The sequence below is a fragment of the Loxodonta africana genome, chromosome 7 (assembly GCF_030014295.1).
Source record: "Loxodonta africana isolate mLoxAfr1 chromosome 7, mLoxAfr1.hap2, whole genome shotgun sequence".
Taxonomy (NCBI): Eukaryota; Metazoa; Chordata; class Mammalia; order Proboscidea; family Elephantidae; genus Loxodonta; species Loxodonta africana.
Genome location: NC_087348.1, coordinates 84,391,579 through 84,463,667, shown reverse-complemented (window position 1 = coordinate 84,463,667; position 72,089 = coordinate 84,391,579). Strand labels below are relative to the sequence as shown.

At 38.4% G+C, this 72,089-nt stretch overlaps 3 protein-coding genes across 3 annotated transcripts; 2 read left to right on the top strand and 1 right to left on the bottom strand.

Annotated features, from left to right (window-relative positions):
- Positions 1-7,244: 7,244 nt before the first annotated feature.
- Positions 7,245-9,028, top strand: LOC100655401 (olfactory receptor 52J3-like). The gene has a single exon (XM_003421441.3). The coding sequence runs from the start codon at positions 7,245-7,247 to the stop codon at positions 8,187-8,189; it is 945 nt and encodes a 314-aa protein (XP_003421489.1). The 3' UTR covers positions 8,190-9,028.
- A 24,493-nt stretch (positions 9,029-33,521) lies between these two features.
- Positions 33,522-34,887, top strand: LOC100655687 (olfactory receptor 52J3-like). Its single transcript, XM_064289262.1, has one exon. It carries the CDS (start codon positions 33,542-33,544, stop codon positions 34,343-34,345), a length of 804 nt encoding a protein of 267 aa, XP_064145332.1. The 5' UTR covers positions 33,522-33,541; the 3' UTR covers positions 34,346-34,887.
- Positions 34,888-55,979: 21,092 nt separating this feature from the next.
- On the bottom strand, positions 55,980-58,189 carry LOC100655965 (olfactory receptor 52P1-like). The gene has a single exon (XM_003421442.3). The coding sequence runs from the start codon at positions 57,980-57,982 to the stop codon at positions 57,005-57,007; it is 978 nt and encodes a 325-aa protein (XP_003421490.2). The 5' UTR covers positions 57,983-58,189; the 3' UTR covers positions 55,980-57,004.
- Between the last annotated feature and the right edge of the window lie 13,900 nt (positions 58,190-72,089).

Genomic DNA, 72,089 nt, shown 5'->3' with positions numbered 1-72,089 from the left:
GTCATAAAGATATGAGAAGTAGGGGCAGGACCAAGATGGCCGAATAGGTAGATGCTTCCAGCCAGCCCTCTTACAACAAAGACCCAAAAAAAAAAACAAGTGAAACTAGTATATTTATGACAAGCTAGAAGTCCTGAACATCAAAGGCAAAGTCAGAAAAACTAACTAATTGGCAGGGGAAGAAGAGACGGTTCAGAAGTGGAGAGGAGTTACTGGACCTGAATCACTGGGAGCCCTCAGCCACCATTCCCAGGAGTGGCTGCGGTGGGCTGGTAGTAGTGCTTGGCTACAGTTTCTGCAGGGAAAAGCAGTCAGCCATGCAGACTACTCACACCTCCAGAACCACAGAAAAATGGAGCTCTCGGCAAAAGCTAAATACTTGCGTGTATTTTACTGAGCTCCCAGCCCCCAAGCTGACTTCAGCAGCTGTTGATTTCCCTGTGGCTAAGATAGGCCCTGTTAAGTGCCTAGAGCCATCCTTCAGGCCTTGGAGAAGGAATAAAGTTGCAACTGGGGGAAAAGATAATTTGCTAGCTCCATTAACTGGGAGAGCTCAGGGCAGAAGGGGCTCCTGTCCAGGCACAGATGGTCTGTGGACTTTGAGTACCTTTCCCCCCTGCATGCACCTCTGAGGACCTATTTCAGGAGAATAGGCCCTTGTTGGCAGAGCAAGTGCTTCAGCTGTGTGGTGGAGTCTTGGCTGTTTGATGTTTGACAGTGCTTTGCATATTAAACAGGGTCCTCACCTACCCACATCAGGGGCCTAAGGGCTCGTGGCTCCATTCAGGTCACCCAGCCACCCATGACAAGGGTCCAAGGAAAACAAGTACCTCCCAGTCCTTACAACCAAAAATATTGGGTGCCCACGGTCTGTCTGCAGAAACCACCCACCTGTACACTCTAGGGAAGAGGGAACACTTTCCTCAGAGACACTTGGGGGAAGATTCTCAGCCCCCTGCCTTGTTCACAGCATGACCCCCTGCTGCAACCAGATACTGGTACCTACTCCAATCGGGCCTGACCCTCTAAGACTGTAGGACAGAGCCTGTACCACACACTTGATGATCAGCTACCTGAACACCTGAGCTGAATCCATACAAGAAAAGTGAATGGACTCCTAGACTGACATTCCTGATAACCTCTCTAGCATTCTGTGGACAGGACATCAAGCTCCAATGGTGAAATTAATCAAGCTAGCTCACTCAAGCAACCCATTTGGGCATATCAAAACCAAACAAAGCAAGAGGCTATGATATAGTAAGCAAATGTAAAATAAACTAATACAATAATTTATAGATGGCTTGGAGACAACAGTCAATATCAAGTCACATAAAGAAACAGACCATGATCACCTCAACAAGCTCTCAAAACAAAGAATCAAGGGATCTTCTAGATAATAGTGCCTTCCTGGAATTACCAGAGGCAGAATACAAAAGATTAGTAAACAGAACCCTTCAAGACATCAGGAGGGAAATCCGGCAATGTGCAGAACAAGCCAAAGGACACACAGATAAAGCGGTGGAGGAAATTAAAAAGGTTATTCAGGAACATAATGAAAAATTTAATAAGCTGGAAAAATCCAAAGACAGACAGCAATCAGAAATTGGGAAGATTAACAATAAAATTACAGAATTAGACAACTCGATAGAAAGTCAGAGGAGCAGAATTGAGCAAGTGGGAGGCAGAATTTGCGAACTTGAAGATAAAGCACTTGGCACTAATATATTTGAAGAAAAATCAGATAAAAGAATTTAAAAAACGAAGAAACCTTAAGAATTATGTGGGACTCTATCAAGAGATACAACCTACAAGCGATTGGAGTACCAGAACAGGGAGGAACAACAGAAAATACAGAAAGAATTGTTGAAGATTTGTTGGCATAAAACTTCCCTGATACCAGGAAAGATGAGAAGATATCTTTCCAAGATTCTCATCAAACTCCACATAAAGTAGATTTTAAAAGAAAGTCACCAAGACATATTATAATCAAACTTGCCCAAACCAAAGATAAACAGAAAACTTTAAAAGCAGCCAGGGATAAATGAAAAGGCACCTACAAAGGAGGGTCAATAAGAATAAGCTCAGACGACTCAGCAGAAACCATGCAGGCAAGAAGGCAACAGGATGAATTATATAAAGCATTGACGGAAAAAAATTGCCAGCCAAGAATCTTATATCCAGCAAAACTGTCTCTCAGATATGAAGGTGAAATCAGGACACTTCCAGATAAACAGAAGTTTAAGGAATTCTTAAAAACCAAATCAAAGTTGCAAAAAATCCTAAAGGGAGTTCTTTGGCTAGAAAATCAATATATCAGGTATCAACCCAAGACTAGGACACTGGTCAGAGCAATCAGATGTCAACCCAGTCAGGGAAATCAGAAATATAAATCAAGATATAAAAACACTTGAAAAAGGGAAACAGCAATGTTATTATGCAAAAGAAGAGAACATTATAACAATAAAGAGGGACTAAGAAATGTAGTTACAGATATTTCAGGTGGAGAAGACAAGGCAATACAAAGAAATAAAAGTTAGGTTTAAATTTAGAAAAATTAGGGTAAATATTAAGGTAACCACAAAGGAGACAAACTATTCTACACATCAAAATAAAATACAAGAAAAAAAATAGAAACTCATCAGAAACAAAATCAACAACAATGAATATAAGGAAAAGACAATATATAATGATACACTACTCGGCACAAAAAATTAAGTGGGAAAAAGAAACTGTCAACAATGCTCAAAAAAAGACATCAAAATGGCAACACTAAATTCATACCTATCCATAATTACACTGAATGTAAATGGACTAAATGCACCAATAAAGAGAGGAGAATGGCAGAATGGATTAGAAAATATGATTCATCTACATGGTGCCTACAAAAGACATACCTTACACTTAGAGACACAAACAAACTAAAACTCAAAGGGTGGAAAAAAAATTAACAAGCAAACAATAATCAAAAAAGAGCAGGAGTGGCATTATTAATTTCTGACAAAATAGACTTTAAAGGTAAATCCATCATAAAGGAATATATACACACGCATGTTTGTTGCAGCACTGCTTACAATAGCAAAAATGTGGAAGCAACCAAGGTGCCCATTAATGGAAGAAGGGATAAATTATGGTATATTCACACAATGGAATATTACACATTGATAAAGAACAGTGATGAATCTGTGGAACATTTCATAACATGGAGGAATCTGGAAGGCATTATGCTGGGTGAAATAAGTCAGTTGCAAAGGGACAAATATTGTATAAAACCACTATTATAAGAACTGGAGAAATAGTTTAAACAGAGGAGAAAATATTCTTTGATAGTTATGAGAGGGAGGAGGGAAAGGAGTATTTAATAATTAGATAGTAGATAAGAACTACTTTCAGTGAAGGGAAAGATAACACACAATACAGGAGAGGTCAGCACAACTGGATTAAACCAAAAGCAAAGAAGTTTTCTGAATAAACTGAATGCTTCGAAAGCCAGCATAGCAGGGGTGGGGGCTTGAGAACCATGGCTTCAGGGAACATCTAAGTCAATTAGCATAATAAAATCTATTAAGAAAACTTTCAGCATCCCACTTTGAGAATGGCGTCTGGGATCTTAAACGCTAGCAAGCGACCTTCTAAGATGCATCAATTGGTCTCAACCCACCTGGAGCAAAAGAGAATGAAGAACACCAAGGTCACAAGGTAATTATGAGCCCAAGAGACAGAAAGGGCCACATAAACCAGAGACTACATCAGCCTGAGATCAGAAGAACTAGATGGTGCCCAGCTACAACCGATGATTGCCCTGATAGCGAACACAACAGACAACCCCTGAGGGAGCAGGGGAGCAGTGGGATGCAGACCCCAAATTCTTGTAAAAAGGCCAGGCTGAATGGTCTGCCTGAAACTAGAAGGACCCCAGTGGTCATGGACCCCAGACCTTCTGTTAGCCCAAGACAGGAACCATTCCCAAGGCCAGCTCTTCAGACAGGGATTGGACTGGACAATAGGATAGAAAAAGATGCTAGTGAAGAATGAGCTTCTTGGGTCTACTAGACAATTGAGACTATGTTGGCTTCTCCTATCTGGAAGGAAGATGAGAAGGCAGAGGGGGTCATAAGCTGACAGAATGGACAGAGAAAGAGAGTGGAGGGAAGGGGTGTGCGGTCTCATTAGGGGGAGAGCAATTAGGACTTTACAGCAAGATGTATATAAATTTCTGTATGAGAGACTGATTTGATTTGTAAACTTTCACTTAAAGCACAATAAAAATTAAAAAAAGGTATGAGAGGTATTTTTCCTTTTAATAAAGGCAGTTAGCAAACACAACTGACTACCCCACTTACTAGATAAATTTAAGATGAACTATGTGTGAAAAACGGTACTATTTTGTCCTTTTATTGGATTGATGGGGATACCTGTGTCCTGGAACAAACATGAAATGGACTTTATCAGGGACAAATGCCTTTAAGGATCAGTATTTCAAACTTCTTGTGTTTATTTACAATTTTAAACTAATGCGACCCTTCATTTCCATCATAAAAATGAAATGCAAGGTAAACTAAGAAGCCAAATAAGTAACAATAAATATAACATTAAGAAAGTCTGGGAAGGCTAGGAGTTTGAAAAATTGGGATATCATTCACAGAAACACAGTGTTTGTGTGTCAAACAACATGGTGGTATAGAAAATACCAGTAGTATGCTAAAGTAGATGGTGACCAATTTGGAGATAGGGTGTATTGTCGAAGTTATAGAATAAAAGCAATTTCAAACCTTCTAAGGCCTTACAATATATAGAGAGAAGGAAATAATTCAAGATAGCTCCTTCAGGAAAAACAAAGATTTAATAACTCAGAAAATCTTTTCTAGTCAAACATGGTAAAAAATGTAATAACGTAGCACTCTCTAGTCAATTCCAACTCATGACTACACCATGTATTACAGAGTAGAACTGCTCCATAGGGTTTTCTAGGTTGTAAGATTTACAGAAGCAGATAATCAAGCCTTTCTCCTGACCTGTCCATGGGTGGGTTCCAACAGCTAATCTCTAGGTTAGTAGTCAAACGCCAACTGTTTGTACCACCCAGGGACCTAAATATATTTAATACTTTCTACCAACTCCAGTGAAAATAGTTGTTGTCTCAAGATGTTCTGTAATAGTTTATGAGGAATTATCCTTGATCTGTAAGAAATAATGTTTTGATAAATTAGCATTTTGTGCTCTGGGGATGTCTGGTGAAGAGGAAATATTGCCATCAGAAATATCTTGGCCTTATTGTAGAAAATATTTATGTCTAATAGAGCCACGATTTGAAAGCGCACTCACTTGAATGTACTGAATACTTCTTTGCATACATATCTGTGAATTTCAGTGGTAATGTCTCGCTCTGCCTTCTTGTGTGTTTCTCTTAAGTCTGCTTTTCTTCCTTCTATGAAAGACAATTTCAGAATTTTCTAGGAGGTTGAGGTTCTAATCCCAAGGCCCAAGGCCAGACATGGATTATGACTTGGGTTCATTTTCAGTGCTGTCCCTTAGGAGCCCAGTAGTTTCAAACCCAATTCTCTGGGGCAGGCATAATCGGACTCTCTAGTTCCCATCCTTGCTGGAGATAGGTTTTATATTGACCAAGCAATCTAAGTGAGTCCTAACCATAATTTCTTTGTTTAGAGGTAAGGGGAAAGGTTTGAACTGACATTATTTGGTAAATATTGTGCATTCCCCATGACTCTGCAGAAGTAAAACAGACTACTGACCAACAGTGATATCTTTGATGGGAATTTCTTGGGATTCAAGTCATTCAGTAATCATTGGATGGAAAACTTTCATGTTGTTTTTCATATTTAGTAATTCCCATTATCTCTTACAACTGCAAGATAATAAAGATAAGGGTCTTCCATGGGAGTGAAAAGTTGAAGTTAGGAGAGGACATTAGCTGAGAGGAGCCACTCAAAACAGACACCACGGGAGGAAGCAGGGAACTAAGAGCCCTGGAGGAGTGTCTTAGGCATCCTCTTCATACTGTCAGAGGACTTTGATAAGCAAGCTTCTCTGGACTCTTAATGATCTTTAAGTAGATGTATTTATCACTATTTGTGTCTTATGCTTTCCCCAATTATTCTGAATTCAATCAGGGGTATAATTTTTTTTTTTTTTTTGTCATTCCATCCTACTTTCCCTTCTTCTTACTTTCCATTCAATCTTCCGTGCTTCATCCCTCTTTTTTCTGTATTCATCCCATTTTTTTTTCCTCCAATTTTCTTGTCTTTCCTCATTTTGTCTGATTTTCTTTGAAAATGAACTATCAAAGGATAGGGCCAAGGGCCACTGGATATCATTCAAGGTAAGTTTACAGATCTTATTATTTCATCCTGACCTGGGAGAGCTAGACCCGTAATCAGTTTACTTTCTTCAAAACCCTTTATTTTAACTTTTTCTATCTATGTTGCGTGGTCTCCTTGAACACAGGAAATGGGGAAAACCTCAAGTTCTCTTTGTTCTCTTAGGTTAACCGTGATCTGAGTAACAAAGGAAAGCATGCTCTTCTAATATGAAATGTTTTTTTTTTTCCTCTGAGCTTATCCTCTGCTTGCCCAATCTGCTTGTTCCTGTGTTACTTTAAAGTTTGTGTGAAAAGATTTCTCTCTCTGATTAATGAATTAATGAGAAATGCCTATTGGTTTTGGAAGCAAATTTTCAAATCCGAGTTCCTGTAAAAATTACTATCAAATGAAACATACTTAAGGCATCTTGCATGCAATGTATCATTCATTATGTGTATAAGGTTTTTATATTTTGTATTTCTTTAAGACAGTGTGGCTGCATTTAGACAAGTAGCTGCAAGTATCTGTTTTTGCATTTTTTTTTTTTATGTTTGTCCTCAACTTCATAATTTGGGAAGTCTTAATATTTTACATTAATCGAGTTTTCAGTTTTTGTTCATGAAAAAAATTATTGTAACAATGGGTATACAGAATTTCAGAGCAAGATATATACAATCTCTTGGCATTGGTTATGCTATTAATCTACATAAAAGATGTGACCCTTGGATTCTAATTGTATCCAGGGTCAGAAATCTTTCTTTTATTTTTTTCATAGACCTATACAGATAAGGAGCAATATCGTTGCCTTCTCTTGCACGCTACCTAGAAATAATTGTTTAAAATTATTCCTATGTATGTTTTGTTCTTTTAATTTTATTTATTCATTTTTAGGAAGGAACTGTATCTTCTCTTATAGCCAAATTCAGAATGACTCATCAAAACACGACGATGTTCCATCCATCCAAGTTTTTTCTTTTAGGCATCCCAGGACTTGAGACTGCCCATGTCTGGGTTTCTTTGCCCTTCTGTTTTGTTTACATTATGGCTCTTATTGGCAATGCCACCATTCTGATAGTCATATGGACTGAGAAAACACTCCGAGATCCAATGTTCTTCTTCCTGGCTATATTGTCAGCCATAGACGTGGCTCTCTCCACATCCTCAGTGCCCCGAATGTTGGGTATCTTCTGGTTTGATGCTCATGAGATTGGCTTTGGAGCTTGTGTGGCCCAGATGGTTCTGATACATACCTTCTCAGGAATGGAGTCTGCAGTCCTACTGGCTATGGCCTTTGACCGCTATGTGGCCATCTGTGCACCACTCCACTATACAACCATCCTGACAATATGGGTGCTAGCAGGACTTGGACTGGGTATCACATTGCGTGCAGCTGTGCTCACACTACCCTTTAGCTATCTAATCCACCGTTTGCCCTTTTGTAAGGCCCGCATTATTGCCCACACCTATTGTGAGCACATGGGAATTGCCAAGTTGGCTTGTGCAGATATACAAATCAATGCCATTTATGGGCTCTTTGTTGCTTCCTTCCTTGTCTTTGATCTCATACTGGTTGGAATCTCCTATGGCTATATCATCCAGGCTGTATTCCGCCTCAAATCTCAAGATGCCCGTTTCAAAACACTGAGTACTTGTGGGTCTCATGCTGCAGTCATGTTTGTTTTTTATACACCCGCCATCTTCTCCTTCCTCACTCACAGGTTTGGCCAAAAAATACCCCCTTATATCCACATCCTTGTTGCCAACATCTATGTGGTTATCCCACCTGCACTCAACCCTGTTATTTATGGGATAAGGACCAAGCAAATCAGAGAGTACGTGATCCGAGTATTTACTAGCAAGTACACTCCTTGATCTTTACGGATGAGATTCTGTATGTGATGACAGTATTTACTCCACCTCCATAGCAATACTTTGACAAGGAGTTGACAGTTTATTTGACCATATGAGAAAATACTGAGAGGGACTTCCAAATGAAGTGATCAAATAATTCAAGCCCATGAAAACTCTTGCCAATTAAAGTCTTTTGGTAAGTTTTCTTTTGGTTTACTGAGTGGTTGTAGCCTCTGACTGTGGTAGTCCATTATTCTTGAGGAAGAAAAATGCAGGAGATTTGCAGATGAGCTCCTATAATTAACGTCTTGGAATTTCTCTGATTAGACATGGTTCACGCACAACAGAATTCTGTATGAAATTCCTGTTGATAGGTCTATCACAATTCTCACTTTTCAACACTAATATTCTTTTCAAAGTTCATTTTCTTTTTTTCCCTCCCAAATCTCAAGAAATCTGTACTATCACATTTCCTCTGTTTTACCACATGAAGATAATCATGGAAAAAATACCTAAATTTTTTAATGAAAAACAACACCTCCCACCATCCGCCCAAAACAATAAGTTGATGATTTAAGAAGTAAATGCAAGTATGCTTCTAGGGAAATCTAGAATTAAGGAGAAGATGGGAGAGTAAAATATTTTAACTTAAAGAAAAGAAAACTGATGTTATAATAGAGTGGCCCTTTGACAAATGACAGATAAAAAGCCAGTGAGTAAATTATTTCCCCTTTCCTCCCCAAAAAGCATTAATCCTGAGACACAAGTGTCTAAAAAATGATAACATTAGATAAAGCATGTAGTCTAATTTTTCAGCACCCATCTCTATAATATATTCTTATCAAAGGTGTCCTGCTTTATGTGTCCCTCAGTCCTGCTCTTTGGGGCCAAAGTTTCTAATAAGGTAATAGCATATACTATCTTCCCTTTGGACTCTACTTCTTTTGAAAAAGGCTATTATGGTAGGAAGGAACACATTGAAGCCTCAAAGCTGATCCATCCTCCAAACAAGATTTAAAATCATAAACAATTACACATCACAGGAGAATTTAAACATCTAACCCACCATTAAAAAAAAAAAAAAAAAACCATTATGACGTGATAAATCACAAAATTTTAAATAATTATGTTACCTAGAGGAAGAACAAAGAAATAAGTTTGTAGGGACTCAGATAGTACCTAGAACTCCTTAAATATATTTTGATTCGTAGATTTCAATGTGAAATCATGTTCCTATTTTACTTGAGCTTAGAAAAAAAAATTGGAAAAACAATTCCATCAAATCAAAATTGAAAAAAACGAGAAATGGAAAAACAAACAAAACGTTGTCTATAAATTTGGTGATATATCTTTATACTTTTTTAATACCCAACAATATCTCTTTTATTGCTGATGTCACAGGGATTTGGCTTAAAGCATAACACCAGAAAGGTGTTTATCTGTGTTTTATTGACTATCCATAGGCATTAGATTGCATGGATCATGACAAAGTTTGGACATACTTTGAGAGGAATGGGTATTTCACAGCACTTAATTGTGCTCATGAGAAATCTGTACATAGATCGAGGCAGTTGTTCAAGCTGAACAAGGAATTACTTTGTTGTTTAAAGTCAAGAAATGTGTGCTTTAGGGTTGTATTCTTTCGCCTTACTTATTCAATCTGTAAGCTGAGTAAATAATTAGACTAGCTAGACTATATGAAGAAGAATGTGGCATCAAGATTGGAGGAAGGCTTATTAACAACCTGAAAAATGCAGATGACACAACCTTGCTTGCTGAAAGTGAAGATGTTTTAAAGTACTTACTGATGAAAATCAGAGACTACAGCCTTCACTACGGATTGCAGCTCAACATAAAGAAAACAAAAATCCTGACAACTGGACCAGTAAGCAACATCACGATAAAGAGGAAAAGATTGCAGTTGTCAAGGTTTTAACTTTACTTGGACAACAATCAACACCCATGGGATCAGTGGTCTGGAAATCAAATAACATATTGCATTAGGAAAATCTGTTGCAAAAGACCTCTTTAAAGTGTTGAAAATCAAAGATATCATCTTGAGGAGTAAGGTGCACCTGACCTAAGCCATGATATTTTCAATGGCCTCATGTGAATGCAAAGCCTGGACAATGATTGAGGAAGACTGAAGATGAATTGAAGCCTTTAAATTATGGCATTGGGGAAGAATATTGAATGAGCCATGTGCCAGAGAACAACAAAAAAAAATTGTCTTAGAAGAAGTACAGAGGGCAGGGCCAAACTGATGGAGTAATCAGATGCTTCTGGTGAGCCATGTTAAACAAAGACCCGAAAAAAACAAGTGAAGCAATTATCTATATGACAAGTTAGGAACCCTGAACATCAAAGGCAAAATTAGAAAATTGGACTGAGTCCCAGAGGTAGGGAAGAGATGGTTCAGAAGGGGCAAGGAGCTGCTGGACCTGGATCAGCAGGAACTGGAGCCCCTCAGGCAAGATCTCCTGGCATGACTGTGGCAGAGCTGTTGGCATTCAAGACACGAGTTCCTCAGGGAGAAACAGCAAGCCACACGGTGTACTCATGCCTCTGGAATCAGATAACTGCACTCTCAGAAAAAGCTAAGTACTTGTGCCTAATTTATTGGGCCCCAGTCCCTAAGACAGCTTCAGTGGTGGTCTGATTCCCTGGGCCTGAGATGGGTCGTGCTGTGCTTCCTGAGCCATTCTCCTGGCCTTGGAGAAGGAATAAATTAACAATTGGGGGAAAAGATAATCTACTGGCTCCTCTAAAGTAGGACTCAAGGCAGAAGCAGCTTCTCTCTGGGCACAAATAGTCCATCGACAATGAATGCCTTTCACCCCTGCATGGACCTATGTGAGCCCATTTCAGGAGCTTCGGTCCTTTTTGACAGGCTGCAACACTGTATGTGGCTGAGATGGAACATTAACTATTTCACCTGTGTGGTAAAGAGGTGGGTTTTTGACATTTGACACCACTTTGCCTGTTAAACAGGGTCATCACCTACCCACATGAGGGGCCTAAGGACTGGTGTCTCCACCCACACCACCTAGACACTAGCGACAGGGATCCAAGGATAGGTGATGCCTCCCAGTCCTTACAACCAAAAGCATTGGGTGCCCATGGTCTGGCTGCAGAGTTCACCCACCTATGCACTCTAGGGAACAGGGACTCATTTTCTTCACAGAAACTCGGGCTGATTGTCAACACCTTGACTTCCTGAAAGCATGACCCCCTGTTGCAACCATATACCTGAGCCTACAGAAATCACCCCTGCCCCTCTAAGACTGTAGGACAGAGCTTGCACCACACACTTGGTGATTGAATAACTGGACACCTGAGCTGAATCCATTCAAGAAAAGTGAAGAGACTCCAAGGCTCATATACCTTGCAATGGGTCTAGAGATCTGGTGACAGGAGGTTAGAGCTTCAAAGGCACAAATGATCAAGCTAGCTATCTCAGGCAACCTATTGGGACATATCAAAACTAAACGAAGCAAGAAGGTAGGATACAGTAAGTAAACATAAAATAACAATGCAAAAACTTATAGATGGCTCAGAGACAAGAGTCAATATCAAATTACATAAAGGAGCAGGCCACAAGATCTTAAACAAGCTCTCAAAACAAAGAATCAAGGAATCTTCCAGACTAAGATGTATTCCTGGAATTACCAGAAGCAGAATACAAAAGAATAATTTACTGAACTTTTCAAGAGATCAGGAGGGAGATCAGGCAAAACACAGAACAAGCCAAGAACACACAGAAAAAGCAGTGGAGGAAATTAAGAAGGTTCTTCAAGAGCATAATGAAAAATTTGATAGGCTGTAAGAATCCATAGAAAGACAGCAATCAGAAATTTAGAAGTTTAACAGTAAAATTTCAGAATTAGACAACTCAATAGAAAGTCACAGGAGAGGCAGAGCCAAGACAGCAGAATAGACAGACAAGCTAGGAGCCCTGAGCAACAAAGGCAAGCTTAGAAAACAAAGTGAGGGGTAGGGGGAGGAAGAGATGGTTCAGAAGCAGAGAGCAGTTACCAGACCTCAATCACAGAGAGTTCTCAGGCACCATTCTCGGGAGCTTGGGCAGCGGGCTGGCACTAGCGTTTGGCCTCACTTTCCTCGGGGAGAAGCAGCCAGCCACAGAGCCTACTCACACCTCCAGAACCAGACAAGAACGGCTCTCTCAGCAAAAGCTAAGTACTTGTGTATGTTTTACTGTGCCCCTCCCCCTGCTCCCAAGCCAGCTTCAGTGGCTGATTTTGCTAAGCCTCAGATAGGCCCTGTTGAGTGCCTAGAGCCATCCCCCTGGCCTTGGAGAAGGAATGAGTTTGCAATTGGAGGAAAAGATAATTTGCCAGCTCCTCTAACCAGGGGAGCTCAGGACAGAGGTGGCTCCTGTCCAGGCATAAATGGTCTGTGGTCTTTGAATGACTTTCTCATCTGCATGGACGTGTGTGGGCCTATTTCAGGAGAATAGGCCCTTGATGACAGACTTCAACCATTTGAGCTGTGCGGCAGAGAAGTGGATGTTTGATGTTTGACATTGCTTTACCTATTTAACAGGGTCCTCACCTACCCACATCAGGGGCCTAAGGACTGGTGGCTCCACTCAGGTCACCCAGCCACCCGTGACAGTGGTCCAAGGGTAACTGGTACCTTCCAGTCCTTACAATCAAAAACATTGGGTACCCATGGTCCATCTTCAGGACCTACCCATCTGTACACTCTAGAGAATAGGGACAAGTTTTCCTCAGAAACACTTGGTGGATGATTCCCAGCCTCTGGCCTTATTCAGAGTGTGACACCCTGCTGCAATCAGATACTGGTACCTACACCAATCACCCTTGCCACTCTAAGAAGGTAGGACAGAGCCTGTACCACACACTTGATGATCAGCTACCTGAACACCTGAGCTGAATCCAAACAAGAAAAGTGAACAGACTCCTAGACTGATATAACTGATAACAGCTCTAGCCATCTGGCTACAGGACGTCAGAGCTCCAAAGGTGAAAATAATCAAGCTAGCTCACTGAAGCAACTCATTTGGGCATATCAAAAGAAAACAAAGAAAAAAGCTACAACATAGTAAGCAAACAAAATAAACTAAGAGAATAATTTATAGATGGCTCGGAGACAACAGTCAATACCAAGTCACATAAAGAAACAGACCATGATCGCCTCAACAAACTCTCATTCCTGGAATTATCAGAGACAGAATACAAAAGATTAATATACAGAACCCTTCAAGACATGGGGTAGGAAATGAAGAAATACACAGAAAAAGCCAGGGAACACAGAGATAAAGCAATTGGAGAAATTAAAAATATTACTCAGGAACATAATGAAAAATTTAATAGGCTGGAAAAATCCATAGACAGACAGTAATCAGAAATTCAGAAGCTAAACAATAAAATTATAGAAGTAGACAACTCCATTGAAAGTCAGAGGAGCAGAATTGAGGAAGTGGAATGCAGAATTAGTGAGATTGAATATAAAACACCTGGCACCAATATATTCAAAGAAAAATCAGATAAAATAATTAAAAAAAAATATGAAGAAACCCTAAGAATCACGTGGGACTTTATCAAGATAAATAACCTATGAGTGATTGGATTATCAGAACAGGAAAGGGGAACAGAAAATACAGAAAGAATTGTTGAAGATTTGTTGGCAGAAAACTTTCCTGATATTGTGAAAGATGAGAAGATATCAATTCAAGATGCTCATTGAATCCCACATAAGGTAGATCCCAAAAGAAAGTCACTATGACATACTATAATCACACTTGCCACCCAAAGATAAAGAGAGAGTTTTAAGAGTGACCAAGGATAAAAGAAAAGTCACCTACAAAGTAGAGTAAAAAAAAATAAGCGTGGACTACTCTGCAGAAACCTTGCAGGCAAGAAGGCAATGGGATGACATATATAAAGCATTGAAGGAAAAAAATTGCCTGCCAAGAATCATATATCCAGCAAAACTGTCTCTCAAATGTGAAGGTGAAATTAGGACATTTCCAGATAAACAAAAGTTCAGAGAATTTGCAAAAACAAAAATAAAACTACAAGAAATTCTAAAAGGAGTTCTCTGGTTGGAAAATCAATAACATCAGAAATCAACCTGAGACTAGAATATAGGACAGAGCAATCAGATATCACAAGAGAGAGGGAAATCAGAAAAATAAATCAAGAGAAAGAAAACCCTCAAAACAGGGAAACAGCAATGTCATAATGTAAAAGATGACATCATAAAATCAATAAAGAGATACCAAAAAATGTAGTCATATGTCTTTCATATACAGTGGAAGTCTAGGCAAAATAAAGAAATAAAAGTTTGGTTTAAACTTAGAAAAATAGGGGTAAATAATAAAGTAACCACAAAGGAGACTAATAATACCAACATCAAAATAAAATACAAGAAAAACATAAAGAGTCAGCAAAAACAATATCAAAAACATTGGTGAAAAAGAGGAAAAGAAAATACATAAATATGAACTACTCATCAAAAAAAATTAAGTGGAAAAAAGAAACTGCGAACAACACACACACAAAAAAGACATAAATATCTGCCAATAATTATGGTGAATGTAATTGACTAAATGCACCAATAAAGAGACAGAGAGTGGCGGAATGGAAAAAAAAAATCCATCTATATGCTGCCTAAAAGAGACCTTAGACTTAAAGAAACAACCAAACTAAAACTCAAAGAATGGAAAAAAAATATATCAAGCAAACAACAATCAAAATGAGCAGCAGTGGCAATATTAATTTCTGAAAAATTAGACTTTAAAGTAAAATCCACCACAAAGCATAAGGAAGGACACTACATAATGAATAAAAGGACAATATATCAGGAGGATATAACCATGTTAAATATTTATACACCCAATGACAGGGCTTCAGGATACATAAAACGAACTCTAACAGCATTGAAAAGACAGATAGACAGGTCCACAATTATAGGAGACTTTTTTCAACATACCACTTTCAGTGAAGGACAGAACATCCAGAAAAAAACTCAGTGAAGACACAGAAGATATAAATGCCACAATCAAACAACTTGACCTCGTACATATACAGAGCACTGCACTGAACAGCAGCCAAGTATACTTTCTTTTTCAGTGCACATGGAACATTCTCTAGAATAGAACACATATTAGCCCACAAAACCAAGCCTTAACAGAATCAAAAACACTGAAATATTACAAAACATCTCTGGCCATAAATCCATAAAAGTAGGGATCAATAACAGAAAAATCAGGGAAAAGAAATCAAACACTTGGACACTGAAGAACACCTTGCTCAAAAATGACCAGATTAGAGGCAGGGCCAAGACGGCGGCATAGCCAGATGCTTCTGGTGATCCCTCTAACAACAAAGACCCAAAAAATTTAGTGAAACAATTTTATTTATGACAAGCCAGGAGCCCTGAACATCAACTGCAAAGCCAGAAAACAGACTGAGTAGCGGGGGGAGGGAACGGTTCAGAATCGGAGAGGAATAGCTGGACCTGAATTGGTGGGATCCCTCAGGCACCACTCTGCGGCACAGCTGAGGCAGGTTGGTAGTAGCATTCAGCATCAATTTCCTCGGGGAGAAGCAACCAGCTGCACAGCCTACTCACTCCTCCAGAACCAGAGAAGAAGAGTGCTCTAGGCAAAAGCTAAGTACTTGTCTATATTTTACCATTCCCCTGACCCCCAAGCTGGCTTTAGTGGCTGCTCATTTCCCTGGGCCTAAGATAGGCCCATTTGAGCACCCTGAGCCTTGCTCCTAGACTTGGAGAAGGAATAAAATCACAACAGGAGGAAAAGATAATTTGACAACTCCACTAGCCTGGGGAGCTCAGGACAGAAGTGGCTCCTGTCCAGGAGTAAATGGTCTGTGGACTTTGAATACCTTTCCCCACTTCCAGGACCTGTGTGGGCCTATTTAGGAGAATAGTCCCTTGTTAGCAGACTGCAACACTTCAAGCTGTGCAGTGGAGAGGTGGGTGTTTGATATTTGACATTGCTTTGCCTATTAAACAGGGCCCTCGCCTACCCACATCAGGAGCCTAAAGACTGGTGGCTCCATTTAGGTCACACAGCCACCCACAACAGGGGTCCAGGGATAACTGGTACCTCCCAGTCCTTACATCCAAAAGCATTGGGTGCCCATAGTCTGTCCACAGAACCCACCAACCTGTATGCTCTAGGGAACAGGGATGCGCTTTCCTCAGAGACACTCGGGGGATGGTTCTCAGCCCCCTGCCCTGGTCAGAGCATGACCCCAGCTGCAACCAGATACCAGTACCAACACCAAACACCCCTACCCCTCTAAGACTGTAGGACAGACCCTGTACTACATACTTTGATGACCAGCTACCTGGACACCTGAGCTGAATCCACACAAGAAATGTGAATGGACACATAAGCTCATAGAACTGATAACAGCTCTAGCCATCTGGAGACAGGATACCAGAGCTCCAAAGTTGAAAATAATCAAGGTAGGTCACTCAAGCAACCCATATGGGCATATCAAAACAAAACAAAACAAAGCAAGAAACTAAGACAGAGTAAGCAAACAAAGTAAACTAATACTATATCTTATAGATGGGCCAGAGACAACAATCAATATCAAGCTACATAAAAAAAACAGACCATCATCACTTCAACAAGCTCTCAAAACAGAGAATCAAAGAATTTTCTGGATGGTGTCTTCCTGGAATTATTGGATGCAGAATTCAAAAGGTTAATACACAGAGTTCTCCCAGACATCAAAAAGGAAATCAGGCAATATGCAGAACAAGCCAAAGAACACACAGATAAAACAGTTGAAGAAATTTAAAAGCTTATTCAAGAACATAATGAAAAATTTAATGAAAGAATCCATAGAGAGACAGCGATCAGAAATTCAGAAGATTAACAATAAAATTATGGGAATTAGACAACTCAACAGAAAGTCAGAGGAGCAGAATTGAGCAAGTGGGAGGCAGAATTGGAGACCTTGAAGTTAAAGCACTTGGCACCAATATATTTGAAGAAATATCAGATAAAAGAATTAAAAAAATGAAGAAACCTTAGGAAGCATATGGGACTCTATCAAGAGAAAAAACCTATGAGTGATTGGAGTAGCAGAATAGGGAAGGATAACAGAAAATGCAGAGAGAATTGTTGAAGATTTTTTGGCAGAAAACTTACCTGATATCATGAAAGATAAGAAGAAATCAATCCAAGATGTTCATCGAATTGCACATAAGATAGATTTTAAAAGAAAGTGACCGTGACATATTATAATCAAACTTGACAAAACGAAAGATAAAGAGAGAATTTTGGAAGCGGCTAGGAATAAATGAAAAGTCGCTTACAGAGGACAGTCAATAAGAATAAGCTTGGACTACTTGGCAGAAACCATGCAGGTAAGAAGGAGACGGGATGATTTATATAAAGCATTGAAGGAAAAAAAAAACTATCAGCCAAGAATCATATATCCAGCACAACTGTCTCTCAAATATGAAGGTGAAATTAGGACATTTCCAGATAAACAGAAGTTTAGGAAATTCTTAAAAACTGAACCAAAACTACAAGAAATACTAAAGGGAGTTCTTTGGTTAGAAGATCAATAATATCAGGTATTATTAGCCCAAGACTAGAACACTGGTCAGAGCAGTCAGATGTCAACACAGAAAGTGAAATCACAAAAGTAAATAAAGTAAAAAAATTGCTCAGAACAGGGAAACAGCAATGTTATTACATAAAGAAGACAACATTAAAATAATAAAGAGAGACTAAGAAATGTAGTCATAGATCTTTTATATGGAGAAGAAGACAAGGCAATATAAAGAAATAAAAGTTAGATTTAAACATAGAAAGATAGGGGGTAACCACAAAGGAGACTAACTATCCTACTCATCAAAATAAAACACAAGAAAAAAATAGAGACTCAACAGAAACAAAATCAACAACAATGAAGAAGACGAAAAGATAGTATATAAACTACTCACCACAAAAAATTTAATGGGAAATGGAAACTGTCAACAACACACAAAAAAGATATCAAAATGACAGCACTAAAACTCATACATATCCGTAATTATGCTGAATGTTAAGGAACTTAATACACCAATAAAGAGACAGATAGTGGCAGAATAGTTAAAAAAAAAAAAAAAAACAAGATATGCCTATATGCTGCCTACAACAGACACACCTTAGACTTAGAGACACACGAACTAAAACTCAAAGTATGGAAAAAAATATATCAAGCAAACAACAATCAAAAAGGAGCAGGAGAGGGTGGGGCCAAGATGGCTGACTAGGTAGAAAGAAGCTCCCATGGGTCCCTCTCGCAACAACAAAAAAAAACAAAGACTCCAAAAAACAAGTGAATCGATCACATACATGACAATCTACAAACCCTGACCATCAAACACAGAACTAAGGGGCTGACCGGAGTGACAGGTGAGCGAAAACCACACAGTGAAGCAGTGACCTCTTCTGCAACTGGCGTCCCCCACAACAGCCTTGAGCCCTCGCAGTTCCCTGCTGCCAGGGTGGTTGGGCTGATTGCAGCTTACTGAGATGGGGCAAGCACAGGGCGAAACCCTATCCTCTAACCCCCTGGAGTAACCTCGGCAGAGACTCAGCCAGTGCAAACAAGCTGCGCACTGAAGTGGCTGACAGGAGAACAAGAACCCATGGGGAAGCAGCGACTGTTTTCAGAACCTGGAGCCAGCATCCTATTCAGAAAACCTCGGTGCTGGGCTTTGGAATAAGCACTGAGGAGCAGATCATGGCTGCCTGAGACAGCGCAAGCAGGGGTCAGAGCCCTAAACCCCTGGGGTAACCTTGGCAGAGACTCAGCCAGCGCACCCAGGCTGCACACTGATGCAGCTGACAGGAGAAGGAGAAATTATGGGAAAGTAGAAACTGGTTTTGGAGCCTGGAGCGCAGTGTCCCAACCAGAAAACCTTGGTGCTGGGCTTTGGACTAGGAGTGAAGGAGCTAATCATGGCTTCCTGAGACAGTGCAAGCAAGGGACACAGGCCTGACCCTAGGGGGCAATCTAGACCCAGACAGTGCACACAGGCTACACACCCTCTGGAATCTCAGATAAAACAGTCTTCACCAAACAAGATAAGTAAATTTGTCTGTATTGCCATGCTACTCTCTCCTATCCATCTGATCCCTCCCCTCCTTACCCCAGGTGGCTTCATTAACATTGGGATTTCCTGGGCCAGGGAATGAAATGCTCTGCAGGGTTGTTTTTTTTTCCTAACCCATTCTCCTGGCCTGAGAGAAGCAGTAATTAATAATCTGGGAGAGAAAAATCCTTCCTTGACTTCCCTAAACTGGAATAATAATACACAACCAGCTCCAGCCAAGCAAAAGAGACCCACAGTCTCTGGGTTTCATCCCTACAGGGAACTAGGTGGCTATTATAATGCAAAGGCAATTCTGATAGAGATCTGACTGTAATTGTTTTAGTGAAGCAGTGGAAAGACAAGTTTTGGAGTTCTGATACCCTCTACCTATTAAACAAGAGCCCTCACTGATTCACAGCAGGGAACTGAGGGCTAAAGATCTACCTACACCACCTAGCAACCTGCTAAAGGGGTCTGAGGATAGTGATGTCTACCAGTCTTTAGAGATACAAGCATTGGGTGCCTAAGGTACAGCAGCAGAGCCCACTCACCAAAGTGTCCTGAGAATAGAGACACTCCTACCTCACTGGCAAGTGGGGAAAGGCTCTCAGCATTCTGCCCTCCTCGGAGTGTGACCCCCTGCTGCTAATACAATCTGGTGAATACAACCATCACCACTACTCCTCTAAGTTAATAGGTAACAGCCTACACCACACACTTGATGACCCACAATCAGCACACCTAAGCTGATTCTATTCAAGAATAGTGAATGGACTCATAGGCTCATATGTCTGGTAACAGCTCAAACAAGCTGGTAATAGGACATAAGTAATTCAAAGGCTACAACAATCAAGATAGCACAATCTAGTAGCCCACCTGGGTATACTGAAACAAAACAAAATAAGAAGATAAGACTCAGTGAACAAATATAAAATAAATCATTACAATACCTTATAGATGGCTCAGAGACAACAGTCGATATCAAATCACGTAAAGACGCAGATCATGATTGCTTCTACAAAACCCCAAATAAAAAAAAATCTAAATCTTTCCAAAATGAAGGTACAATCCTGGAATTGCTCAATGTAGAACATAAAAAACTAACATACAGAATGCTTCAAGACATCAGGGATGACCTCAGAAATGAAATAAGGCAGTCTACAGAAAAAGCCAAGGAATACTCTGATAAAGTAGTTGAAGAAATCAAAAAGATTATTCAAGAACATAGTGGAAAAATTAATAAGCTGCAAGAATCCATAGAGAGACAGCACTCAGAAATCCAAAAGATTAACAATAAAATTACAGAATTAGACAACTCGATAGGAAAGCAGAGGAGCAGAATCAAAGAATTGGAATGCAGAGTGGGGGAGTTAGAGGATAAGGCAGTGACACCAATATAATTGAAGACAAATCAGATAAAAGAATTAAAAAAAATGAAGAAACCCTAAGAATCATGAGGGACTCTATCAAGAAGAATAACTTGAGTGTGATTGGAGTTCCAGAACAAGGAGGGATGACAGAAAATACAAAGAGAATAGTTGAAGATCTGTTGGCAGAAAACTTCCCTAGCATCATGAAAGATGAAAGAATATCTACCCAAGATGATCATCGAACAACATACAAGATAGATCCCAAAACAAAATCACCAAGGCATAATATCATAAAACTTGCCAAAGCCAAAGATAAAGAGAAAATTTTTAAAAGCAGCCAGGGATAAAAGAAAAGTCACCTACAGGGGAGAGTCAATAAGTTCAGACTACTCGGCAGAAACCATGCAGGCAAGAAGGCAATGGGATGACATATATAGAGCACTGAAGGAGAAAAACTGTCAGTCAAGAATCATATGTGCAGCAAAACTCTCTCTCAAATATGAAGGTAAAATTAAGACATTTACAGATAAACACAAGCTTAGAGAATTTGCAAAAACCAAACCAAAGCTACAAGAATTACTAAAGGAAATTCTTTTGTCAGAAAATCAATAATATCAGATACCAACACAACACAAGGTCACAGAACAGAACATCCTGATATCAACTCAAATAGGGAAATAACACAAATAAAATAGGATTAATTTAAAAGAGAAAAAAATGCTCAAAACAGGGAATCATTGAAGTCATTATGTAAAAGATTATAATAATTAAAAATGAAGGACTAACTACAGGAGGCATAGCTCTTCCATATGGAGAGGAAAACAAGGCAATATAGGATGACACAAGTTAGGTTTTTACTTAGAAAAACAGTGGTAAATATTAAGGTAAACATAACAACTCAGCAAAAATAAATTCAACTACTATGAAAATGAGGAACACACAATTTACAAAGAAAACTAAGCACAAAAAGTAAGTGGAAAAATGAAACTGTCAACAACACACAAAAAAAGGCTCAAAATGACAACACTAAACTCACACTTATCTAAAATTACACTGAAAGTAAATGGACTAAATGTACCAATAAATAGACAGATAGTGGCAGAATGGTTAAAAAAACACAATATGTCTATATGCTGCCTACAACAGACAAAAAATACATCAAGCAAACAACAATAAAAAAAAGCAGGAGTGGCAATATTAATTTCTGACAAAATAGACTTTAAAGTTAAATCCACCACAAAGGATAAAGAAGGACACTACATAATGATTAAAGGGAAAATTTATCAGGAAGATATAACCATATTAAATATTTATGCACCCAATGACAGGGCTTCAAGATACATAAAACAAACCTTAACAGAATTGAAGAGTGAGATAGACACCTCCACGATTATAGTAGGAGATTTCAACACACCACTTTTGGTGAAGGATAGGACTCCCAGTAAGAAGCTCAACAGAGACACGGAAGACCTAATTGCTTCAATCAACCAACTTGACCTCACAGACTTATACAGAACACTCTACCCAACAGCTGCAAAGTATACTTTTTTTCTAGTGTACATGGAACATTCTCTAGAACAGATCACATATCAGGTCATAAAACAAAACCTTTGCAGAATCCAAAACATCAAAATATTACAAAGCATCTTCTCAGACTGGAAGGCCATAAAAGTAGAAATCAATAACAGAAATCAATAACAGAAAAATCAGGGAAAAGAAATCAAATACCTGAAGACTGAACAATACCTTGCTCGAAAAAGACTGGGTTATAGAAGATATTAAGGAGAGAATAAAGAAATTCATAGAATGCAACGATACTGAAAACACTTCCTAACAAAACCTCTGGGACAGAGTGAAAGCTGTGCTCAGAGGTCAATTTATATCCATAAATGCACACATACTTAAAGAAGAAAGAGCCAAAATCAGAGAACTGTCCCTACAACTTGAACAAATAGACAGCGAGCAACAAAAGAAACCCACAGGTACCAGAAGGAAGCAAACAATAAAAATTAGAGCAGAATTAAATGAATTAGAGAACAGATAAACAATTGAAAGAATTAACAAAGCCAAAAGCTGGTTCTCTGAAAAAATTAACAAAATTGATAAACCATTGGCCAGACTGACAAAAGAAATACAGGAAAGGAAACAAATAACCTGAATAAGAAATGAGATGGGCCATATCACAACAGACCCAACTGAAATTAAAAGAATCATATCAGATTACTATGAAAAATTATACTCTTAACAACTTTGAAAACCTATAAGAAATGGATGAATTCCTAGAAACACACTACCTACCTAAACTAACACAATCAGAAGTAGAACAACTAAATAGACCCATAACAAAAGAAGAGATTGAAACGGTAATCAAAAAACTCCCAACAAAAAAAAGCCCTGGTCCGGATGGCTTCACTGCAGAGTTCTACCAAACTTTCAGAGAAGAGTTAACACCACTACTACTAAAGGTATTTCAAAGCATAGAAAAGGATGCAATAATACCTAACTCATTCTATGAACCCAGAATATCCCTGATACCAAAACCAGGTAAAGACACCACGAAAAAGACAATTACATACCTATATATTCTCAACAAAATGCTAGCCAATAGAATTCAACAACATATCAAAAAAAAAAAAATTCACCATGACAAAGTGAGATTCATACCAGGTCTAGTTCAACATTAGAAAAACAATCAGTGTAATCCATCATATAAATAAAACAAAAAAGAATGACATGATTTTATCAATAGATGCAGAAAATCCATTTGAGAAAGATCAACACCCATTCATGATAGAAACTCTCAGCAAAACAGGAAGAGAAGGAAAATTCCTCAACATATTAAAGGTCATTTATACAAAGACAGCAGCAAATATCATCCTAAATAGAGTCTGAAAGCATTCCCCTTGAGATCTGGAACCAGACAAGAATGCCCCTTATCACCCTCTTATTCAACATTGTGCTGGAGGTCCTAGCCAGAGCAATTAGGCTAGATAAAGAAGTAAAAGACATCCACATTAGTAAGGAAGAAGTAAAAGTATCTCTGTTGCGGATAACATGATCTTATACCCAGAAAATCCTAAAGAATCCTCCAAAAAAGTACTGAAACTAATAGAAAAGTTCAGCAGAGGATCAGGATACAAGATAAACATATAAAATCTGCTGGATTCCTCTACACCAACAAGAAGAACACTAAAGAGTAAATCACCATATCGATACCATTCGCAGTAGCCCCCAAGAAGAAAAAATACCTAGGAATAAATCTTATCTGAGATGTAAAAGACCTATACAAAGAAAACTATGAGATACTACTGCAAGAGATCAAAAGAGATCTACATAAGTGGAAAAACAAACCTTGCTCATGGATAGGAAGACTGAACATTGTAAAAACGTCTATTCTACAAAAGTGGTCTATAGTTACAACGTATTTCTGATCCAAATTCCAAGGACAATTTTAATGAGATGGAGAAACAAATCACCAAATTCATGTGGAAGGGAAAGAGTCTCCAAATAAGTAAAGCATTACTGAAAAAGAAGAACAAAGTGGGAGGCCTCCCTCTACCTGATTTTAGAACCAATTATACTGCCACACCCCCAAGTGTCTGTCAGTTTGTTGTAATGTGGGACTTGCGTGTTGCTGTGATTCTGGAAGCTATGCCACCGGTATTCAGATACCAGCAGGGTCACCCATGGAGGACGGGTTTCAGCTGAGCTTCCAGACTAAGACAGACTCGGAAGAAGGGCATGGCACTCTACTTCTGAAAAGCATTAGCCAGTAAAAACCTTATGAATAGCAGCGGAACATTGTCTGATATAGTGCTGGAAGATGGGCCCTCCAGGTTGGAAGGCATTCAAAAGATGACTGGGGAAGTGCTGCCTCCTTAAAGTAGAGTCGACCTTAATGACGTAGATGGAGTAAAGCTGTCGGGACCTTCATTGAAATACCTTCATTGCAAATACCATCTTTCACCAACATAAACGGCAACTGTACACATGGACCTCGCCAGATGGAACACACGGAAATCAATTTGACTACATCTGTGGAAAGAGACAATGGAAAAGCTCAATATCATCAGTCAGAAAAAGGCCAGGGGCCGACTGTGGAACAGACCATCAACTGCTCATATGCAAGTGCAAGCTGAAGCTGAAGAAAATCAGAGCAAGTCCACGAGAGCCAAAATATGACCTTGAGTATATCTCACCTGAATTTAGAGACCATCTGAAGAATAGATTTAACGCATTGAACACTAGTGACTGAAGACCAGATGAGTTGTGGAATGACATCAAGGACATCATAGATGAAGAAAGCAAGAGGTCATTGAAAAGACAGGAAAGAAAGAAAAGAGCAAGATGGATGTCAGAGGAGACTCTGAAACTTGCCTTCGAACATCCAGCAGCTAAAGCAAAAGGAAGAATTGATGAAGAACTGAGCAGAAGATTTCGAAGGCTGTCTTGAGAAGACAAAGTAAAGTATTATAATGACATGTGCAAAGAGCTGGAGATGGAAAACCAAAAGGGAAGAACACGTTTGGCGTTTCTCAAGCTGAAAGAACTGAAGAAAAAATTCAAGCCTCGAGTTGCAATAGTGAAGGATTCCATGGGGAAAATATTACACGATGCAGGAAGCATCAAAAGAAGATGGAAGGAATACACAGAGTCATTATACCAAAAAGAATTAGTCGATGTTCAACCATTTCAAGAGGTCACATATGATCAGGAACCGATGGTGCTGAAGGAAGAAGTGCAAGCTGCTCTGAAGGCATTGGTGGAAAACAAGGCTCCAGGAATTGATGGAATATCAATTGAGATGTTTCAACAAACGGATGCAGTGCTGGAGATGCTCACTCATCTATGGCAAGAAATATGGAAGACAGGTTCCTGGCCAACTGACTGGAAGAGATCCATATTTATGCCTATTCCCAAGAAAGGTGATCCAGCCAAATGTGGAAATTATAGAACAATGTCATTAATATCACATGCAAACAAAATTTTGCCGAAGATCATTCTCAAATGGCTGTAGCAGTATATCAACAGGGAACTGCCAGAAATTCAGGCTGGTTTCAGAAGAGGACGTGGAACCAGGGATATCATTGCTGATGTCAGATGGATCCTGGCTGAAAGCAGAGTATACCAGAAGGATATTTACCTGTGTTTTATTGACTATGCAAAGGCATTCAACTGTGTGGATCATAACAAACTATGGATAACATTGCGAAGAATGGGAATTCCAGAACACTTAATTGTGCTCATGAAGAAACTTTACATAGATCAAGAGGGAGTTGTTCGGACAGAACAAGGAGATACTGATTGGTTTAATGTCAGGAAAGGTGTATGTCAGAGTTGTATTCTTTCACCATACCTATTCAATCTGTATGCTAAGCAAATAATCTGAGAAGCTAGACTATATGAAGAAGAAGGGGTATCAGGATTGGAGGGATATTCGTTAACAACCTGCGTTATGCAGATGACACAACCTTGCTTGCTGAAAGGGAAGAGGACTTGAAGCACTTACTAATGAATATCAAAGACCACAGCCTTCAGTATGGATTGCACTTCAACATAAAGAAAACAAAAATCCTCACAACTGGGCCAATGAGCAACATCATGATAAATGGAGAAAAGACTGAAGTGGTCAGGGATTTCATTTTACTTATATCCACAATCATCAGCCATGGAAGCAGCAGTCAAGAAACCAAAAGACACATTGCATTGTGTAAATCTGCTGCAAAGGACCTCTTCAAAATGTTGAAGAGCAAAGACGTCACCTTGAAGACTAAGGTGAGCCTGACTCAAGCCATGGTATTTTCAATGGCATCATATGCATGTGAAAGCTGGACAATGAATGAGGAAGACCAAAGAACTGATGCCTTTGAATTGCAGTGTTGGCGAAGAATATTGAACACACCATATACCGCCAAAAGATTGAACAAATCTGTCTTAGAAGAAGTATAACCAGATGACAAAACTGCATCTTACATACTTTGGACATGTTGTCAGGAGGGATCAGTCCCTGGAGAAGGACATCATGCTTGGCAAAGTACAGGGTCAGTGGAAAAGAGGAAGACCCTCAACACGGTGGATTGACACAGTGGCTGCAACAGTGAGCTCAAGCGTAACAATGATCGTAATGATGGCTCAGGGCTAGGCAGTGTTTCGTTCTGTTGTGCCTAGGGTTGCTATAGTTGGAACCAACTGGACAACACCTAACAACAACAACAACAATACTGCCACAGCAGTCAAAACAGCCTGGTACTGGTACAACAGCAGGTACATAGACCAATGGAACAGAATTGAGAACCCAGACATAAATCCATCCACATTTGAACAGCTGATATTTGACAAAGGCCCAAAGTTAGTTAAATGAAGAAAAGACAGCCTCTTTAACGAATGGTGCTAGCATAACTTGATGTGCATCTGCAAAAAAAAATGAAATAAGACCCATTGCTCACACTAAGTACAAAATCGAGCACAAAATGGATCAAAGACCTAAATATAAAATAAAAAAACGATATAGATCATGGAAGAAAAAATAGGGACAATGTTAGGAGCCCTATTAAGTGGCATAAACGGTATACAAAACATTACTAATGATACAGAAGAGAAATTTGATAACTGGGAGCTTCTAAAATTCAAGCACCTATGCTCATCCAAAGACTTCACCAAAAGAGTAAAAAGATTACCTACAGACTGGGGAAAGTTTTTAGCTATGACATTTCTGATCAGCACCTGATCTCTAAAATCTACATGATACTGCAAAAACTCAACTACAAAAAGACAAATAACCCAGTTAGAAAATGGGTAAAGGATATGAACAGGCATTTCTCTAAAGAAAACTTCTGGGCAGCAAACAGATACATGACGAAATGCCCATGATCATTAGCCATTAGAGAAATGGTAATCAAAACTATAATGAGGTTCTATCTCCCAGGCGCTCCTTGGAAATTCTATGGGGCAGTTCTACCCTGTCGTATAGGGTCGCTGAGTCGGAATTGACTCGACGGCACTGGGTACTGGGTATCTCACTGCAACAAGGCTTGCATTAATAGAAGAAACACAAAATGATAAATGTTGGAGAGGTTGTGGAGAGATTGGAACACTTCTGCACTCTTTGTGGGAATGCAGAATGATACAACCACTTTGGAAATTGATTTTTTGCTTCCTTAAAGGGCTAGAAATTGAACTGCCATAGGATCCAGCAATCCCACTTCTTGTAATATATCCTGGAAAAATAAGAGCCCTTACATGAACAGATATATGCACACCCATGTTCACTGCAGCCCTGTTTAAAATAGCAAAAAGTTGGAAGCAACAAAGGTGCCCATCAACAGATGAATGGATAAATAAATCGTGTATTCACACAATGGAATGTTACGCAATGATAAAGAACAAAGATGAGTCCATGAAACATTTCATTACGTGGAGGAATCTGGAAGGTATTATGCTAAGTGAAATTAATCAGCTTCAAAAGGACAAATATTATATGAGACCACTATTATAAGAACTCAAGAAACAGTTTAAACACAGAAGAAAATATTCTTTGATGGTTACATGGTAAGGAGGGAGGGAGAGGTGTATTCACTAAGTAGATAGACAAGAACTATTTTAGTTGAAGGGAAAGATAACACACAATACAGGAGAGGCCGGCACAACTGGACTAAATCAAAAGCAAAGATGTTTCCTGAATACAAATGAACACTTCAAAGGCTAGAGTAGTAGAGGCAAGGGTCTGGGAACCATGGTTTCAGGAGACATCCAGGTCAACTGGCATAAGAAAATGTATTAAGAAGACATTCTGCATCCCACTTTAGTGAGTGGCGTCTGGCATCTTAAACTTTAGCAAGCGGCCATCTAAATGCACCAATTGGTCTCAACCCCCCTGGAGCAAAGAAGAATGAATAACACCAAAGACACAAGGTAATTTTGAGCCCAAAAGACAAAAAGGGCCACAGAAACCAGGGACTACATTGGCCTGAGACCCAAAGAAGTAGATGGGGCCCGGCTACAACTGATGAGTGCCCTGACAAGAAACACAACAGAAAATCCCTGGTGGAGAAGGAGAACAGTGGGATGTAGACCTCAAATTCTCATAAATAGACCAGAGTTAATGGTCAGACTGAGACTAGAGGGGCCCTGGAAATCACGGTCACCAGACCTTCTGTTGGCTGAAGACTGTAATCATTCAAAAAAGCCAACTCTTCAGATGGGATTGGACTGGACTATAAGATAGAAAATGATAGTGGTGAAGCGGGAGCTTCTTGGCTCAAGTAGACACATGAGATTATGTGTGCAGCTCCTGGCTGGAGAAGAGATGAGAGTGCAGAGGGGGACAGTAGCTGGCTGAATGGATACAGGGTGGAAAGAAGGAGTATACTTTCTCGTTAAGGGGAGGGCAACTAGGAGTACATACCCACTGCCCACTGTCCTTCGAGTTGATTCCTACTCATAGCGACCCTATAGGACAGAGTAGAACTGCCCCATAGAGTTACCAAGGAGCGCCTGGTAGATTTGAACTGCCAATCTTTTGGTTAGCAGCTGTAGCTGTTAACCACTATGCCACCAGGGTTTCCAGGAGTACATAGCAATGTGTATATAAGTTTTTGTGTGAGAGACTGACTTAATTTGTAAATTTTCACTTAAGGAAAAAAAAAAGTACAGCCAGGATTCTCATTAGAAGCAAATATGGTGAGATTTCATCTCACACACGGCCACGTTATCAGGAGGGACCAGTCCATGCTTGTTAACGTAGAGGATCAGTGAGAAAAAGAAAGACCCTCAATGAGATGGATTGACACAGTAGCTGCAACAACAGTTTGAAGGCTAACAAGGATTGTGAGGATGGCACGGAACTGGGCAGCGTTTCTGTCTGTTGTACATAGGGTTGCCACGAGTCAGAACCAACTCAATAGCATTCAACGACATTTATTTTGGTGTTTTTTCATTCATTCTCAATTGTTTTTCCTAATAACATTTTCCAGTCTATTTTTTCCTAAAATAATAATTAAACATTACTCCTCAAATCTACTACTATTACTGCTTTATGGGAATGTGATTAGAAATTCTTCCATTTCATTAATTTCTACTTTTTGTTCTATCATTTGCTATTGGTCCATGAAAACAAAAATACTTTGAACTTTCTTTTATGACATTGGCTTTGTTTATGCTTGTTTTGTTGTTGGTTTGCATTGAGTCGGCTCTGAGTCATGGCAACCTTATATATAACATAACAAAACCTTTCCTGGTACTGTGACATCTCACAATTGTTGGTATGTTTGAGCAGCTGTTGTCAACCCTTCTCATGGAGGGTTTCCCTTATTTTCACTGACCCTGTGCTTAACCTAATGTGATGTCATTTTCTAGCAACTGATCTTTCCTGATGACGTGCTCCAAGTAGGCAAGACAGAGTGTCACCATTCTCGATTCTAAGGAGTATTCTGGCTGTACTTCCTGTCAAGCTGATTTGTCCATTCTTTTGGCAGTCTGTGGGATTTTCAGTATTCTTCACTATTTACTTATGTATTCATGTATTGATAGATAGTCATAGTATTATTTTTTAAACTTAAAATATGCGCTACACATCCTTGTATGTATTTCTGTGTATACTTCTAGGGATATTTTTCAGGTTTTATACTCTGAAGAACTGTCAGGGAACAGGCTTATAAGCATTCTGTACATATTTCTGCTCTCTCAATCTTTGTTTTGATTCTCTATGTTTTTTGGTACTTTCATTTTCATTATTTGATTTAGTTTCATTTTACCAACCACTCCACTCTGTTTTTGGAACCCTGCACATTCTATATCTATCCTTTATTAGTTGTTATTTAAGTTTTAACTTTTCTAGTTCCACCTTATGTTTTCTAAGAAAATGAATTTGTAACTAACCTACTATGAGCAAAATAAAACCCTTAGCCCTCTTTTACTTTTTTCTGTTTTTCTTCTATATACTTTTATCTCATCTTTCAATCATCTGGAATTTCATTTCTAGGCTTAAAAAACCACATTTTTAAATTAACAATTTTTGACTTACCCTATGCAATTTAAATAATTTATTTCTACAACCAATTCTTCATGAATATCACTTTGCTCTGGGATTCAGTAATATTTATGGAGACCATCTTGTAGTAGTCCCCTCCCCAACACTGCTGCTGATCAAAACCATCTGCTTTAGTAATTATTAATAATATTTGTATGTGTAAAAATGTCCTTTGCCCTCATAATTGAACAATAGATTGAAAATTATACATCATTAATGAACAATCTAAAAATGAAATTAAGAAAAAAATTTCAGTTACAATGAAATCAACAGGAGTAAAATACTTAGGAATACATATAACAAAAAAAGTGCGAACATTTCATACCGAAAATTATAATGGATCATTATAAGAAATTTAAAAAAGATCTAATGGAAAAAAATCACCTATCTGATAAGGGACATGTATCCAGACTATACAAAGTACATGTATAACTTCACAAAACACAACCCAATTTAAACTGTGTGAAATTTGAATAGACTCTTTTTTAAGAAGGTTTCCCAATCTATAGGTTAGTAGTCAGGAAGAATCTGTTTGCACCCAGCGACCTAGTATATTTAATACTTTCCTCTAACTCCAGTGAAATAGTTGTCTCAAGAACGTTCTGTAATAGTTTATGAGGAATTGTCCTTGATCTGTGAGAAACAATAAATTAGCATTTTATGCTCTGGGGATGTCTGGTGAAGGGCAAACACTGCCATCAGGAATATCTTGGCCTTATTGTAGAAAATAATTATATTTTACAGAGCCACAATTTGAAAGTGTACTCATTTGAATGTACTGAATACTTCTTTGCATGCATGTGTGTGGATTTCAGTGGTAATGTCTATCTCTGCCTTCTTGTGTGTTTCTCTTATGTCTGCTTTTCTTCCTTCTCCCCTGAAAGAGAATTTCAGACTTTTCAAGGAGGCTTTGAGGTCATAATCCCAAGGCCCATGGCCAGACAGAGATTATGATTTGGGTTTATTTTCAGCGCTGTCCATTAGGAGACAGAGGCCAGTAGTCTCAAAGCCCATTCTCTGGGGCAGGCATAATTGGGCTCTCTGGTTCCCAACTCTGCTGGAGATAGATTTTATATTGACCAGGCAATCTTAGTGAGTCCTAACCATATTTTCTTTGCTCAGAGGTAAGGGGAAGAGTTTGAACTGACGTTATTTGGTAGATACTGTCCATCCCCCATGACTCTAAAAAAGTAAAACAGACTACTGACCAAGAGTGATGTCCTTGATGGGAATTTCTTGGGATTCAAGTCATTCAGTAATCATTGGATAGAAAACTTTAATTTTGTTTTTAATATTTAATCATTCCCATTATCTCTTACAACAGCAAGATAGTGAAGATAATGGTCTTTCATGGGAGTGAAAAGTTGAAGTTAAGAGAGGATATTGGCTGAGAGGAGCCTCTCAAAACAGATACCATGGGAGGAAGCTGGGAACTAAGAGCCCTGGAGAAGTGGCTTAGGCATCCTCTTCCTACAGTCAGAGGACTTTCGATAAGCAAGCTTCTCTGGCTTCTTAATGATCTTTAAGTAGATGTTTTTTATCACTATTTGTGTCTTGTGCTTTCCCCAATTTTTCTAAATTCAATCAGGGGCTATATATATATATATATTTTTTAGTCATTCCTTCCTTCTTTCCCTCCTTCTTACATTCCATTCAATCTTCTGCACTTCATCGCTCTCTTTTTTCTTTATTCACCCTATTTTTTTCCTCCAGTTTTCTTTTCTTTCCTCATTTTGTCTGATTTTCTGAGTTTGAAAAGGAATTATCAAAGGATAGGGGTAAGATCCACCGGATATCATTCAAGGTAAGTTTACAGATCTTATTATTTCATCCTGACCTGGGAGAGCTAGACCCATGATCAGTTTACTTCCCTCAAAACCCTTTGTTTCAACTTTTCTATCTGTATCGCATGGTCTCCTTGAATACAGGAAATGGGGAAAACCTCATGTTCTCTTTGTTCCATTATGTTTCACCACGATCTAAGTAACAAAGGAAAGCATACTCTTCTACTATGAAATGTTTTTTTTTTTTTTCCCCTCTGGGCTTATTCTCTGCTTGCCCAATGTCTCTGTTCCTGTGTTAGTTCAATGTTTGTTGGATAAGATTTATCTGTTAATGATCTAATGAGAAATGCCTATTAGTTTTGGATGGAAATTTTTGAACTTGGATTTATGCAAAAATTACTATCAAATGAAACATTGTTAAGGAATCTCACATGCAATGTATTATTCATTACATGTATATGGCTTCTATATTTTGTTTGTATGTCTTTATGACAGTGTGGCTGCATTTCATTATGTATCTGCATGTGTCTGTCCTTGCATTAATTACTTTTTCATATTTGTCCTCAACATCATTAATTTGGGGAGTCTTACCATTTTGTATTACTCCTGTTTTCAGTCTTTGTTCATGAAAAAATTAAATTAACAATAAGAACATAGAATTTCAGAAGAAGATATATATAATCTCTTGGTGTTCGTTATTCTATTAATCTTCATAAAAAATGTGGCCCTTGGGTTCAAATTGTATATAATGTCGGAAATCTTTCTTTTGCTTTTTTCATAGACCTACAGAGATAAGAAACAATATCACTGCCTTCTCTTGCAATCTACCTAAACATAATCTAATTGTTTAGGTAATTGTAACTATGGCCGTTTTTTTTTTTTTTTTAATTTTAATTTTATTTATTTACTTATTTTTGTAGGAACTAACCATATCTTCTTCTCTTATAGCCAAATTCAGAATGCCTCATTGAAACACAACAGTGTTCCATCCATCCACATTTTTTCCTTTTAGGGATCCCAGGACTTGAGACTGCCCATGTCTGGATTTCTTTGCCCTTCTGTTTTGTTTACATTATGGCTCTTATTGGCAACGCCACCATTTTGATAGTCATATGGACTGAGAAAACACTCCGAGATCCAATGTTCTTTTTCCTGGCTATACTGTCAGCCATAGACGTGACTCTCTCTACATCCTCAGTGCCCCGAATGTTGGGTATCTTCTGGCTTGATGCTCACGAGATTGGCTTTGGAGCTTGTGTGGCCCAGATGGTTCTGATACACACCTTCTCAGGAATGGAGTCTGCAGTCCTACTGGCTATGGCCTTTGACCGCTATGTGGCCATCTGTGAACCACTCCACTATACAACCATTCTGACTGTTTGGGTGCTGGCAGGAATTGGTCTGGGTATCATATTGAGTGCAGTTGTGCTCACACTACCCTTTATCTACCTAATCCACCGTTTGCCCTTTTGTAAGGCCTGCATTCTTGCCCATACCTATTGTGAGCACATGGGAATTGCCAAGTTGGCTTGTGCAGACATACAAATCAACACCATTTATGGGCTCTTTGTTGCTTCCTTCCTTGTCTTTGATCTCATACTGGTTGGGATCTCCTATGGCTATATTATCCAGGCTGTATTCCGCCTCAAATCTCAAGGTGCCCGTCTCAAAACACTGAGTACTTGTGGCTCCCATGCTCTAGTTATGTTTGTTTTCTATACCCCTGCCCTCTTCTCCTTCCTCACGCACAGGTTTGTCCAAAACATACCCCCTTATATCCACATCCTTGTTGCCAACATCTATGTCGTCATCCCACCTGCACTCAACCCTGTTATTTATGGGATAATGACCAAGCAAATCAGAGAGTATGTGATCTGAGTATTTACTAACAAGTAGGGACAACTACACTCCTTGATCTTTAGGGATAGGATTCTGTATGTAATGACAATATTTACTCCACTTGCAATTTATTTGACCACATGCGAAAATACTTATGGGAACTTTAGGATGACATGATCAAATAATTTAAACACTGGGAAAGGCCGATATAAGTCTTTTGGTAAGTTTTCTTTAGTTTTTCTGTGTGGTTGCAGCCTCTGATTATGGTAGTCCATTATTCTTGAGGAAGAGAAATGCAGGGTATTTGCAGATGTGCTCCTATAATTAACGTCTTGGAATTTCTCTGATGGAACATGGTTCACATACAATAGAATTCTGTGTGAAATTCCTAATGATAGGTCTAAGGCTATCCCAGTTTTCATTTGTTAACATTAATATTCTTTTCGAGGATCTTTTCATTTTTTTTTCTCCCTCCTAAATCTCGAAGAATCTATACCATCACATCACCTCTGTTGTACCTCGTGAAGGTAATTATTGAAAATTACCTAAAATTGTTTCATAAGAAAACAACACCCCTTGCACTCCCCCAGAACAACTTCTGATTTAAGAATTAGAAGCCAATATACTCTCAGGCAAATCTAGAATTAAAGAGAAGATACAAGAGTGTAATTTTTTATCCAAAGGAAAAAAAAATTATAAATTCTTATCATCTAGTGGTGTTTTAACTTGTGTCAGTAATCTGTACAGCCTCCAAATGAGCCCTATCTTTTCCTTTTGGATTCCCTGACTATGTGTGTGTGTGTGTGAATTACTGGGTTTCAAATAGAAGTGAATGTTCCAAATCATTGTATATAAAGGGCTTTAGAAGAAATTTTTCAGAGTCAGCTTCCCCTTTTTTTTTTTTAATTGTGGCTTTTTATATATATACATATAAAACCACAATTAAAAAAAAAGACATTAATTATGTTTGTTATGTTGTGGCACACCTCACTTGATGAAAGGTAAGAAAACTTGAATCATTTATTGATGCAGATCAAAGAATACAGCCTTCAATATGGATTATACCTCAACATAAAGAAAGCAAAACCCCTCAAAACCGGTTCAATAAACAACATCATGATAAACAGAGAAAATACTGACATTTTTAAGGATTTCATTTTCCTGATACCCACAATTGGCATCCATGGAAGCAGCAGTCAACAAAATCAAAGGACATATTGCATTGGGCAAATCTGCTGCAAAAGACCTCTTTAAAGTGTTAAAAAGCAAAGATGTAACTTTGAGGACAAAGGTGCACCTGACCCGAGCCATGGTATTTTCAGTCTGATATGCATGCGAAGGCTGGACAATGAAGAAGGAAGTCAAAAGAAGAATTGATGCCTGTGAATTATGGTATTTGGTGAAGAATATTGAATATACCATGGACTTCCAGAAGAACAAACAAATCTGTCTTGGAAGAAGTACAGCCAGAGAGCTCTTTAGAAGTGAGCAACTTCCATTTTATTTTTAACTGCATTTAAGACAGAGATAAAAATGACTCAGTAGAAGAGCATTAAAATACTTCACAGTGTTGTCTTAAGATTATATCCTCAGCTATATAGAATTTATCAAGCCATGCCTGAGTCCATTTAGGAAGAGGAATGAAATAAATTAGCATCTTTCAGGAATGATTGTTCAGGAGAGAATGCTGTTGTAAGGTAATGTCTTAAACTACTGAGACCACAGAATATAATAACCAAACATGAGGGATATGAGTAAAACTGTTCAAGAAAGTTTTTGCCAAGTAAAAACTAAAAAAAATAATTCAATGTATAGCACAGTGAAGCCATTTTATTATATACCATAACAATACATACTCCCAGTTGCCACTGAGTTCACTCCAACTCATGGTAACCCTACATGTGCCAGAGTACAGTTATGCTTCAGAGGGTTTTCCATTGGCTAATTTTTCAGAAGTAGATTGCCAGGACTTCCTTTGGATGTACCTCTGGATGGACTCGAACCAATAATCTTTTGGTTAGCAGTTGAGTGCTTTACCCATTTGCACAACCCAGACTCTATAATGATGTTGTTATTATTGTTAGGTGTCATTGATTTGGTTCCTATTCATAGCCATCCTATGCATACCAGGAACACTACATGATCCTACACCATCCCCACAATCACTGTTAGGTTTGAGCCCATTGTTGCAGCCACTATGTCAGCCCATCTCATTGAGAGTCTTCCTCTCTTTAGGTGACCCCCTACTTAATCAAGCATGATCTCCTTCTCCAAGGACTGGTCCATCCTGATAATTTGTCCCAAGCATGTGAGACGAAGTCTCGACATCCCTGTCTCTAAGGAGCATTCTGGCAGTCCATGTTATGTTTAATATTATTCTCTAAAACCGTAATTCAAAAGCATCAATTCTTCCTCATTCTTCCTTACTCATTATTCAGGTTTCACATGTGTGTGAGGAGATTGAAATTACTATGGCTTTGGTCAGGTGCACCTTAGCCCTGAAAATGATACCTTCGCTTTTTAACACTTTAAATAGATCTTCTGCAGCAGTTTTCCCAACGCAATACATTGGTTGACTTCTTGACTGTTGCTTCCATGGGCATTGATTCTGGATCCAAGTAAAAGGAAATCCTTGAGAATTTCAATATTTTCTCCATTTATCATGATATCACTTATTGTTCCAGTTGTGAGGTGTTTTATTATTATTATTTCACATATTGTTTATTTATAAATTATTTTACAACTTACCAAACTCCTTATTACTTACCAATGCCAACATCAGATGATAATTGCTTCAAACTTATTACAGGAAAATCAGAGTTGATAGAATTTTAATTCACAGACTTTGTTTCTTCTTTACTAAAACATTTTTTTTTATTGTGTTTTAAGTGAAAGTTTACAAATCAAGTCAGTCTCTCATAGAAAAACTTATACACACCCTGCTATGTAACCCTAACTGCTCTCCCCACAATGTGACAGCACACTTCTCCTCACCGTCGTCTATTTCCCGTACCCATTCAACCAGCTCCTGTCCCCCTTCGCCTTCTCATCTCACCTCCAGACAGGAGCTACCCACATAGTCTCATGAGTCTACCTGAGCCAAGAAGCTCACTCCTCACCAGTATCATTTTCTGTTTTATAGTCCAGTCCAATCCCTGTCTGAAGAGCTGGCTTTGGGAATACCTCCAGCCTTGGACTAGCAGACGGTCTGGGGACCATGATCTTTGGGGTCCCTCCAATCTTAGTCAGACCATTAAGTCTGATCTTTTTATGAGAATTTGAGGTTTGCATCCCACTGTTCTCCTGCTCCATCAGGGATTCTCTTTTGTGTTTCCTTTCAGGGCAGGCATCAGTGGTAGCTGGGCACCATCTAGTTCTTCCCATCTCAGGCCGATGGAGTTTCTGGTTTATGTGGCCCTTTCTGTCTCTTAGGCTTATATTGACATTGTGTCTTTGGAGTTCTTCATTCTCCTTTGCTCTAGGCGGGTTGAGACCAAGTGATGCATCCCAGATGGGCACTTGCTGGCATTTAAGTGAGAGCATCTTCCGACATCCGGTTTTGTCTCATCTTTCTTTCCTGTCTTTATAATGACCACTTGCTTTCTTCATGTATGATGTCCTTGATGTCATTCTACAATTCATCTGGTCTTGGTCATTAGTGTTCAACCAGTCAAGTCACTTCTTAAGGTGGTCCCTAAATTCAGGTGGAATATACTCAAGGTCATACTTTGGCTCTCATAGACTTGTTCTAATTTTCCTCAGTTTCAACTTCAATTTGCATGTGAGTAATTGATGGTCTGTTTTGCAGTAGGCCTTGTTCTGACTAATGATATTGAGCTTTTCCATCATCTCTTTCCACAGACGTAGTTGATTTTTTTCCTGTGTATTCCATTTGGCTAAGTCCACGTGTATAGTTGCCATTTATGTTGGTGAAAAAAAGTATTTGCAGTGAAGAAGTCGTTAGTCTTGCAAAATTCTATCATGTTATCTCTGGCATCATTTCTATCACCAAGACCATATTTTCCAGGAACTTAAGTATGAAATACATATTCAGGAATCAGGGGCTGTTGAGACGCATATTATGAAAGATCTTATTGCAAGGGGAAGTATGTATCCAGATGTTTAATTCAAAAATCTTCTGTGACCAGGAATTCCATCTTTTAAAAAAGCATATGTGAGCAGGAAGGCTTCTATTCTTGAAGTGATATCCCAGAGTGACTTAGATCATGCACAAAGGCTAGCTTATATTGTTGTGATGAAATAGTGCTTTGTTGAAATATTTTAAAACTTTAAAGTAAATGAAATTTCTATCTTATTTAAATGCATAATTGTCAACAGATCATAAGAAAAAGAAAACAAGATTCAGTTGTATGTCAGAAACGACTCTATTTCTAGTAAAAGTTAAACAACATGAAACTGTAAAATGTAAGAACTATTAATAGGATAATTAGTTTTAGCACAATTTAAAGTTATCGTATATGATTATTGACTTTAAATCAGGAGAAATGATCTAAATTTCTAAGTTCCCTTTAAATCTCTATCACTGTGCTTGGGATTCTTAAGAGGATAATGACACTGAGAATAAGAGTAGTGTATGGCTAAAACTGAGAGATTTACTATCAGGAAAGCTGGTCTAGAGAAAATACTGAGAGTGTTACTATATGGCATTTTATTGAAGCCCCAGAAAAAGGACAGAATATTAATTCATAGGAGTTTGAGGAAGTGCCTCACAGATCTTCTCAATCAAACCAGGGCCGCCAGAAGGGTTAAGGGCACTATCCCTCAAAGACCTCAGCAGGGAGCCAAGATAGGAAAGGAATTACCTCAAAAAGATCTGTAGATGTGATTTTGTTTAATGGGGAGAATGTCCATGACATCCATGCAAGGTCCACAAGGTTCTTTGCAAAATTGTAATTAACAAAAACAATGATACCAACTTGGACTGAAAGGAACAGAGAGAGCACAAAATGAAAGGAGGTTTTCAAACTTCCAAAATTCTACTGAAAAGAAATGGGCTGATAAAACGCTCAGCTGCAAACACATGCTACATTCCATTAAAAAAAAAAAAAAAAAGGTAAAATGTATAAGAAGGCAAAACCAAGAACCAAGAATGTAGAACCAAGAGCTTAGAGGGTAGAGCAAAGTACTGTAAAGTATTGTTTCTAAGACTCAAAACTAATCACGAATTCCCTGGGGTGGTAGGTCCAAGATGATGGAGTAGTCAGATGCATTCTGTGGTCCCTCTTACAACAAAGACCCCCCCAAAACAGGTGAATCAATTATATATGACAAGCAAGGAGAACTGAACATCAAAGACAAAGTTCAGGAATTGGACTGAGCAACAGGGAGAGGAAGAAACAGTTCAGAAGCAGCAAGAAGGTGCCACACCTGACCTGGAGGGAACTTGTACCCTGCAGGCCTTCCGCTGCTGCCGTGAGTGCAGTAAGGTAAGCAGAGGCATTCGGGACACGTTTTCCACATCAGGGGAGACTGAACAGCATAGAGTCTTTTCTACCCTCCAGACCAAGCAAGAACTGGCCCAAAATTGGCAAAGGATAAGTAACTGCATTTAGCCTATTATGATCCAAAAATATCACTTCAAGAAAAACCTCTCACCCACTTACCTGCCCCCTTCCTACTCTGCACTGGGTCCAAGCTGGCTGCAGCCCCTGAGCAGGAAAAAGGACCTTGTACTTGCCCTGAGCCATTCTTCTGGCCTTGGATAGGGAACAAATTAACAAAAAGGGAAAAAATAATCTGTCAGCTTACCTAAGACAGGTACTCAGGGCAGAAACAACCCCTTTGTCTAGGCACAGGCATACGGGGTCCACGGATTTTGAATGCCTTTACCCCTGCATAGCCCTGTTGAGCCCATTTCAATAGCGTAGGCCTTTGCTAGTGCAGTACAACAGGATATATAGCTGAAGTCTAACTTCAACTGTTTTAGCTACTTGGTGAAGGGGCAAGTTTTTGTCATTTGACACCACTCTGCCTATTAAGTGGGGTACTTGCCTACCCACATCAGGGGCCCGAGGACTGGTGGCTCCATCCATGCCACCTAGCCACCAGTGACAGGGGTCCAAGAATAACTGGTGCCTCCCATTCCTTACAGCTAACAGGATTGGGGTGTCCAGATGCAAAACCCACCCACCAATGTGCTCTAGGGAACAGGGACACATTTTCATCACAGACACTCAGGGGCAGTTGTCACCCCCGCCTTGCTCAGCATGTGACCTCCCTACTGCACTCAGATACCTGTACCTACACCAACCAATCCTGCTCATCTAGGACTGTAGGTGACAACCTGGACCACACACTTGGTGACTGACTATCTGACACCTGAGCTGAACACATACAAGAAAAGCGAACGGACTCTGGGTCTCACATACCTAGTAACATCACTAACCACCTGGTGACAGGATGTTATAGCTTTAAAGGTGACAATAATCAAACTAGCACTCTTGAGCAGCCTATTTGGGCATATCAAAACAAAACAAGAAGCTACGACACAGTAAGCAAACATAAAATAAATAAATACGATTACTTACCGATGGCTCAGAGACAACAGTCAATATCAGATCACATAAAGAGGCAGGCCACAATGGCTTCAGCAACCTCCCAAAACAAAGAATCAAGAAACTTTCTGGATAAAGAGAACTTCCTAGAATTACCAGAAGTAGAATATAAAAGATTAATATACAGAACCCTTCAACAGATCAGGAAGGAGGTCAGACAAAATGCAAAACAAGCCAAGGAACCCACAGAAAAGCATTAGAGAAACTTAAGCAGATTAGGCAAGAACATAATAACAAATTTAATAGTCTGCAAGAACCTATAGAGAAACAACAATCAGAAACTCAAAAGATTAACAATAAAATTCAGAATTAGACAATTTCATAGAAAATCATATGAGTAGAATTGAGGCAATGGAAGTCAGAATTAGTGAGACTGAAGATAAAGCACTTGGTACCGACATATTTAAGGAAAAATCAGATAAAACAATTTAAAAAAAAAATGAAGAAACCCTAAGATTTATGTGAGACTCTATCAAGAGGAATAACCTACGAGTGATTGCAGTACAAGAACAGGGGGAGTAAAAGAAAATACAGAGAAAATATTTGAAGATTTGTTAGCAGAAAACTTCCCTGATATTGTGAACAATGCGAAGATATCTATCAAAGATGCTCATTGAACCCCATACAAGGTAGATCCCAAAAGAAAGTCATCAAGACATATTATAATCAAACTTGCCAAGATCAGAGGTAAAGACAGAATTTTAAGAGTGGCTAGAGATAAACAAAAAGTCACCTACAAAGGAGAGTCAATAAGAATAAGCCCGGACTACTCAGCAGAAACCATGTGAGGAAGAAGGTAATGGGATGAATATACAATGCTGTGAAGGAAAAAAGAATTGCCAGTCAAGAATTATATATCCAGCAAAACAGTCTCTCAAATATGGTGGCGAAATTGGGGCATTTCCAGACAATCAGAAGTTTAGGGAATTTGCAAAAACCAAACAAAATTCACAAGAAATACTAAAGGTAGTCCTCTGGTTAGAAAATCAATAACATCAGGTAGCAACCGAAAACTAGAACACAGGATAGAGCAACCATATATCAGCCTGGATAGGAAAATCACAAACATAAATGAAATCTAAAATGCTCAAAACAGGGAAACAGAGACATCTTTATGTAAAAGATGACAATATAAAAACAAAAAAGAGGGACTAAAAAATGTAGCCATAGATCTTTCATATGGAGGGGAAGTCAATGTGATATCAAGAAATAAAAGATTGGTTTAAACGTAGAAAAATAGGGGTAAATATGAAGGTAACTACAAAGGAAACTAACAGTCCTACATGTCAAAATAAAAATTGAGAAAAATGTAAAGACTCAGCACATTCAAAATCAACAAAAATGAAAAGAAGTAAAAAGTATATATATAAATGAAAACGACAGCACAGAAAATTAAGTGGACAAAGAAACTGTCAACAACACACACAAAAAAGACATCCAAATGACAGAACAAAACTCATACCTATCAATAATTACACTGAATGTAAATGGACTAAATGTACCAATAAAGAGACAGAGAGTGGCAGAATGGATAAAAAACACGATCCATCTGTAATCTGCCTACAAGAGACACACCTTAGACTCAAAGACAGAAACAAACTAAAACTCAAAGGATGGAAAAAAAAATATATCCAGCAAACATCAATGAAAAAAGAGCAGAAGCATCGATATTAAACTCTGACAAAATAGACTTTAAAGTAAAATCCACCACCAGAGAAAAGAAGGACACTACATAATGATTAAAGGGTCAACACAGCAGGAGGACATAAGCATAGTAAATATTTACACACCCAAAGAGAGAGATCCAAAATACATAAAGAAACACTAACAGCATTGAAAAGCCAAATAGACAGCTCCACAATAATAGTAGGAGACTTCAACACACCACTTTCATTGAAGGAGAGAATATCCAGAAAGTAGTTCAATAAAGACATGGAAGATCTAAATGCCACAATCAACCAACTTGACCCCATAGACATATACAGAACATTCCCCCCAACAGCAGCCAAGTATACTTTCTTTTCCAATGCACATGGAACATTCTCCAGAATAGACCACATATTAGCCTATAAAAGCAAGCCTTAAAATATTCCAAAACATCAGTATATTACAAAGCATCTTTTCTGACCATAGAGCCATAAAAGTGGAAATCAATAACAGTAAAAGCAAGGAAAAAAATCAAACATGGGGAAATTGAACAACATCTTGCTTAAAAACTATTGGGTTATAGAAGGAATTAAGGATGGAATAAAAAAATTCACAGAATCAAATAAGAATGAAAACACGTCATACCACAATCTTTGGGACACAGCTAAAGTGGTGCTGGAGATCAATTTAGAGCAATACATGCACAAATCCCAAAAGAAGAAAGGGCCAAAATCAAAGAAGTAAACCAAGAACTGAAACAAATAGAAAGAGAGCAGCAAAAGAAACCGTCGAGCATGACAAGAAGAAAATAATAAAAAATTAGAGCAGAATTAAATGAAATAAAGAATAGAAAAAAAGTTGAAAGAGTTAACAAAACCAAAAGCTGGTTCTTTGAAAAGATCAATGAAATCAATACACCACTGGCCAAACTAACGAAAGAAAAACAGGAGATGAAGCAAATAACTGGAATAAGAAATGAGATGAGTGATATCACAACAAACCAAACTGAAATGAAAAGAATCAGAACAGAATACTATGAAAAATTCTACTCTGACAAATTTGAAAACCTAGAGGAAATGGACAAAATTTCTAGAAACGCACTACCTACTTAAACTAACACAAACAGAGATAGAACAATTAAATAAACCTATAACAAAAGAGGAAACTGAAAAGGCTATTAAAAAACTTCCGACAACAACAAAAAAAGCCCTGGCCCTGAGGGTTTCACTGGAGAATTCTACCAAACTTTCAGAGAGGAGTTAACAGCACTACTACTATAGGTATTTCAGAGCATAGACAAGGATGAAATACTTCCAAACTCATTCTATGCAATCAGCATAACCTTGATACCAAAACCAGGTAAAGACATCACAAAAAAAGACCATTACAGACCTATATCCCTCATGAACTCAGATGCAAAAATCTTCAACAAAATTCTAGCCAATAGAATTCAACAACATGTCAAAAAAGAAAAAAAAAAATTCGCCATGACCAAGTGGGATTCATGCCAGATATGCAGGGATGATTCAACATCAGCAAAACATTTGATGTAATATACCATCTAAATAAAACAAAAGACAAGAACCATGTGATCCTATCAATTGATGCAGAACAGAAAATTGACAAAGTCCAATGCCCATTCATGATAAAAATCCTCAGCAAAATAGGATTAGAAGGAAAATTCCTCAACATAATAAAGGGAATTTATACAAAACCAATAGCCAAAATCATCCTAAATAGAGAGAATTGGAAAGCATTTTCCCCTGAGAATGGGAACCAGACAAGGATGCCCTTTTTCACAACTCTTATTCAACATTGTGTTGGAGGTCCTAGCCACAACAATTATGCTAAAAAAAAGAAATAAAGGACATCCAAATTTGTAAGGAAGATGAAAAAATATCTCTATCTGCAGATGATATGATCTTATACACAGAAAATCCAAAAGAATCCACAAGAACTAATAGAAGAAGTAATAGAAGATTTCTGCCAAGTATCAGGATACAAGATAAACATACAAAAATCATTTGGATTTCTTTACACCAACAAAGAGAACGTCAAAGAGGAAATTACCAAATCAGTACCATTTACAATAGATCCCAAGAAGATCAAATACTTAGGAATAAATTTAACCAGAAATGTAAAAGACTTATACAAAGAAAACTATAAGACACTACTGCAAGAAAACATAAGAGATCTACATAAGTAGAAAAACATACCTTGCTAGTGGATAGGAAGACTCAACATTGTAAAAATGTCTATCCCATCCAAAGTGATCTATAGATACAATACAACCTCAATCCAAATTCCAATGACATTTTTAATGAGATGGAGAAACAAATTACCAACTTCATATGGAAGGGCAAGAGGCCCCAGATAAGGAAAGAATTACTGAAAAAGAACAAAGTGTGAGGCCTCACACTACCTGATTTTAGAATCTATTATACCTCCACAATACTCAAAATAGCCTGGTACTGGTACAACAAAAGATACATAGACCAATCGAACAGAATTGAGAAGGCAGACGTAAATCCATTCACCTGTGAGTAGCTGATTTTTGACAAAGACCTAAAGTCTGTTAAAGAGGGAAAAGACAGACTCTTTAATAAATGGTACTGGCATAAGTGGACAACCATCCGCCAAAAAAAAAAAAAGGAAACAAGACCCATGCCTGACACCACGCACAAAAACTAACTCAAAATGGATCAAAGACCTAAATATAAAATCTGAAATGATAAAGACCATGGCAGTAAAAATAAGGACAACACGAGGAGCCCTAATACATGGCATAAACAGTATACTAAAAATTACTACAAATACACAAACACCTGAAGAGAAACTAGATAACTGGGAGCTCCTAAAAATCAAACACCTATCCTCATCCAAAGACTTCAGCAAAAGAGTAAAAAGACTACCTACTGACTGGGAAAAAAATTTTGGCTATGACATATCTGATTAGCATCTAATTTCTATAAGATACTGCAAAACCTCAACAAGAAAAAGACAAATAACTCAATTAAAAAATGTGTAAAGCATATGAACAGGGACTTCACCAAAGATGACATTCAGGCTGCTAACAGATACATGAGGAAATGCTCATGATGTTTAGCCATTAGAGAAATGCAAATCAAAACTACAATGAGATACCATCTCAACCCTATAAGGCTGGCATTAATCCAAAAAACACAAAATAATAAATGCTGGAGAGGTTGTGGAGAGACTGGCACACTTATACACTGCTGGTGGGAATGTAAAATGGTACCACTTTGGAAATCAATCTGGTGTACCTTAGAAAGCTATAAATAGAACTGCCATACGATCCAGCAATCCCACTCCTTGGAATATATCCTAGAGAAATAAGAGCCTTCACACAAACATATATGCACACCCAGGTTCATTGCAGTACTGTTTACAATAGCAAAAAGATGGAAACAACCAAGGTGCCCATCAACGGATGAATGGATAAACATATTATGGTATATTCACACAGTGGAATACTATACAATGATAAAGAACAAATATGAATCAGTGAAACATCTCATAATATGGAGGAATCTGGAAGGCATTATGTTGTGTGAAATTGATCAGTTGCAAAAGGACAAATACTGTATGAGAGCACTATTATAAGAACTCAAAAAAAGGTTTAAACACATAAGAAAACATCTTTGACAGTTATGAGTGTGGCTAGGGTGGGAGGGAGGGGGTATTCAGTAACTAGTTAGTAGAAAAGAATTATTTTAGGTGAAGGGAAGAACACAACACAATACAGGGGAATTCAGCCCAACTGGACTGCCACAAAAGGTAAGAAGTTTCCTAAATACAACCAAACACTTTGAAGGCTGAAGTAGCAGGGGTGGGTGTCTGGGGACCATGGTTTTAGGGGACACCTAGATCAACTGGCATAACAAAGTGTATTAAGAAAACGTTTTGCATCCCACTTTGGTGAGTGGCATCTGGGGTCTTAAAAGCTAGCAAGCAGCTATCTAAGATGTATCAATTGGTCTCAACTCACCTGGAGCAAAGGAGAACGAGTAACACCAAAGACACAAGGAAAATATGAACCCAAGAGAAAGAAAGGGCCACATAAGCTAGATGCTACCTCAGCCTGAGAGTGGGAGAACTAGATGGTGCTGGCTACTACCTATGACTGCCCTGATAGGGAACGCAACAGAGAATCCCTGATGGAGCAGGAAAAACCTGGGGTGCAGACCTCAAATTCTAGTAAAAAGACCAGACACCAGACTGGAGGAACCCCAGAGATTTTGGCCCCCAGTCTCTTTGTTAGCCCAAAGCTAAAAACATCCTCAAAGTCAACTCTCCAGACAAAGATTAGACTGGACTATAAGACGTACAGTGGTAAGGAGTGTGGTTCTTAGCTCAAGTAGACACATGAGACTATGGGCAGACGAGATGAGAAGGCAGAGGGGGAGAGGAGCTTGTTGAATGGACATGGGAAATACAGAGTAGAGAGGAGTGTGCTGTCATATTGTAGGGAGAGCAACTAGGGTCACATATCAATGTGTGTATAAGTTTTTGTTTGAGAAACTGATTTGAATTTAAATTTTCACTTAAAGCACAATAAAAAAAAAAAAGATTTCAGCTTGTGGTGATTGGTTATGCAGTGACAGAAAACTGAAACAAGTGTTAAGACCCATGTCCTGAGAAAGCCCATAAAATCTCGTTCTATAGCCTTATCCTCCAGAACCTTTGGTCAAGCACTCACAAAATTCAGTCCCAGGAGGTGCCTCTCATAAACATCAATTTCCTAGGCATTAGTGAGCTGAAATGGACTGGTATTTGCTATTTTGAATCAGACAATCATATCATCTACTATGCCGGGAATGACAACTTGAAGAGGAATGGCGTTGCTTTCATTGTCAAAAAGAACATTTCAAGATCTATCCTAAAGTACAAATTAGTAAGTGATAGGAAAATATCCATATGCCCACAAGGAAGAACAGTTAAATGCAACTATTATTCAAGTTGATGCACTAACCCCTAAGGCCAAAGGTGAAGAAACTGAAGATTTTTACCAACTTCGGTAGTATGAAATTGATCAAACATGCAATCAGAATGCATTCATAATTACTGGTGATTGGAATGCAAAAGCTGGAAACAAAGAAGATGGATCGGTAGTTGGAAAATATGGCCTTGGTGATAGAAACAATGCTGGAGAAGGCATGAAAGAATTTTGCAAGACCAACAACTTCTTCATTTGGAAACACCTTTTTTCAACAATACAAATGGCCACTATACATGTGGACATTGCCAGATGGGATGCACTGGAATCAAATTGACTATGTCTGTGGCAAGAGATGATGGAAAATCACAATCTCATCAGTCAGAACAAGACCAGGGCCCAACTGTGGAAGAGAACATTACTCATGTGCAAATTCAAGTTGAAGCTGAAGCAAATTAGAACAAGTCCACAAGAGCCAATATATGATCTTGAGTAAATCTCACCTGAATTTACAGATTATCTCAAGAAGAGATTTGACTTGTTGGACACCAGTGACAGAAAACTAGATGAATTCTTCTAGTCAAGGATATCATACATAAAGAAAGCAAGATGTCATTAAAAAGACAGGAAAGATGTTTTATCTGGAAATAAATGCCTTTTTTTTTTTTTTAAGAGAATTGGAGCTCTTATAGGTAAATAGAAATTTAAGAGACATACAAAATTTGGCGATTTTGTTGAAAGGTATAAGAATGTTCATTCTAATATTCTTTCATCTTCTTTGTATGTTTGAAAATTTTTTCCATTTTTTTAAAATTAAAAGGGGGAAAACATTTAAAAACTAGAGAGAGAGGAAAGAAAGAAAAAAAAAATGTATGTCAGAAGAGATTCTGAAACTTGCTCCTGAACATCAAGTAGCTAAAGTGAAAGGAAGAAATGATGAAGTCAAAGAGCTGAACAGATTTTAAAGGGCAGCTCGAGAAGACAAAGTATTATAATCCCACGTGCAAACACCTGGAGATAGAAAACCAAAAGGGAAGATAATGCTCGGCATTTCTCAAGCTGAAAGAACTGAAGAGAAAAAATCAAGCCTAAAGCTGCAATAGTGAAGGATTCTCTGGGCAAAATACTGAACCACACAGCAAGCATCAAAAGAAGATAGAAGGAATATACACAGTTGCTATACCAAAAAGAATGGGTCAATGCTCAACCATTTCAGGAGGTAGCATATGATCAGGAATCGATGGTGCTGAAGGGAGTGGCCCAAACTACAGTGAAAGCACTGGAGAAAAACTAAAAGGCTCCAGGAATTGACAGAATACCAACTGAAATGTTTTAACAAACAGATGCAGAGCTGGAAGTGTTCACTTGACTATGCCAAGAAAATTGGAAGATAGCTACCTGGCCAACCTACTGGAAGAAATCCATATTTATGTCTATTCCAAAGAAAGGTGATCCATCCAAATGCAGAAATTATTGAACAATATCATTAATACCAAAGGCAAGTAAAATTTTACTGATGATCATTTAAAAGCATTTGCAGCAGTAAATCGATGGGGAACTGTCAGAAATTTAAGCTGGATTCAGAAGAAGATGTGGAACCATTGATATCATTGCTGATGTCCGATGGATCTTGATTGAAAGCAGAGAATACCAGAGAGATGTTTACCTATATTTATTGACTATGCAAAGGCATTAGACTGTGTGTATCATAACAAATTATGGATAACATTGTGAAGAATGGGAGTTCCAAAACAATTGTACTCATGAGGAACCTGTACATTGATGAAGGAGCAGTTATTAGAACAGAACAAGGGGATACTGCTTGGTTTAAAGTCAGGGAAGGTGTGCTTCAGGTTTGTATCCTTCCACCATATTATTCAAACTTTATGTTGCGCAAATAATCCGAGAAGCTGGGCTACACGAAGAACACAGTATCAGAATTGGAGGAGAACTCATCAACAACCTGTGATATGCAGATGACACAATCTTGCTTGCTGAAAGTGAAGTACTTTCTGATGAAGATTAAAGACCACAGCCTTCAATATGGAGTACACCTCAGTGTAAAGAAAACAAAAATCATCACAACTGGGCCAATAAGCAACATCATGATAAATCGAGAAAAGACTGAAGTTGTTAAGGATTTCATTTTACTTGGATCTACAATCAACACTCTTTGAAGCAGCAGTCAAGAAATCGAATGACACAATGCATTGGGCAAAACTACTGCAGAAGACCTCTTTAAAAGTGCTAGAAAGCAAAGATGTCACCTTGAAGACTAAGGTGGGCCTGACCCAATCCATGTTGTTTTCAATTGCCTCATATGCATGCAAAAGCTGGACAATGAGTAAGGAAGACTGAAGACGAATTGACACCTTTGCATTGTGACTTTGGAGGAGAATACTGAATATACCCTGGACTGGCAAAAGAACAAACAAATCTGTCTTGGTAGAAGTACAGCCATAATGCTCCTTAGAAGTAAGGATGGTGAGACTACCTCTCACATACTTTGGACATGTTATTAGCAGGAATCAGTCCGTGGAGAAGGACATCGTGCTTGGTAAAGCAGAGGGTCAGTAAAAAAGAGGAAGAACCTCAATGAGGTGGATTGGCACCGTGGCTATGACAATGGGGTCAAGCATAACAAAGACTGTGAGATGGTGCAGAACTAGGCAGTGTTTCCTTCTGTTGTACATAGGAACATTATGAGTCGAAACAGAGTGGATGGCATCTAACAACAGTTCTTGTAACTCTTTAGGTGCACAGTCTCTTCCTTCCCTTATGAGGTCTAGAGTGCACTTAACCGTGTTATCCAGTGATTTAGCCCTAGTTTGGTCCTTGGTTGGTGCAGTTTGTGTTCAATTACTAACTGAAAGTTTGGCAGTTCAAACCCAACCAGCAGTGCTGTGGAAGAAAGACCTTGCCATCTGGTTCTGTAAAGATTACAGCCAAGAAAACCTTATAGAGTACAATTCTACTTTGGAACACTTGCTCTGAGTCAGAATCAACTCGATGGCAATGGGGTTTATCAGCCTGGCAGCCAGGAGAGGAGAGGGCATGTCCTGAGGGTGGTGCCTTGTCTTCTTTTGAGGCAGGAGCTTCTGTAGAATCTTCTAGCACAGCAGTAATTGTCCAAAGGGTGTTATTGAGTTGACATTCTCAGGGGCATCCATCCAGATCTTACTGTCTCTGTCCCAGTTTTTAGAATTCCAGGTTCTCCTTTCTAAGACCCTGACCTACACATAACACAACCACCTTTGCTAAATATTAGAACATCACGGGAGCCCTTCAACTCTTACGATCAGGTCTTCAGCCTATCATTCGATTGTGCCTGACCTTCCACTACAAGTTATGAGGGCTTCTTCACACGCTACCACCACAGAGGCTCTCTGGTACTTACACTTAGCTATTAAACACTTGCTAATGGCTCCCAGTCTCTCATTATCCTTCAACAGGGCATTAAAACGAATTACCAGTAACCAGTAAACTCCATTGTCTTGCTTCACTCCTGTTTCTTTAAATGTCTACATCATTGCCCCTGAAATTTCTGCCCTGAGAGAATCTTTAAAACTTAAACTAAAATATTCCCTGAAGTCTTCTTAAAACCAAACAATAGTTTAGTTTAACTAATAAAGAACATCTGCCTTAAGCATTGTGCTCTTTTAACATATAGCTATATGGGATAAAACTGACAACATCGACCTGAAAGATTAGATAGGAAACTTAGAGGGCAGTGAGTTTATATTAATGGGAGAGGAACAACACAGAAAAGGAAGGTGAGAATGACTGCACAACTTGAAGAATGTACTCAATGTCACTGAATTGTGCATGTAGAAATTGTTGAACTGGTGTGTGCTCTGCTGTGTATATTCTTAACAACAACTAAAATAAAATAAATTATAAAAATAAGTAAATTGAAAAACAGTATGTATACTGTGATTCCAGTTTTTAGTAACAATACTTAGAGAATTTTCTTTACATTAAAAGAGATCTAAAGAGTTGCTTGCCACACAATTACCAGCCATTATTTGGGAGGATATTTACTTTCTATACTTTACATTTTATTGTTTATATTTCATGTAATGCTTTTTGGTGACCCAATAAGAAAGTAGAAAATGCTCGCACCCTTTCCCCTAATAATTTTATTACTACATATTTGTCTTTCAATAATACTTGCTATGTGCAAAAAAAGTCAATACAGGAAAGTACTTATGCTACATTTTTTTAAATAACAAAATCCTGGAAACAGACTTCTGTTCATCAATACATGACTGCTTAAATCACTCCTGGGCCTTATAAACAAATGTAGACAAACTTAAAAAGGAATATAATACAGCTATGGAAAAGACTAATGTTTGTACTGATACGGGCCAATCACTAAAGATATATTATTAAATAAACAAATGCTCAAAAAAAAAAAACTGAAATAATTTGTGGCCATTTGTATAAATTGTAAACTATAAGTCAACTTCACCCACAGGAGTTATTATTCTTTTAATTTTCGCTATATATTTTGTTTCACGAAAGATAAGTAAAGACACTTATGATAGGGTTGCATTTTTTCTTAAGTTCACATTTGATAATTTACTAAAAGTGAGAATATTCTACCACAGATTTATAGTGGTCTCTAACCTGTGACATCCACCCAGATGTGGACGCCTTAGTCTCAGTTTTCTTGATTTCAGGTTATCTGAATAACCAGGCCTGGCTATAGTAGAGTGGGCAGAAGGGTCAAGAGGCTTTGTGTTATTAAAATAAAAATGACCTTTTAAAAGCACCTAAAAACATAATTACTTGGAAATAAAATGAGGCGGCAGAGGGAGAGACTCGATACAAATTGAAAACCTTTTCATTTTTTCACCTGTCAACCTTGCTTATACTTTTTTCTGAATAAATTCTAGGTTTACGTCAGTAACCTAATGAGGAACTTCCTGAAAGGAGGACCCTTCTGAGATAGCTTTTTTGTGTTATGACTGATAATTACACGTCAAAGTTGAAAACAAAATCCCCTAAACTGAAGAAAATTCTTACCTGATAGTTTCCTTCCTCACAGTCAGTTGTGTTTTACATGTCCTGCTTGACTCTACTCTGCATTTTTCTGATATCAACTATTTGAATTAATATTTAAATACTCAATTTATGTCTTCTGTTTCACTCATATTTTACAAAGAATGAAATTTTGTAGTTTCTTCCATAGAACTATAAAATGTATTTAAATTCAGAAACAGTCCTACGAATTCCCAGAATGATGACAGGACATCTTTTTTGTATTCTACTTTATGAGCTTAAAAATAATAAAATATAAAGCTATGCCTGTCAAAGCTAAAATACTCACCACCCAAAGAATCCTCTGTGAGTTGCACCTATTCCACATATATGTATGAGATTTATTTTGCCACAGAATTGATTATTGAAATGTTTTGATATAGGTGCTGGCATATAAGACTCAGATTCCTAAATCCAAGCTAACCAAAAAGATAACATTTTAAAAATAATTTAAACGAAATGCAAAAAGAGATATTTAGCCAGATAAAAACTTATTCGTTTTCTAACTTTAGCTAAAGCAGAGAATTTGTAAAAGTATAGCATAGTCTAAGGTACACTGGTCTCATCAAAACTGCCACAGTGACTAAAGTTAGGAGAGGAGGACTTCAAAGCAGCAATATTTTAAGCTGAGGCAGAAAATCTGTGCCTAAAAATTATCTTTAAACTGATGGAAAGCATATTTGATAGATGTAAAAAAAAAAAAACAAAAAAAAATTCAACCTTCTAATATAAATTTTTATATCACACAAGTAGAAATATAAAATATTTTGTAAAAATACAAACTAAAGAAAGTAAACTCAGGTGGCTTTATTTGACGCAACAGTATATGAAGAAGAGAATCTCCCTGAGGTCCTAAGGAATGAAAGAGCCCTCCTGGGCATACACATTAGGCTCCCGGAAGAGGGGTGAGAAGTGGTGCTTTTATTTCTATCAAAATGGAACATGAGTTCAAAATGTGGCAGATTTTCCAATGAAGGGAAAAAATAAGACATACTTACGAAATACACACATTAAACAAACATACAAAAAAAAAAGAATAGCAAAAGTATAACATTTTTATTTCAGTCTGTAAAAAAAAATAAGGCTCTGAAAGAAGTAAGAAGTGAGGAAAAGCACGCACATCTCTAAAAGCTCTTTCCTTTCTAGAAGTTGTTTTAATTTTTTTAAAGAATATTTCCATATATGTATGAAGGTTTCCTCAATTAGCTGAAACTGTTTGCGGAAATTGAGTTTTCTTAAAAAACTAGTCCTTGAGTGGTGCAAATAGTCAATGCACTCATTTGTTGACCAAACTGTTGTAGGTTCAAGTCCACCTAGAGTTGCCTCATAAGAAAGGCCTGGCTGACTACTTCTGAAAAATCAGCCTTTGAAAACCCTATAGACCACAGTTCTACTCTGGGGTCACACATGCGGTTGCCATAAGTTGGAATGAACCCAAGGATAACTGATTTTAACAAAGTTAGATGATTTTGATCCTAAAAGTTGGAAGATTTAAAAAAAAAAAAAAAACTGTGCAGTGGGCTCAAGGTGTGGGCTCCCTACTAATCTCTGAGAAAATCCATAATCCTTTAGCCCCGTTGATCTTTGCATTAGGCACTCCTTTTCCACCTTTTCATAATCCCTTTGACCTCACCTCTTCTCTAGCCACTGATGCTTTGACCAGTTCCTCGCAGGTGCAACCAAGCATTGCCTCACCTCAGGTTGTACCTAACGTGTGTAGCTTCCTGCCTAACTCCGCAACATAGGACTCCCCCTGCAGCCAGCTCTGCAACAAATGGTACACAACCAGGAAATGCGAGGGAGTTAGCATCTGCGGGGCAGCCCGGAAGCCCCACGGTAGCCATTGGGGAAAATGCTTTCATCCCCTTGACAAGACAATCCTGGGATGCACTCCATGAGGCTATTCAGGTGGTCCTGGCAGGACTGGGGACTAGTTTCTGGTAGCAGTGTGCAACAGGCTAAGAATTCCTTGTATTAGCTTTTCCTCATTCCCTGTTTTACCATACCTGTCCTGCACTCCTGCCCCCTGGGATCGCATTTCCAAATAAACTGCAGAAAGGCAAGCTTTTGTCTTAGGCCCTGCTTTTGGGAGAACCTAGGCTTAGCCTCTCCCATGCTAAAATCTTCCACTCCTATTCCTCAGTCCCTAGTCTGAGGTGATGCTTTACTGATATTTTATTTATTAGATCTTATTTATTTATATGATGTTAACATGGAATAAAATATTATTTATATAATCAGTTATAGTTTATTTATTTGATGGCTTGGAACCATTTAAGAGACAAGTTCTCCAAATGGAATACAGATGGTAATAGAGAAGGTGACCCTGGATTATTTCAACTTCCAAATACCTAACAGTAATCAAACATATAAAAATTATCCAGCTTTTCCATGGCTAGGAACCATTTCATAGGCATGAAAAGAAAAGGAGTTAATATTGGAATTACCTGTTATATTTCCAACAAGGCGGCAGGAGAAGACTTAAACCCATTCTACAGTAAAACATAATCAACCATAGAATAATAAAACTTCTGAGGAAAAAAATTTGCCCAAACAAGAAAAGACGGACAGCAAGAATTTCCTTCTTGAGTTTTCTCTGATTTTCTCTAGTTCCCTCAGTTTTTCCAGAATAAACTGCTGCTGCCAACTATCCGAGCACAATTCTCTCAATATATATTATGCTCAGGTATAAATAAATCTTTTACCCCATAATTTTAATAAAAATAGACTTTAATTTTTACAAAAATTTCACTAATAAACAGAAGGAAAATAAGCTAAATACAGGAGGCAGGTAGATAATATTTTACAACACATGAATCCCATGATTCTGTACTTCAACTGCATTTGAACTAGATGAAAAAAATTACTCTCAGATCTCAACAAAAAGTTAGCTTTGTGCTACCACAGCTGTTCAGATTGAGTGCCATAAGTTCTTTCCGAATTTGCTACTCCTACGTCACTTAAAGTAGTAATCTCAACAACAATTTGCTGAGGTTTTTTTTTACCAATATGTTATGATGGGTGAAGTATCTACTCTTGGTATTAATTTCAGGTAGGCAATACTCTGTTCTCTACCATTATTGCTCCCACGTCTTCCTTGGTCTCTGGTTCTCTGTCTACAGAAAAAGTACTTCCTGTTCCATCCTTGAAGATTATATTTTTTCTACTGTATGTTGAGCTCTTTTTTTCAAGCTCTGAAATATTCCACTTTTCTCAGCCCATATTATTGACCTATTCAGTTTATTTGACACCTCTATTTATATATTTATACAGTTATAGCTGGTACCACACTCTGGAAAAGCTTCTTCTCTTTTCCGGTAGTTTAACTAGCCTAAAATTATTCTTTAAATCGTGGCCATGTGGCCTTGAGGGTAGGTATATATTTTCACTGAATTATGCCTTCATATTTTATCTCTATGATACAGTGAAAAACCCTAGAATTTTTCTGGTTTCAAACTTCATGAATCTTAAAATATTTGCCTCTATATCCCAAATCGTTGTTTAGAAAATATAAGCAATATCCCCTGGCGTTAATTCACTCCCATGTCTGGGCACTGGATCTGAGTTGCACTCTCTGCCCTAAGTAAGCACCCATGGCTCCTTTTTGGGCCCTTAGAAAAATAACCTTGCAGAGGTCTGTAACCAGAGATCTCCAGTGTAAAATGGACTTTTATAATTATGACCATTGACAGAATATTTTCAGAATTGTTTCTTTGCAACGGAATCTTTTCAGATGCTGAAATTAGTTAAGACCAGCAGGAGAGCTGACTCCAGGAGTTTTTTAAGTATGAAATCAGTCAAAAGGTGTATCTATCTCTTAAGTTTAGGAGCTTCCTATAGCTCCTTTTTCTTTGAAATTTCTCTGAGAATTGGAGATAAGATTTCCTTTCCATAGTCCCTCAAGCCTACAAGGAAATAATAAGTCCTGTTGCCCAAATGTAAGGTTTCTATAGAGAAGATGATAAAATAATGACTCTAAATTTAATTTAAGGTTTCCCTGTCCTTCCTCACTGCTCCCCCTCACCAAATAATCCCTACTTCACATCCTCCCCTTAAACACAAGAACAAATACACATACACATCTTGGCCATGCCTTGGCAAAGTAAGCAGTATTATGTGCTCATTGACTGGACATGGACAAGTTTCATTTGTTCTTATGGGCTCTCCATATGGAAACATCCCACACCACCTTACATATGTTCAAGGTGTGTTGTACAAAGTACTTTTATAAACTTCATCAAATACAATTTAACCAACCACTCTGTCAGATATGGAGAATAGATATTATTATTGCCATTTCATAGAGTAGAGTATAATTGCCTTGCTTTTAAACTAGCGAGACCAAGACGGTCCTCCTGTCCAAGGATAAACCTCTTTGGCAGATAATCTGCCAGTATGACATATTTCTAACATTAGCCAATTCCCTCAGCAACGGTGTCTTTTTAACATTTCTTCCTCATAGCCACGACTGGATTATCAGACAGGTTTCAGAAGAGGACCAGTGGTTATGGGGTCCTTTCTTCGGTACCCATATTTGGTCACTTTTTGCCGAAACTCCTTGGTTTTCACCCCATAAATAATAGGATTGAGCATTGGTGGCACAAGGAAGTAGAGGTTGCCAAGAATGGTGTGGACGTGGAGTGGAATGCCTCTGCCAAAGCGGTGGGTAAGAAAAGAGAAAAGTGAGGGTGTGTAAGAGATAAGCATGACACATATGTGTGTGGTACAGGTGTTGACTGCTTTGTGGTGGGCTTCCTTAGAAGAGAGCCGCATTATAGCCTGGATGATTAGCACATAAGATGAGCCAATAGCTGAGATGTCCAACCCAGCAACCAACAGGGCCACTACCAGCCCATACGTTCGGTTGACTGTGGTATCCACACACACCATCTTCACCACAGCCATGTGCTCACAGTAGGTGGTGGGGATGACATGATTGGCATGAAATGGCATCTGCTGCAGGAGGATGGGCATGGGGAGAATGAAGAGGACGGCTCTCACCAAACTCATCAAGCCAATAAACCCAATGCGACTATTGGAAAGGATGGTGGCATAGCGCAGGGGCTCACAGATGGCCACATAGCAGTCAAAGGCCATGGTCATCAGGACAGCAGACTGCATGGCAGAGATAGAATGGATAAAGAACAGCTGGACAAGGCAGCCCTCATAGCTAATTTCACTCTGACGAAACCAGAAGATGCACAGCACCTTGGGAACAGTGGTTGTGGACATGCCCAGGTCTGTGAGGGCCAACATGCAGAGGAGCAGGAACATGGGTTTATGCAGAGAACGCTCTGTGGAGATGATGAAGAGGATGGTGCAGTTCCCAAGGATGGTGATAAAGTACAAGGAGGAGAAAGGAATGGATATCCATTTGTGTTTGTCCTCCATCCCAGGAATGCCTTGGAGAATGAAGAAAGGAGGGTGGCCCTGGCTGACATTGCAAGCAGTCATGGTATCACCCTGGTTTTATTGAGAGGAGCAATATAAAGAAACAACATAAGCTTTAATAAAAAAAAAAAAGAGTAACCAAATGGAAAACTAAAACTGTAACATTAAGATAACAAAAATGATTCTGAAATCATGGTTAAAACCTGGAAAAATAATACTCCCTCACAGCACAAATTCCAGACTGCATTTATTCACGAAAACATTATAAAACAAAATCTAGCTATATGCTAGTACCAGAGACATTCTTAACCTAATTACTAAGAAAAGTCGATATTAAACAGATTGGTAAAAAATATATATAGCATAATCTAGCCCAAAAGAAGTTTAGATAGCAGAATTAATATTGAGAGAGTATATTTATAAAGAATGTTTTATTAGTGACAAATTGTTTCATTATTCATTAGTAAAATGTCATTAAATATATAAGAATATATTAATTATGAATTTGTTTCCACTTAAAGAACATAATTTGAAATATGTGAAATTAAAATAGAAATAAAAGAGAAACTGATAGATTTTAACATAGCTCTCTCAGAAACCAAAAGATCAGATAAGTCAAGAAGACAGTGTATAAAAAAGTAAAATATAGCTTTAAATCTTATTTAGGATTAAATGTTTATAACAGAATCTTGCATCTAAAAGTTAAGGAATATGTCTGTAGCAGATACAGAACTTTAACACAAATTAGAATTATATTAAGCTACAAAAGTATCCAACATATTCCATAGAATAAATATCGTATAGGTCACCTTATCTGACCATAACAATAAGAAGGCACAAAAAGAAAGAGAGGCAACGGATGTGGATGACGGCTGCACAACATGATTGATGTGATCAGTTTTACTGAACTGTACATGTGAAAAATGTTGAGTTGGTAAATGTTGTGTTCTTTATATTTTTACAACAATAAAAAGTAAAGACAAAAAAAGGGGAAGACTAATAGAACCAAAACATTTCTTCTGATACAAGAAAAATGATTGAGCACAGGTTGAAAAAGAGAAATATTTCTTCCTATGAAACCTGATAGTAGCAGAGCATCCAAAATCATCTCACCTTCTATTTTCAGATAATATAAATATATGAATTCCACCACTCGCCTGTCAGTTTGTCATACTGTGGTGGCTTGTGTGTTGCTGTGATGCTGGAAGCTATGCCATGGGTATTTCAAATAGCACAAGGTAGATAGATTTTAGCAGTGCTTCGAGACTAACAGATTAGGAAGAAAGACTTGGCAATCTAATTCTGAAAAATTTTGGCTGGCAAAAACTTCATGGATAGCAGCAGAATATTGTCTGATATAGTGCTGGAAGATGAGGCCCTCAGGTTGGAGGACACTCGAAGTACCACTGGGGAAATGGTTGCAACAGTACATTGACTTCAAGCTGGACTCAGAAGAGAACGTAGAATGAATGATATCATTACTGACGTGAGATGGATCTTGGCTGAAAGCATAGAATACCGGAAAGATGTTTACCTGTGTATTATTGACTATGCAAAGGCATTTGGCTGCGTGGATCATAACAACTTATGGATAACATTGCAAAGGATGGGAATTCCAGAACACTTAAGTGCTCATGAGGAACCTTTGCATAGACCAAGGGGCAGTAGTACAAACAGAACGAGGGGATACTGTGTGATTTAAAATCAGGAAAAGTGTGTGTCAGGGTTGTATCCTTTCACCATACAGATTCAGTCTCTATGCTGAGCAAATAATCCAAGAAGCCAGATAATGTGAAGAAGAACATGGCATCAGGATTGGAGGAAGACTCGTTAACAACCTACTATATGCAGATGACACGACCTTGCTTGGTGAAAGTGAAGTGGATTTAAAGCACTTACTGATGAATCAAAATCCACAGTATCAATTACACCTTAACATAAAGAAAATAAAAACCCTCAGAACTGAACCAATAAGCAATGTCATGATAAATGGAGAAAAGATTGAAGTTGTCAAGGATTTCATTTTACTTGGATGTAAAATCATTGCCCATGGAATCAGCTGTCAAGAAATCAAACAACATATTGCATTGGGAAAATCTGCTGCAAAAGATCTCTTTAAAGTGTTAAGAAGCAAGATGTCACCTTGAGGACTAAGGTGGACCCGACCCAAGCCATGGTAATTTCAGTCACCTCATATGCATGTGAAAGCTGGCCAATGAATAAGGAAGACCAAAGAATAATTGATGCCTTTGGATTTTGATGATGATGAAGAATATTGAATATACCGTGGACTGCTAGAAGAAGGAACAAGACTGTCTTGGCATACATTCAGCCAAAATGCTCCTTAGAAGCGAGAATGGTGAGGCTTCTTCTCACTTACTTTGGATATGTTATCAGGAGGGACTCATCCTTGGAAAAGTACATCTTGCTTGGTAAAGTAAAGAATCAGCAAAAAAGAGAGAGACCCTCAAAGAGATCGATGACTCAGTGGCTGCAACAGTGGTGTCTTAGTTAGCTAGTGCTGTTGTAACAGAAATACCACAAGTGGATGGCTTCAACAAACAGAAGTTTTTCTCACAGTCTAGTGAGCTAGAGGTCCCAATTCAAGGCATCAGCTCCAGGGTAAGGTTTTCTCTGTTGAGTCTGGAAGAAGGTCCTTGTCATCCATCTTCCCCTGGACTAGATGCTTTCCACACAGGGACCCTGGGTCCAAAGGATACACTCTATTCCTGGCACTGCTTTCTTGGTGGCATGAGGTCTCCCAACTTTCTGCTCACTTCCCTTTCCTTTTACCTCTTGTAAGATAAAAAGTGGTGTAGGCCACACTCCAGGGAAACTCCCTTTACATTGAATCATGGATGTGATCTGAGAAAGGGTGTTACATCCCTCCCTAATCCTCTTTGATATAATCTAATCTTGCCTCATTAACTTCAGGCAGAGATTAGGGTTTACAACACATAGGAAAATTACATCAGTCACAAAATGGAGGACAACCACACAATACTGATAACCACGGCCTAGCCAAGTTGACACATTATTTTGGGGGGACACAATTCAATCTGTAATTTATATGGGATCAAGCATAATGATTGTGAGGATGGTACAGGATTGAGCATTGTTTCATTTTGTTGTACATAGGGTCACTATGAGTTACAGCCTACTTAAGTACACTTAACAGAGTCAAAATCAACTCAGTGACAATGGGTTAGATTAAGTTAGGTTAACAGTGACAAATACGTAAATAGACTTCTTTTAAGGAAATAGCCACTGGTGGGCCTGGGAAGGATGTCGGTGTCCGTTGTTATTTAAAAAGCAAACAAAGCACCTTGCTCTTACAAACTAAATAAGTATATCAAAGGGCAGAATGTAAAGGGAATGAAATGGTGGTGGATCCTGACTGCATGTTTCAACGTCTTTCTAGCTAGGTACTGGAAAGTCTGTCTGGGACTTGATCCTCTTCCATCCAATTGATGTTACCTCTAAGCTCTTTTGACATAAGATTTTATGAAGTACTACATTCAAACATTTGCGTTCTTCCCAAATCCTATCCCGTTATCCTTAAAATAATCCAGAGCTGCTGGACAATATATTTGCCCACACTAACTTAATTCCTTTTTACCTTCAACCCCTATATCTGAGATCCCTCTTTCAGGATGTCATAGCCAACTCCCAGATGTGATGGGGCTCATGGGTAGGGCCAGTGTGACTGCAACCTAGTCTATGTATCACAGATATTTCATGCGACTTCTTTTTGATAGTACTATCCAGGTGAGAGCAGAATGGGAGAGAAAAAGCAAGAGAATTCCTAGGAAAGGAATGCAGTGAACACGACTGGGCAGCTTCCTCTGGAGTAGGGTGTCACTGAAGACTGTTGTGAAGTGTGGGCTTTCTAGAGTAGAATTCTGTGCTCTTCTGGTTTTATCTGAGTAGCAGGAGTCCTGAGAAACAGGCTAGCTGTATTCTTAGAGTAGAAGTGCCTTCTGTGATGTGTGTTGGGGAGTAATTTTCTTTTCCACTCACTAAACACAATGACTCCATCATCAGTGCTTGTCTTTTGTTTTTATTTTTTAGTTTGAGTTCATTCTTTGTCCTCCAAGCCCCCAGTGGTTTCTTTTCCCTTAACTGTACATACTTTGGGAGGAGAAGTTGGTCCTAGTCATGGATAAGTAGCTGGAAACCGCTTCCTCAGTTTCTCCAAGGGACAACACCAAGAGTCAAGACTTAAGGGAGTGGAGACCTTATTGATGAGAACTGCACAACATGGGCTAAGAATGAAGAAGGCAGTAGAATACTGGTCACCTGAAATTCAGAAAGTAGGACACCAGGATGTGAACATAAAGCCCACCCTCACCCAGAAGCACTTACCTGAATGTTAGGCAGTGACAGAGTGGGAAGCTAGGCTCAAACACATTACGTATGAGTGTGTGCACATGTATGTAGTTGTATCTTAGCAAACATCCTTATGGCTCCTGCAAAGTACGCTGATGGCCCTGCATTTCTCCACTTCTCACCTTTGAGCATCTAGAATCTACAGCATGGGTCTTTAAGTAACCTTAGGAAAGGCCCCTAACGTGCACAGAATTAGGCCTTTGAACTCCCACCGCACTCCTCAAAGCCCCACTAGTGTTATGTGTAAAATTGATCCTGGAGGTTGCCCTGAGCTCCCAGGGGATGGAACTGGTTGACCTTAGGGATTCTGGGAGTGTTTCAGTTTTTGCCAGTCCTGAAGAAGACTGAAGAGAGGAGGAGTGAAGCTGAAACTAAGCCTGGGCCTAGATTAAGGCTCAACAGTTTGGGCGTTCCACAGACTGTCACTCCCAAGTACATGGATGTATGGGAGTGGGGAAGTGACTTACTCTGTGTCAGGAGTAATCATGCCTGTGAAAAAAATCAGAAAGCAACTCCTGTTGATAGATAACCATGGCAAAATCATGTTTGCAGCCTCAGATTCCTGGCTATTTCTAGCCTCTTTCTGATTTTCACTCTCAACTTTTTTCCAGTATTGTGGGTTTGCCCTAGAAATTTCCCCGGGCATTTCTCCAGTCTACCATTTCTCTCTACCTCCCTGCTTTAGTCTCAGGGTACTCCCAATTTCTGGATCCAAGTGTGGCCAGATTCCTTTTCTTTCTTGTAAGCTCAGAGAAAACAAGTTATTAAAGTTAGTCAAAAAGCACTTTGCAAGCCCACTGCAAAATGCCCAACATGAAGTAAAATAGTTACAAAGTTATGTGAAGATGTGATAGAAGCAGGATTCACAGAGCCAGATTCAATATCCTGTTGGAAAAAATGTTCTGCCTACAGAACAACCCTTTGGGAGGCTTTGTTCAGAGTCAGGTGTCAGTAAGAGGGAAGCACTGACAGAAAAAAATGAGTGGCAGAGTAAATGACCTAAGACAATCAACGCATAAATGCAAAGGTCAATAAATAGGTAAGCATGGATGCATCTGGCTATGACTTTCCTAGACCTTTTACCTGGAGAATGCCAGGGCTATAATAACATGCAGAAATCCTGGCCTCTGTCTTCTCTTACCTCTCTGTCCTGACGTGGTCCTGATGGATGGTATTGATAAGTAGAATCCTTTCCTTCTGACCAGTTCGTAACTATTTGCCGTTGAGTCAACTCTGACTCGTGGCAACCCCATTCGTGTCAGAGTAGAACTGAGCTCCATAGGGTTTTCAATGGCTGAATTTCAGAAGTACATCACCAGGCCCTTCTTGCAAGGCATCTCTGGGTGGACTCAAACCTCCAACCTTTCAGTTAGCACCCAAGCGTGTCATTAGCCATTTGCACAACCCAGGACCCTTTCCTCCTAGCCCTCATTTTTATATACATGGTCCTATCTTATCTCTAAATACGAATTCATAATCTTTTCTTGCAGAATGCCCCCAAAGCACTGTCAGTCACCCTCCATTACCATATATTTGTTGATAATAATGTTTTAGTTCTTCCTTTGTGACTCTTAAAGATTTTTATTTTTCTATTACATCAGTTTAAACTTTTGGTATCATTGCTGAATAAAAATGGCAAGCTCAACCATACTTATGTCCTGCTGTATTTTAAAGAAACTTTCTGCCTTTCACTCTTTACACCAAAAATAATGGGGGGAAATGTAGACAATCCAACAAAACTCCCAAAATAATTCAAGGAGTGGGATTGCTGGATCATATGGTTGTTCTACTTCTAGCTTTTTAAGGAAGCACCAAATTGATTTCTAAAGTGGTTGTACCATTTTACATTCCCACCAGTAGAGTATAAGTGATCCAGTCTCTCCACAACCTCTCCAACATTTATTATTTTATGTTTTTTGGATTAATGCCAGCCTTGTTGGGGTGAGATGGAATCTCATTGTAGTTTTGATTTGCATTTCTCTAATAGCTAATGATCGAGAGCATTTCCTCATGTATCTGTTCGCTGCCTGAATGTCTTCTTTGGTAAAGTCAGTGTTCATATCCTTTGCTCACTTTTTAATTGGGTTATTTGTCTTTTTGTGGTTGAGTTTTTGCAGTATCAAGTAGATTTAAGATATCAGACCCTGACTGGATTCGTCATAGCCAAAACCTTTCTCCAGTCTCTGGGTGGTATTTTTACCCTTTTGCTGAAGACCTTGGATGAGCATAGGTGTTTGATTTTTAGGAGTTTGTCTTCTGCTGTTTACGCACTGTTAGTAATGTTTCGTATACTGTTTATGCCATGCATTAGGGCTCCTAGCATTGTCCCTATTTTTCCTTTCATGATCTTTATCATTTTAGATTTTATATTTAGGTCTTTGATCCATTTTGAGTTAGTTTTTGCACACGCTATGAGGTATGGGTCTTGTTTCATTTGTTTGCAGATGGATACCCAGTTACACCAGCACCATTTGTTAAAGAGTCAGTCTTTTCACCATTTAAAAGACTTTGGGCCTTTGTCAAACATCAGCTGCTCATATGTGGATGGATTTGTGTCTGGATTCTCAATTCTGTTCCACTGGCCTATGTATCTGTTGTTGTACCAGTACCAGGCTGTTTTGACTACTGTGGCGGTATAATATGTTCTAAAATCAGGTAGTGTGAGGCTTCCCACTTTGTTCTTCTTTTTCAGTAATGCCTTACCTACCCGGGGCCGCTTTCCCTTCCATAGAAAGTTGGTGATTTGTTTCTCCATCTCATTAAAAAATGCCATTGAAATTTGAACTGGGATTGCATTGTATCTATAGATTGCTTTGGGTAGAATAGACATTTTCACAATGTTGAGTCTTCCTATGCATTAAAAAAAAAAAAAGCAAGGTATTTTTTCCACTTATGTAGGTCTCTTTTGGCTTCTTGCTGTAGTGTCTTGTAGTTTTCTTTGTATAGGTTTTTTACATCTCTGGTTAGGTTTATTCCTAAGTATTTTATCTTCTTAGGGGCTACTGTAAATGGTACTGTTATGGTGATTTCCTCTTTGATATTCTCTTTGTTGGTGTAGAGGAATCCAAATGATATTTGTATATTTATCTTGTATCCTGGTACCTTGCTGAACTCTTCTATTAGTTCCAGTAGTTTCCTTGTGGATCCTTAGGTTTTTCTCTGTATACGATCATGTCATCTGCAAATAGAGATATTTTCACTTCTTCCTCGCCAGTTTGGATGCCGTTTATTTTTCCGTCTAGCCCAATTGCTCTGGCTAGGACCTCCAGCACAATGTTGAATAAGAATAATGATGAGGGCATCCTTGTCTGTTCTCATTCTCAAGGGAAATGCTTTCAGACTGTCTCCATTTAAGATGATGTTGGCTGTTGGCTTTTTATTAAAAAAAAAACAAAAAACAAGATGTTGGCTGTTGACTTTGTATAAATGCCCTTTATTATGCTTTGGAATTTCCCTTCTATTTCTATTTTGCTGAGAGATTTTACCATAAATGTATGTTGGACTTTGTCAAATGCCTTTTCTGCATCAATTGATAAGATCATGTGGTTCTTGTGTTTTGTTTTATTTATATGATGGATTACATTGTTTTTCTAATGTTAAGCCAAACTTGCATACCTGGTATGAATCCCACTTGGTCATGGTGAATTATTTTTTTGATATGTTGTTGAATTCTATAAGCTAGAATTTAGTTGAGGATTTTTGTGTCTAAGTTCATGAGGGCATAGGTCTGTAATTCTCTTTTTTTGTGGTGTCTTTACCTAGTTTTTGTAACAGGGATATGCTGGTTTCACAGAATGAGTTTGTGGGTATTTCATCCTTTTCTATGCTCTTAAATACCTTTAGTAGTAGTGGTGTTAACTCTTCTCTGAAAGTTTGGTAGAATTCTCCAGTAAAGCTATCAGGGCCAGAGATTTTTGTTGTTGTTGTTGGAAGTTTTTAAATTACCTTTTCGATCTCTTCTTTTATTAAGGTTTATTTAGTTGTTCTAACTCTGTTCGTGTTACTTTGGATAAGGTAGTGTGTTTCTAGAATTCTGTCCACTTCTTCTAGGTTTTCAAATTTGTTAGAGTACAATTTTTCATCGTAATCTGATATGAGTCTTTTAATTTCAGGTGAGTCTGTTGTGATATCACCCATCTTATTTCTTATTTTGGTTATTTGCTTCCTCTCCTGTTTTTCTTTTGTCAGTTTGGCCAATGGTTAATCAATTTTGTTAATTTTTTTCAAAGAATCAGCTTTTGGTCTTGTTAACCCTTTCAATTGTTTTCCTGTTCTCTATTTCATATAATTCTGCTGTAATTTTTATTATTTTCTTTCTTCGGTGCTTGAGGGTTTCTTTTGTTGCTCTCTTTCTATTTGTTCAAGTAAGGATAATTATTTGATTTTGGCCCTTTTTTCCTTTTAGATGTGTGCATTTATTGCTATAAATGGACCTCTGAGGACTGCTTTAGCTGTGTCCCAAAGGTTCTGACAGGAACCTTTCATTCTCATTGGTTCTGTGAATTTCTTTTTTCTGTCCTTAATTTATTCTATAACTCAATAGTTTTTGAGGAAGGTGTTGTTCAGTTTGCATGTGTTTGATTTCTTTTCCCTGCTTTTTCTGTTATTGATTTCTACTTTTTTGGATTTGTGTTCAGAGAAGATGCTTTGTAATATTTTCATGTTTTGGATTCTGCTAAGGCTTGCTTTATGGCCTGGTATGTGGTATATTCTGGAGAATATTCTATGCATGATGGAAAAGAAAGTTTACTTGGCTGTTGTTGGGTAGAGTGTTCTGTATATGTCTAAGAGGTAAAGTTGGTTGATATTGGCATTTAGATCTTCCATGCTTTTATTGAGCTCTTTTCTGGATGTTGCATCCTTCACAGAATGTGGTGTGTTGAAATCCCCTGCTATTATTGTGGAGCTGTCTATCTAGCTTTTCAATGCTATTAGAGTTTGTTTTATGTATCTTGAAGCACTGTTGTTGGGTGTGTAAATACTTCTTATGGTTATACCTTCCTGGTATATTGACCTTTTAAAAACTATATAGTGTCCTTTCTAATCCTTTGTGGTGGATTTAACTTTAATGTCTATTTTATCAGAAATTAATATTGCCACTTCTGCTCTTTTTTGATTGCTGTTTGCATGATATATACATATATATATATATTTATTTCCATCCTTTCAGTTTTTGTTTGTATCTCTAAGGTGTGTCTCTTGTAGGCAGCATATAGATGGATCATTTTTTTATCCATTCTGCCACTCTTTATCTCTTTATTGGTGCATTTAGTCCATTTGCATTCAGCATAATTATTGATAGGTATGAGTTTATGAGTTTAGTGCTGTCATTTTGATGTCTTTTTTTGTGTGCTGTTGACAGTTTCTCTTTTCCACTTAATTTTTTGAGCTGAGTAGTTTTTACGTAATTTCTTTTCCTCTTTTTCATTGTTGTTGATTTTGTTTCTGCTGAGTCTTTCTGTTTTTCTTGTATTTTACTTTGATTTGTGGGACTGTTAGTCTCCTTTGTGGTTATGTTAATATTTACCCCTGGTTTTCTAAGTTTAAACCAAACTTTTACCTCTTTATATCACCCTGGCTTCATCTCCATGTTAAAGGTCTATGACTACATTTTTAGTCCCTCTTTATTGATTTAGTGTTGTCATTTTTTACATAATGACATCAGTGTTGCTGTGTTTTGATAGTTTTTTATTTTGATTTATTTTTGTGATTTCCCTATCTGGGTTGATGTCTAGTTGCTCTGTCCTGTGTTCTAGTGTTGGGTTGTTATCTGATGTTACTGATTTTCCGACCATAGTACTCCCTTTAGTGTTTCTTGTAGTTTTGGTTTGGTTTTTGCAAATTCCCTAAATTTCTGTTTTTCTGAAAATGTCCTAATTTCACCTTCACATTTAAGAGAATGTTTGGCTTGATATGTGGATCTTGGCTAACAATTATTTTATTTTATTTTTTTTCTTCAAGGCTTTATATATGTCATCGCATTGCCTTCTTGCCTACATAGTTTCTGCTGAGTAGTCTGAGCTCATTCTTATTGCCTCTCCTTGGTAAGTGACTTTTTGTTTATCCCTAGCCACTCTTAAAATTCCGTGTTTATCTTTGGTTTTGGCAAGTGTGATTATATGTCTTGGTGACTTTCTTTTGGGATCTACCTTGTATGGGGCTTGATGAACACTGTGGATAGATATTTTCTTGTCTTTGATGATATCAGGGAAATTTTCTGCCAACAAATCTTCAACAATGCTTTCTGTAATCTTTCGTTCTCCTTCCTTGTTCTGGTACTCCAATCACTTGTAGGTTATTTCTCTTGTTAGAGTCCCACATGATTCTTAGTGTTTCTTCATTTTTTTTTTTTAATTTTTTATCTGATTTTTCTTTGACTATATTGGCACCAAGTGTTTTGCCTTCAATCTCTCTAATGCTGGCTTCCATTTCCTCACTTCTGTTCCTCTGACTTTCTATTGAGTTGTCTAATTCTGAAATTTTATTGTTAATCTTCTGAATTTCTGTTGTTTATGGATTCTTGCAGCCTATTAAATTTTTCATTATGTTCTTGAATAACCTTCTTAATTTCCTCCACTGTTTTATCTGTGTGTTCCTTGGCTTTTTCTGCGTTTTGTCCGATCTCCTTCCTGATCTTTTCAAGACTTCTGTGTATGAAAGTTTTGTATTCTACCTCTGGTAATTCCAGGAAAATATCTTTGTCCAGAAGATTCACTGATTGTTTTTTTTGGAACTTGTTGAAGCAATCATCGTCTGCTTCTTTATGTGATTTGATATTGACTGTTGCCTCTGAGCCATCTATAAGTAATTGTATTAATTTATTTTATGTTTGTTTAACGTGTACTAGCTTCTTGCTTTGTTTTGATATGCCCAAATAGGCTGCTTGAGTGAGCTAGTTTTATTACTGGTAACTTTGAAGCTCTAACATCCTGTCATACCAGATGGCTAGAGCTGTTACCAGGTATATGAGCCCAGGAGTCCATTCACTGTTCTTATGTGGATTCATCTCAGGTGTCCAAGTATTTGGTCACCAAGTGTGTGGTGCAGGCTGTCACCTACAGTCTTAGAGGGCAGGGGTAATTGGTGTAGGCACAAGTATCTGGCTGCAGGGGGGGTCATTCTCTGAGCTAGGCAGGGGGCTGACAACCATCTCCTGAGTGCCTGTTAGGCAAGAGTCTTCCTGTTTTCTAGAATGCACAGTTGAGTGGGCTATACAGCTGGGCCATGGGTACCCAATGCTTTTTGCTGTTAGGACTATGTGGCACCACTTATCTTTGGATCCCTGTCACGGGAGGCTAGGTGGTGTGGGTGCAGTCACCAGTTTTCAGCTCCCTGATGTGGGTAAGCGAGGACCCTGCTTAATAGGTAGTGCAGTGTCAAACTTCAAAAACCCACCTTTCTACCACACAGCTGAAAAAGTTGAAGTCAGACCTCAGACACATACACCTTTGCAGCGTGCCAATTTGGGCCTAAGCTGCTGAAATGGGCCCACACAGAGTCATGCAGGGATGAAAAGCATTCAGACTCCATGGGCTGCTTGTGCCTGTGCCCAGGCAAAGGAGTTGCCTCTGCCCTGAGTTCCCAGCTTAGGGTAGCCAGAAAATTATGTTTTCCCTATTTGTTCCTTCTCCAAGGCTGGGAGAATGGCTCAGTGTGCGCAGCAGGTCCTATCTCAGGCCCAGGGACAGCAACCACCACTGAAGCCAGCTCTGGGGCTTGAGCAGAGGGAGGAGAGATCAGATAAATTGGAGAAAGATCTTTTGAAAGAGGCGCATTTTTGGTCCGAGAGGTAAATTAGGTGCAATTACTTATCTTTTGCTGGGAACACTGTTCTCCACTGACTCTGGAGGTGTGAATAAACTGTGTCACTTACTCTCTCTCGCTGTGTAAAATGCATCCTGAACACTACTGCCAGCCCTGCTGCAGTTGTACCAGGGTATCGGGCTTGCAGGGCACTGGTTCCCTCCTAGTCAGGTCTGGCAACTCCTTGCTGCTTCTGAACCATTTCTCCCTCTCCCTATTGTTCAGTTTGATCTCTTAACTTTTCCTTTGATGTTCAGGGCTCCTAGCCTGTCATATATATAATTGATTCACTTGTGTTTTGGGGTTGTTATTGTAAGAGGGACCACCGGAAGTGTCTGACTACTCTGCCATCTTCACCCCACCTTGTTTTCTTTATTTTGAGGTGTAATTCATACTGACGGCTGTAATTCTTGATCTTCATGAAAAGGTGCTTCAAGTCCATTTCAGTTTCAGCAGGCAAGGTTGTGTCATCTGCACATCACAGTTTGTTAATGAGTCTTCCTCCAATCCTGATGCCTTGTTGTTGTTCATATAGTGCAGCCTCTGAGATTATTTGCTCAGATTACAGATTGAATAAGTATGGTGAAAGGATACAACCCTGACAGTAACCTTTCCTGACTTTAAACCATGACAACTGCCTCTTGGTTTATGTATAGGTTCCTCATGAGCACAATTAATTGTTCTGGGATTTCCATTCTCCTCAATGTTATCCGTTATTTCTTATGATCTGCACAGTTGAATGTCTTTGCCTAGTCAGTGAAACATAGGTAAACATATTTCTTGTGTATTTCCTACTTTCAGTCAGGATGCATCTGACATCTGCAATGTTATCCCTGGTTCCACATCCTCTTCTGGTTTGAACCTGGTTTGAATTTCTGGCAGTTCCCTTTCCATATACTGCTGCAACTACTTTTGAATGATCTTCAGCAAAATTTTACTTGTGTAAGATATTAATGATATTATTCAATAATTTCCACATTTTCTTGGATCATCTTTCTTTGGATAGGAATAAATATGAATCTCTCCCAGTCAGGTGGCCAGGTAGCTGTCTTCCAAATTCCTTGGCATAGACTAGTGAGCACCTTCTGTGCTGCATCCATTTGTTGAAACATCTCAATTAGTATCCCTTAAATTCCTGAAGCCTCATTTTTGGCCAGTTTCTTTGGTGCAGTTTGGACTTCATCCTTCAGCTCCATTGGTTCTTGATCATATGCTACCTCCTGAAATGACTGAATGTCAGCCAACTTTTTTTGTGACTCTGTGTGTTCCTTCCACCTTCTTTTGGTGCTTCTGGCATTGTTCATTATTTTGCCCATAGAATCCTTCAATATTACAACATGAGGCTCGAATTTTTATTTCATTTTTTGCAGCTTGAGAAAAGCTGAGCATGTTCTTCCTTTTGGTTTTCTAACTCCAGGTCTTTGCATGTGTCATTGTTATACTTTACTTTGTCTTCTAGAGCCACCCTTTGAAATCTTCAGTTCAACTGCTTTACTTCTTCATTTCTTCAATTGGCTTTAGCCACTTGACTTTTAAGAGCAAGTTTCAGAGTCTCTTCTGACATCCATTTTGGTCTTTTCTTTCTTTGTAGTCTTTTTAATGACTTCTTTCTTTCTTCATGTATGATGTGCTTGGTGTCATTACACAACTTGTCTAGTCTTCGGTCATTAGGGTTCAGTGTTTCAAATCTATTCTTAAGATGGCCTCTAAATTCGTGTGGAATATACTCAAGGTTGTACTTTGACTCTCGTGAACTTGTTCTAATTTTCTTCAGCTTCAACTTGAACTTGCATATGAGCAACTGATGGTCTGTTCCACAGTCAGCAACTGGCTTTGTTCTGACTGATGATATTGAGTTTTTCCATCATGTCTTTTCATACATGTAGTCAATTTGATTTATGTGTTTTCCATCTTGTGAATTCCATGAGTATAGTCAGCATTTATGTTGTTAAAAAGAACATATTTTGAATGAGGAAGT

What these genes read in the sequence shown, in the direction of transcription:
- LOC100655401 (XM_003421441.3), top strand. Translation starts at nt 7,245, where the DNA reads ATGACTCATCAAAACACGACGATGTTCCATCCATCCAAGTTTTTTCTT.
- LOC100655687 (XM_064289262.1), top strand. Translation starts at nt 33,542, where the DNA reads ATGGCTCTTATTGGCAACGCCACCATTTTGATAGTCATATGGACTGAG.
- LOC100655965 (XM_003421442.3), bottom strand. Translation starts at nt 57,982, where the DNA reads ATGACTGCTTGCAATGTCAGCCAGGGCCACCCTCCTTTCTTCATTCTC.